The sequence below is a fragment of the Nicotiana attenuata genome, chromosome 2, assembly GCF_001879085.1.
Source record: "Nicotiana attenuata strain UT chromosome 2, NIATTr2, whole genome shotgun sequence".
NCBI classification, from domain to species: Eukaryota; Viridiplantae; Streptophyta; class Magnoliopsida; order Solanales; family Solanaceae; genus Nicotiana; species Nicotiana attenuata.
This window is the reverse complement of record NC_031990.1, coordinates 50864187-50932544: the sequence shown is the minus strand read 5'-3', so window position 1 is coordinate 50932544 and position 68358 is coordinate 50864187. Positions and strand designations below refer to the sequence as shown.

Genomic DNA, 68358 nt, shown 5'->3' with positions numbered 1-68358 from the left:
TTACTCGAAAAAGGGGAGTTAACAAAAACAGACTACAAAAACAAAACTACAGACTCGATTACCGAGGAATACATCAAAGCTTCAATCTGGGGCCCGCGGGGCATCACTCGGCATCGCCACGGGCCTGCGCAAGACTGAGAAAGTTTCAATGTCAACTATAGGCTATTTAAGGAAAGCTGGCCATGTAATGACTTATTTTGACTTAAAAAAAAAAGTGGCTATTTTTCAAAAATATTTATTTTGAGAAAACAAAGACTCGGTTTTGCAAATACGGCCTTTCAGCACTTCCGAAAGGGAGATTTTAAGGCTGTGCCCGCAAACCATTTTAAAATGACTCAAGGTGGCTGTTCTTGCAAAAACAGCCTTCCGGCGCCCTTTCGGGACATTCGGCTTATTTTAAACAAGAATGGCGGCACCCGACTTCTTTTGACAAAAAGTTAAAGTCTTGGTATTTTTGGCTATTTTTGAAAAAGGGTGGTTGGACCCGATGAGGGTTGCCTACGTGTCTCACATCCGGTGAGAATCAAATCTGCGTAGTTCGGGCAAATAAAACTAACTATTTTCGAAAACAAGACTCTTCTCCATTGACAAATACACTATTTCGGAAAAACAATACTCTTTTTGTATTTTCTTTTCAAATAGAACAAACCATTTTGAAAACAAAAAATATTTCCTTTTCTTTTTTTTTCATTTTTCTCAAAAATTCGGCAGAGTTTCGACACTATTCTGACATTGGTTATTATTAACTCTCTATACTGCTATTTCTTTTTTTTCTTTTTTCCTTTTTTCTTCTTTTTTTTTTCAATTTTCCCAAATACTCCAAAGCCGGTCAGCATGCAAGCCCGAGACAAATAAATGCAACACGTAAGATGCATCAGGGTGGTCTTTTTCATTTCAGGTTACCTGTCCTAGACGGATCCAACCCCTGTGTTGAGTCCCCTAAGTCATATGCACGTGATGCAGATAAGCGCTCCTACTAGGGATCTGGCATGGAGTCAAGTTATTCTAGGTTCAAAACCTGGGTATGTGTTCTAGACTGTGTACCCGAGCGGACAACTCGAGTCGAGGAGGGGGCTACGTACCGGGGACCCGCGAGATCGTCCGGCTTAGTAACTTGTCCGGCCTCTTTCTTATTTCAAGGTATGACACTAACAGAATAGGGAGTCTCAACCAGTAAGCACATCCCCGGAGGTGAGAAGAGAAGGGTTTCGGCACAGTTTACATATACAGTTCAAATAATATTAAGGCGGTAAAGCATTTAGCACATTAGGTCCAAACATGTAGTAAAATCAGATAACAGATAAAGCCAAATACAACAATACATCTAAGCTCGAATTCTGAACCCTGAACCGAAGTTCTGGGTTCTTTTCCCCAGCAGAGTCGCCAGAGCTGTCACACCTCATTTTTCCTACTACACCCCGGAAGAGGATATAATAAAGGGAGTTTTTCCAATTAAAGGACAATCGAAACGGGATTCTTTTATTAAAATTTCAGAGTCGCCACTTGGGAGATTTATGGTGTCCCAAGTCACCGGTTGAATCCCGAATTGAGGAAAAGACTGACTCTGTTTAACAGTCCGCGAACCAGAAATCCGAGCAAGGAATTCTGTTAACCCGGGAGAAGGTGTTAGGCATTCTCAGGTTCCGTGGTTCTAGCACGGTCGCTCAACTATTATATTTGGCTTAATTATCTGATTTTAAAACAATTATGAACCTATGTGCGAATTTTAACTTTTAACCGCTTTTATTATTATTTTTAAAGAGAATTACAACGTCGTTAAAACACGTCTCGAACCACGTCACATAAATGCACCCGTGATTTTTGACATGTTCAACTTCGTTGGGATTTGGATTTGGGTTACATAAATGTGCACCCGAATTTAGGAAAGTAATATTATTAAACACGCGCCTAAAGCAACTACGCGTTTGCACTTTGCGAGGGCCATGGAATTTGCTAAATGGCACGTCTCGGATTCTAAGGATCAATTCAAGATTAACTAAAGCGAGGGCCGTGCAATGGTCATTTTTGTTTGGCATGGCATACCTCGAAACTATTTTTAAAGGGTATTTATACTAAAAACTTGGAGGGCCACAAACTACTTGTTATCTATTATGGCCCGCCTTCAATGTTAAAGGAGTGCTGAAATAATTTAAAAAAATCGAAGCTGTAGTTACCCCAAACGCTTAAGCCCTCAAACTGACATTAATCACAAAAGCACTCGAGCTGGGCCAGTCAGTAGAACGAATTTGGTCCCAGCGATGACATCCATCAGAGATCCCACATATGATAAGGCTACCGTTTCTTTGTCTCGAATGATTTTGAGCTTTGGCCCAATTTGAGCCCAAATCAAATGACATATGGGTCACATACTAAACCCACGTAACTATAAAACCAACAAGATCTAGATTTCGATTTTACAACTCATGAATTACTAGGAGCACTTCATGCAAATAAATAAAAAAAAATGATCACTTGCATAATCATTTCAGAAATGATTACAGGGGTGTTTCACTGCTTCATACAATTTCAACAAACACATTCTTCAACTCGTTTTTCACACTATGAATTTTATTTCAAACAAACGACAACTTGTAACGCAATAGGAGATTCAGAATGCCATGTTCATGCTTTGAAATTATTTCGAATGACACTGAAATGAAAACTAAACCAAAGAGATATCTAGAATAGCAAGTCCATGTCCACATTAGATACACAATTTCGACCAAAGGTCATTTGACAAACTATTACTCCCACTACTGCTAAACTACTGCATCACAATCAAAGGGCAACTTCAACCATACATCAGCTAAAACAGAATCAAACTTATTATTACAGATCCAAGCTTAAAATAGACTAAAGCAATTAAACCTTAGATTTAACACTACTATAGCATCTAACAAACACATTTAAGGATAATTACTTCTCTACAAAATATATTCAACTAACTACAACCTATTTCGAGAGTGCATGAATTTAATACTTCACAAAAGTTGAAATGAATGGAGGAAAACAACAGATAGAACAAATTAAGTATACTAATTGCATTGTATTCATTTCCTCCCAAATCAGGCTTCAATTACATGCTTAAAATGGACTCCATAAGAACTTGAATATACCTGGCAAGCGAAGTAACAGAGAGATAAGAGGATCAGCAGTAATCAGCAGTAATAGAGACAGAGTTCAGCAAGGAAAATCCACCCAGAAACGATTGAGAAAAAACCACTTTGGAACCCAAAATTAATCCAGCAATAACATCAAATAAAACCAGCCGTCAAAGTCTAGCCAAAGCTGACCCAAATACTTCAATACCCAACCTACTCAATTCATTTTCAAGCTTCTGGTATTTAGAGATTATTTCAAAATTGAAACCCTTAAGAATTCTAGGAGGATTTCAATAGAATAGTGAAAACTCCTTCTTTTTTAGCCACCAGATTTCTCTGTATTTTTTGTTCTCTCTGCTTGCCTTGAAAGGCAAGAATAGCATCTTATATAGGCCAACCAAATAGGGCAATCCTACCATTTTCATTTTTACACCCTAACCCCTTCTTAGTTTTATTTTAGCTTAGGGGACCTGATTTCTCAACTTGTTCCCCAAGTTTTTACCACCCAAACTATAAAAATTACAAACCAACCCCACCCTAGAAGCTTCTCCTTCTGTTACAAAAAGATTCGCTAACCCTCAAATACCTAACTTACCCTCCCATACCTTGATATTTACCCTCAGACAAACACACACCAATGGGTCAATCCAAACCCAAAATCAAGAGGGCTCTAACTGTTGCTGGGCCGGGTTAAACAAAACAACAGGCCCAAAATCTTACCCTATTCTAAGACTTCCAAAATTCTGACCCCTTTTATACAAAAACCCAAACAAACAGCTAATAAAGAAAATAAAAGAACTTGATGAATCAACATCGTGGAATTAATTCAACCCCCATTATAGTATAGCAAAACTCAAATCGATCGTGAAAAACTCAAATCAAGCACACGAAAATTCAATAAGCTAGGTACTAAAATTAACAGAGTTATTAGCAAGTAGCAATCCTAAACACTACTAATTATTATACTAACACGACTCAATCAAGAGACAAGAGAGGGGACTGATGGAATAGTGATGAAAAACAAAGAAGAAGAAGGAGTAAAAACGAAAAGCAAGGACAGGAACATGAGAGAAGAGAAATACCTAAAAAGAAAACAAACGGATGGCTTGGGCGAAGTCTGGCGTCCTTCGACTCAAACCGAAAATAGTATCAATCGAGTGTTCTCTTTGAGAACAAACAATCAATACCAATTTCTAGTTGAATCAGCCTTGGAAGCTTTGAAGAACTGGAGCATATTTCTCTTTTCCTCTTTAGACCCAACATGAACGGGTATAGTGGGGAGTTTTGGGGTGATATGAGGGTATATGATGGGGAATTCGTGATGAGGGAGGGAAGGGGAAGCTATGGTGTGAGTTTGGGGTCGAACAAAGGCGGCGCCGCCACCGGAGAGCCTGAGGTTGGCGCTAGGGTTTTGAAGGTTTGAAAAGTTCCGATGGGATTCGGGGAGAAAGGGTTGTGGATTTGGAGAGAGGAGGAGAAGAGGAATATTTTGGTGTAAGTTTGGTGGGAAACGGAGGTTCGCCGCCGCCGTGAGCGAATTCCGGCAGGCGGCGGACGGTGGTCTATGGCGGAGGTTGGTGGAGTTTCTGAGGGTGACGAGTGGGGTAAGGGAGACAGGCTTGATGGGGGGTAGGGGGTGTTTTGGAACAGTTATATATCAAAACCCTCATCAGTTCCCAACCGTCGGATAAGTGGAGATCAACGGCCCAAATTGAAGTCAAACAAAATGGGGTCGTTTAATTAGTGGGGGGAACGGACCGGGCAAGGGCAGAACTGGGCCGGGTTTGGAGCTAATTGGACGGGTGTGAATGGAATTGGGCTGGTTAAAGTGTTTGGGCTTGGTATTTCAATTGATTTGGTCCAAAATATTTCTTCAATTCTTTTCTTTTTCATTTTCCTTAATTCCAATTTTAAACTAAAACCCTAAATTAATTCTAAAACTAAATTATCCCACCAAATCATATTAAGCTCTAATTAATAACTAATACCATTAATTAAATAATAATTTAAAGAAAATTCACAAAATTCAAAGCTACAAATTAAGCAAAGCAAAAATAACTCAATATTTTGTGATTTTTGTATTTTTTGCAAAATCCTAATTACTCATTAATCTAAAAAATATGTAAAATTAAATTCTAAATGCAATGCGTATTTATTTTTTGTATTTTTCATTAATTAAAATGCACAAGCAAAGATGCAAACAATTAACAGAAAAATGCCACGAAAATCCACAAAATTGCAAACACTGAAAGAGATTATTTTGTTTTGAATTTTCTGGGAGTAATTCATATAGGGCAAAAATCACGTGCTCACAAACATAATAATAAGTCTTGCAACAGCATGAAATAAACAGAAATAATGAGTACAGCTATGAAGTAAGACAAGTTATACAAGGCAACAATTAACACCCAGAGAATAAGATAACACAGAGTAAAACAGCTCAATATCAATACCAACAACGAGGATCTCCCAGGATACCGTCCTGTAGTCCCTTTCATCAACTGTCCAAGGAGCTCCCGGGATACCGTCCCGTAGTCCGGCTGTCAAAGTGCAGGGGGGATCTACCGGGAATCTAACCCGTAGTCCCAAAGTAAACAAACAAGAGGGGGGGAGCTACCGGAATCCCACATCCGTAGTCCCAATGTAAATACGCAGTCACAGCAAGAAGATATCCAGAAATAAAGTTCTACGATACAAGGTAACAGGTAGTTCTAGCCTAACATGCTTCACGTAGTACAAACAAAGAAACTTGAGCAAATAGGCAATTTAGACCAACTAAGCATGTTTTTCTAACTAACACAGGCTATAGTTGCAAATGGAATAAGCAGATAAGAAAGAAACTCAATCTAAATATTTAAAGTAAAATCGGATTTTCAACAATTAGCTCAAGTACGCACTCGTCACCTCACGTACAAGGCATTCAATTACCAAATATCATATACTAAGGGGAAAGGTCCCCCACACAAAGTTAGACAAGCCACTTACCTCAAACCGGCTCCAAAATCAACTCGAAACCACACGTTTGCCACGAGTATCCGACTCCAAATGGCCCAAACCTATTCAATTCAATTACATATCGTAAATAATATCTCAAGAAACTTATTCTACTATTTAATTTAAAGCTAAGACGCGAAATTAGGTAAAATAACCAAAACGCCCCTCAGGCCAACGTCTCGGAACCGGATAAATTTTACATTTTCAGAACCCTCATACTCTCACGAGTCTAACCACATAAAAATCTCTCAAATCGGAGGTCAAACACCCACTCAAAACTCAATAATTTGGTCTAAGAAGTTTTACCCATCTTTCATTCAAAAATCCGAAATTAAGGAGGAATTCGTGATTAGATTAGTGGGTTTTAAGCATAAGAGAGTAGAGAATCGTTATAATATTTTTACAAGATTTGGTACTCTGTGTGCAACCATAAGTGTTGGAGGATCACATTTTTGCAACAAGGCTTTCGACACTTTACATGGGAAGTATGGTGTTACTCACAAAGTGACAACTCCCTATCACCCACAAGATAGTGGTCTAGTGGAAGTCTCCAATCGGGAGATAAAGAGTATTTTGTCCAAGAGGGTTAATGAAAATCAGACGGATTTGTCTAAGAAGCTTCATGATTCTCTATGGGCATATAGGACAGCTTACAAAACACCTAATGGAATGTCCCCATACCAGTTGTTGTTTGAAAAAGCTTGTTATCTTCCGATGGAAGTAAAGCACAAGGCAATATGGGCCTTGAAGAAATTGAATCTTGATTGGGATCTCGCTTCTACCTTGCNAAGCTGTAAAATTGCCCTTCGCGAACGCGTGGAATGGTACGCGAACGCGAAGGCCTGGACTGGGACGTGCTACGCGAACGCGACAAGAGTCACGCGAACGCGATGAATAAAATGGGCTCAGCCCCCCCCCCCCCCCCCCTCAGGGTCAAATTGGACTATGCGAACGCGATGGATAGGCTGCGAACGCGAAGGAGGAAACTACAGGGCTTCGCGAACGCGGGTCACTGAACGCGAACGCGATGAAGAAATTTGTCCTCCTCCCAGATTACACTACGCGAACGCGTGGAGGAGGATGCGAACGCGAAGAAGAAGAAGGTCAGAGCTGTGAAGAAGGAATTGGACCTGCAACTGCTGAAGGATTTTCTGCAACTTTGCACAACTCCAAAATGCTCCGTTGAGCACCTAAAACACACCCGAGGCCCCCGGGACCTCAACCAAACCTACGGACATATCCCATAACATCATTCAAACTTGTACCAACCCTTAAACCACCTAAAACAATGTCGGAAACTCGAATTAACCAATGATTTAAGCCTAAGAACTTCAAATTCTATCAAAACACGCTTTCGATCAAAAACCTAACCAAACCTCGTCTGAATGACCTGAAATTTTACACACACATCCCAAATGACATGACGGAGCTACTGCAATTTCCGGAATTCCATCCCGACCCTCGGATCAAAATCTCACTATCGGACCGGAAACTTCAAAAATTCAAACTTCGGCATTTCAAGCCTAAATCAGCTACGGACCTCCAAAACACATTCCGAACACGCTCCCAACCCCGAAATCACCTAACGGAACCATCGGATTTCCATTACGAGGCCGTCTTCACACTGTTCCGACTACGGGCAACTTTCCAACACTTAAGCTCTCATTTAGGGACTAAGTGTCCCAAAACTCTCTGAAACTCAAAACTGAACATCCCGGCAATTCAAATTAGCATAAATAGACTTGGGGAAAGCAGTTAATAGGGGATCGGGACGTTAATTCTTGAGACGGCTGGCCGGGTCGTCACAATCCCGGTTCTAACATGATGCGTAGAATAATAAAGAATTCAAATGGGCACACATTGAAGAACAAGAAGATTCTTCAATTTAAGGAATTCTCTTGTGCTGCTTGTTCTCAAGGAAAATTGGTTATTAAACCATCAGCAGCTAAAGTTGGGATTGAATCCCCTGCATTTTTGGAATGTATACAGGGTGATATATGTGGGCCTATACACCCTCCATGTGGACCATTCAAGTATTTTATGGTCTTGATAGAAGCATCTACAAGATGGTCACATGTGTGCTTATTGTCAACTCGTAATATGGCATTTGCGAGATTGTTGGCCCAAATAATAAAGCACAATTTCCAGATTAAGCAATTAAGACAATTCGTCTTGATAATGCTGGTGAATTTATATCTCAGGCCTTTACTGATTATTGTGTGGCCGTTGGAATAAAGGTTGAGCATCCGGTTGCTTATGTTCATACTCAAAATGGTCTAGCAGAATCATTGATTAAACGCCTCCAATTAATAGCTAGACAATTGCTAATGAGGACAAAACTTCCGCTTTTAGTGTGAGGACATGCTATTTTGCATGCAGCAGCACTTGTGCGCATAAGGCCAACCGAATATCATGAAGTCTCCCCGTTACCGTTGGCTTTTAGTCAGGAGCCAAATATTTCCCATCTAAGAATTTTTGGATGTGCGGTATATGTTCCAATTGGTCTACCACAACGCACAAAGATGGGTCCCCAAAGAAGCTTGGGAGTATATGTTGGTTATGAATCTCCTTCTATTATTAAATGTCTGGAGCCTATGACAGGAGATTTGTTTACAGCCAGATTTGCTGATTGTCATTTTGATGAATCAGTTTTCCAACATTAGAGGGAGAAAATAAACAGCTGATAAAGAGATAGATTGGAACGTATTATCTCTGTCTCGTTTGGATCCTCGTACAAATCAATGTGAACAAGAAGTTCAAAAGATCATTTATATGCAAAATATTGCAAATCAATTGCTAGATGCATTTACTAACCTCCAGGGGTTACTAAATCGCATATTCCAGCTGTAAATGATCCAATTCGAGTTGATGTCCCAGCTGAACAGTATGACAATGTAAATGAGTCTAGGCCACGCCTTAAACGTGGTAGACCAATCGGTTCCAGTAATAAGAATCCCCGAAAAAGGAAAGGAGCAAATGATCAAGTTGATCATAACATGGAGGCAATTGCTCAAGAGGAGCATAAAGACATAGTAATTGATAAGACCTCACAGGAGGTTCTAATACCTGGAAATGATAAAAATGAAGAGATATCAATAAGTTATGTCTCTACGGGAAAAAGGTGAAACCGAAATAACGTTGTTGTTAACAACAATTTTGCATATAATGTTGCAGTTGAAATGATGCAACAAGATGAGGATCTTGAGCCAAAATCTGTCGATGAATATAGATAGAGAAATGATTGGCCAAAATAGAAAAATGCAATTCAAGTGGAATTGGCTTCACTCGAAAAACGTGAAATTTTCAGACCGATAATCCGAACGCCTGAAGGTGTCAAGCCAGTGGGGTACAAATGGGTTTTTTTGCGAAAACAAAATGAAAAAGGTGAAGTCGTAAGATATAAAGCGCGACTTGTGGCGCAAGGATTTTCGCAAAGGCCTAGCAATGATTATATGGAGACATATTCTCCTGTGGTAGATGCAATTACCTTAAGGTATTTAATAAATCTGGCAATCCATGAAAAGCTTGATATGCGGTTGATGGATGTTGTCACAGCCTACTTATATGGATCACTGGACAATGAAACTTTTATGAAAATCCCTGAAGGATTTAAAGTTCCTGAAGCACATAAAAGTTCAAGAGAAACTTGTTCATTAAAGCTTCAGAAATCCTTATACGAATTGAAGCAATCAGGGAGGATGTAGTACAATCGCCTTAGCGAGTATTTGCTAAAGGAAGGGTACAAAAATGACCGTATTTGCCCTTATATCTTTATTAAGAGATTTGGATCTGAATATGTCATCATAGCTGTGTATGTTGATGACTTGAATATCATTGGCACTTCTAAAGAGCTTCCAAAGGCTGTAGAATGTTTGAAGAAAGAATTTGAAATGAAAGATCTTGGTAAGACAAAATTTTGTCTTGGCCTACAAATTGTGCATGTACCAAATGGAATTTTTGTCCATCAATCAACATACACTGAAAAGGTTTTAAAGCGATTTTATATGGATAATGCACATCCATTGAGTACCCCAATGGTTGTGAGATCGCTTGACATAAGTAAAGATCAATTTCAGCCTCAAGAAAATGATGAAGAGCTCGTTGGTGATGAAACTCCATATCTTAGTGCAATTGGGGCACTGGTGTATCTTGCCAACAATACCCGACCAGATATTGCTTTTGCAGTAAGCTTATTAGCCAGATTCAGCTCCTCCCCAACAAGAAGACACTGGAATGGTGTTAAGCATATATTTAGATATCTTCGGGGAACTATAGATATGGGATTGTTTTATTCTAATGAATTCAAGTCAGAAATGATTGGCTATGCTGATGCAAGTTATTTTACTGATCCTCATAAAGTCCGATCTCATACAGGATATTTGTTTACATATGGAGGTACATCTATATCATGGCGTTCAATAAAACAAACAATAGCTGCCACATCTTCAAATCATGCTGAGATAATAGCCATTCATAAAGCTAGTCAGGAATGTGTTTGGTTGAGATCAATGACTCAGCATATTCAGGCAATGTGTGGTTTACTTATGAAAAAGGATAATCCAACTACACTATATGAAGATAATGCTGCTTGTATTGCTCAACTGAAATGAGGATATATCAAAGGAGACAGAACAAAGCACATTTCACCAAAGTTCTTTTCCACGCATGATCTTCAAGAAAATGGTCTAATTAACGTTCAATAGATTCGTTCATGTGAAAATTTGGTTGATCTATTCACTAAGGCATTACCAACCTCAACATTTGAGAAGTTGAAACAAAAGATTGGAATGCGGCGTCTTCGAGAAATAAAGTGATATTTTCATGAGGAGGAGTAAGATACGCGCTGTACTCTTTTTCCCTTAGCCTAGGTTTTGTCCCACTGAGTTTTCCTGGTAAGGTTTTTAACGAGGCAGCAATTACAGATATGTGTACTTTTTTTCCTTCACTAAGATTTTTTTCCCACTGATTTTTTTTAGTAAAGTTTTAACGAGGCATATTATCTATTTTTGGACATCTAAGGGGGAGTGTTATAAAATCTTTAGTAAATGTGGATGTCCACTACTCCCACTACTTTCGCCCATGATATAAATAACCTCCCACTACTCATCACTATTATGATTGTAACTCGCACACCTCCATAACCCATCCCCATGATCTTCCCCCATGATCTCAATTGTTAATGTCATGTTTAAATCAATCATTTTGTAACCTTCTATGTAATAGTATAAATAGAGGCATGAAATGTGATATGGGAGACTCTTGAACACTTGATGAAATAAGAAAGTTATCTCTTCTTCTCTTGTTCTACTTATCTTCTTGTTTTATATTGTTACTTTGAGCTACATTTCTTAACATAGTTCAAGATTTTCATTTATTAGCTTCACTTCAAATTTTGTTCTTGCACTTGTGCTATTGTCCTATTTAACCTTCAATTCCTACGCCAGCTAGTCTCTAAAATTGTCAATTTATTGCACGAGAAAATGACAAAAATGATCCTTTATATTTGGGGTAGGTTTAAATAGTTCGTGAGTTAATTTTATCCATGGTCATTAAACTTTTGTGCTTGTTACCCAAAAATTTTTTTTTTTTTGTTACGTAAAAATCATTCAACTTTGTGTTCATTACACAAAAGTCACTTTTCTTTCTTTTGTTACACAAAAATCATTTTACTTTGCTCTAGTTATCACGAAAGTCACATTTTTACTTGAAACGTCTATTATGCCCTTAATATTATATAAACCTTCATATTTATGTAATACTTTCTATATTATATACTATATAATATATTTTTAACTATGTATTTTATTAATAAATAAAATGACTTAATATTATTTTATTTATTATTTTTATAATATATTGGTATATTTAATTTTTTCTTAACGTTAATTTTCAAAATATATTAGTAGCGTTACTAAATTTGTTAGTAACTTTAATATAAATTAGTAGAGAAATAAATCGGCAACTACATTTCCGTGAAAAAATTCGGAGGTAAACAAACAAAGAAAATGAGGAACAAATCATATGTTAATCTGAAGGAAAATCCCTAGGTACTACATGCGAAATTTAGCTGGGGATATTTTCTCGGGGATTTACCTGGGCAATTGGTTATTTGGGAAATTACACTACTAGAAATTCGGAAAAAAATATCCAAAAAAATCGACCAAAGGTGGTTGGTAATGGGCAATAACCGTCCAGAACGCGACCATTAACATGTGGTCGGTATTTTGAAGGTCGGAAGGGCATACCGACCAAAGTTGGTCGGTAATTTCCGATCAACTTTTGTCGGTCAATTAAATTCAAAAAAAGAATTGCTGAAAAAAAGTTATTTTTTAACGCTAGTAATATATCTTCAAAATTAAAGTTAAGAAAAAATTAAATATACGAAATTATAAAAATAATAAATAAAATAATATTAAATTGTTTTATTTATAAATAAAACACATAGTTAAAAATATATTATATAGTATATAATATAGAAGGTATTACATAAATATGAAAGTTTATATAATATCAAGGGCATAATAGACTTTTCAAGTAACAATGTGACTTTTGTGATACCTAGAGCAAAGTAAAATGATTTTTGTGTAACAAAAGAAAGAAAAATGACTTTTGTGTGATGAACACAAAGTTGAATGATTTTTATATTACAAAAAAAAAAAATGACTTTTGGGTAACAAACACAAAAGTTCAATGATCATGGATAAAATTATCTCAATAGTTCGTTAAATATACGTTTGAGTAGTTTTAGGCTTTTAACTTGGTCAGAAGTGAGCACTTTGATCTCTGACAAATATTTGACAAACTCTAGGTGTTAAATTCAACGGGAACTGTGAAAAAACATAAACGCCAGGAAATTCCTGTTAAATCTCAAAAACTATAGCACCAAAAATTACGACACACATTAAAAATAGACAAAAAACAGACATATATATATATATATATATATATATATATATATATATATATATCAAAAATTGCACCTAAAAGCTGCAACAAACACAGAAAATAGATTAAAAATAACAAAAATCATTAAACCTGCACCTCCAATCCAAATGTGAAATCTTGTTAAATCTTTTTTTATTAATTGTTCCCGTTAAATCTAACAACCAAGGTTTGTTAAATATTTGACGGAACTATAAATGCTTACGTTCAATAAACTAAAAGGAAAAAACTAGTCATAAATATATCTAAAGGATTATTTTAAAACTGCCCCACACATAAGGGACAATTTTTGTCATTTTCTCCTCAATTAAATCTTTCCCAAATCTTCATTTATTTTATTATTACCCACTTGTACTAGATTAAAAGCCATGTTCTCTAGTGCCGGATGTTTTAGACTTTAGACTCCAACCCACCGGACATTTGCCTCTGTTCCGGTAGAGACTAAGGACTACTTAATGGAGTATTATTTTTTTCAAAAGGTAAATACAACTGCTTAGTATTGGTATGAGCTCAGTGAGTTCATTTAGCTGACTGAAACCTTGAGACTAAGGCTCTGTTGTCATTGTTGTATCAAATATAGCTGCCAAAAATAGAAAAGAAAGATGGATAATTAGTGGGGGATGCCAAGGTCAGGAATGGAAAATATACCGAAGCCAAAGACGGCTTCTTTTGGGAATGAGTTAAGGAACTCGTGATTAGTTAATATGGAGCTTTTAGTTGGACCAAGTCATCAAATACTGAAAAGCTTGGGTAAATCAAGTCAACCACGAAATATCAAAGGAAATTATTTCTTTTAAAATAGTACTGGAAGTTTGAAAGCGTTGTGCCGTTTTATTTTATTCTGTTTTCCTCCTCTTTGCTAGATTTATTCAAGTATAATTGTTGCAATGTGCTTTGGATTTATTTGCCAGTTGCCACATGGAGTGGGTGCAAATCCGCATCGGGTATTTACACCAAATCTAGTTAAGTTATCTCCTAAGGTCTTCTAGGATTTTTATTTTGAATAAATAAGAAATTAAAAAAAGCTAGTAGAATCATAATAACTAATGTTAGAAACTCGTAGGGTAACCGTCATCCTCTTTCTTTTATTTCCTCGAATCATCCTATGGATATGATATTTGGTGATCACTATGTAGAAATTCATAGTCCTCCCTAACTTTTTCTAAGTTTTAATCTTACTTGTTTGTCAAATACTTAGGAAGAATCTTGTCTTCTTCTTCCCTACATAGTTATACGAATAAACACAAAAACTGTAAAAAGCCATAACTTGAAAATTTTTAATCCTTGAAAACAATCTTACCAGTATTGAGTAATCATTATTATACATAAAATTCCATTTTACATTGTTAGGTCAGGATGGGACTAAGAAAGAGTGAAACTTTGTGCCTCACATGTTCAGATTTCATATTTTCTCCCTCACGGTAATATTTTTTTTCCCCAAATTACTTAACGTTAGGAGCGTAGCGGAATAGTTGACTAGATTACTAAGTATACTTAATTATATTATTTTAGATTATAAGCACTAATAATTGTAGTTAGATTAAATAACAAGTGTTATTTTTTTATTGGCTTGATGTGAACACCCGGCACGGATAAAATTTTTATCCGGGTGCAAATTCTGCTATGACCTTCTTACGTTTCGCATAGAGACCAAGAGCCCCCTCGCCAATCATATTATGAAAGGAGAAGAGATTTGGTGAATATTTAAATGAAAGGACCAGAAAGTCAAATGAACGGATAGCGCCATTTAGTTAAAAATGAACGGATAGCGCCATTTAGTTTCACATAATTAAAGAAATGAGGAGACAATGACAAAAGTGCTGACTAGTGAATGGAATAATTGCAATCCACAAGTAATGTTTCAGAAAATAAAAATAAAAGAACTTTTCTTAAAAAAGGGATGACGAATGACAAGCTAATACAACGTATCATCAGTACCCAGTCCAGTAGTGATAGTGAGAGAGTTTGAATAGGCTAATCAGAACAACACTCCATTCTTGTTTGGTACGATTGATAAGGAATAATTAATTCTAGAATTAAATATGAGATGAGTTTATACCTAAAATAACGATATAATTGATGTGAGAATACATACTACTCCTCAACTATGATTAGTACTAGATGCATATACGAAGGACGCGTTCAATCAGTTTATCGATTTGGATTGTGGTGTAAAATGGAGCATGAGTAAGTTTTTTCTTTTTCTCCAAAAAGGTGACTTTTCATAAAGATTTTTTTTTTTACATATACTAGCTTTTATTAATTTTGCATTTTCCTTTTGGAAGTTTAGTCCAAAAATTCAGTTCCACATTGATCAGAACAAAATATCAGCCAAGTCGGATTTCGCATAGAAGCTGTTGCATCATCTTAGGCTTCGTAAAGAAATGGTGGTTGCTGCTCAAAATTCAAGCTATTCATACTCCACGAGTAGAGGTAAACCAACGAAACGCTAATACATGATTTTCTACATTTTACATCTTAAGATCTCATGATTGAATTATGCATGAGGATAAATAGAATCAAGGTTATCGACTACCTGAGTTTAGTAATGCTGTGATAACTTGGATTTTTTTGATTGAAATATGTTGAACTCTATGATAATTACACTGTGACGAGGAATTAGTACGTAGTTTGATTACTATGGCTGGTGCGGAGAGAGTTGGAAGTATACATAGTTCAAAGACAAATTTTCATATTAAAGAATCACATATAGATGCTTTTGCAATATACAACTAAGAGTTATTAATCTATCACACGACAATTCATGCTTCCTAGAACTTCTTATTTTCTTTCCTTTTCTCTTGTCCAAGAATGATTAGTTGACGCTTGATGATAGGCTATAATTACGTATTTTAGTCGTTTATTACATTCTAATTTACTGCACTTTAATTGAGTTTGAACTTTAATCGCTAGTGTTTTGCACTAAATGTGTGTTTTATGCCTTGTAGGAGTGATTCCTATCTATGTAGATGTTATGGAATGAATTCAAGTTATTCTGGAGCTTTGAAGTCTGAGTAAAAGCCCAAGGCTTAAGTTGGGATTGTGTTCGGGGATCAACGGATGATAGTGCACTTTAAGAATGAAACGAAGAATCGAGCAGGCATACTGCACATTATTGAGTAAAATGTACATAGCTTTTTGCTCAGAAATCCGTTTGGACTTCACAATATATCGTTGGAAATCTATTTAAAAGGGCTACAACTTTCATGTTTTACATTTTTCCAAATCTCCAAATATGCGCCGCGTGGGGAGCCGCGTAGCACGCCGCGGCTGTGTAAATTGCTGCTGCCCTCAAATTGCATGCTCTTTGAAGTTCCCCACAAGCACACCGCGTGGCGCGTCACCCCATGTCGTGCGCCTGTGCAAATTTTATAGAGCCAAAGTCTTATTTCGCACAGAAAAAGGTGTTTCGTCTGTGCCCGATCCTACTTAGTATAAATACATGTAAAAATGCTATTTTGAGGAGTTTTGACACACTTTGGACCTAAGGAGGCAAGAACACATTAGGAGCAAGGCGGAGAATTCTTTTACGAGTTATTCACTTCCTTCTTCCTATTTCCATTATTGGTTATGAATTCTAGTATAGTTATGCATACTATTATGAATAACTAATTTGTTATCTAGAGTTTTGATAGAACCTTTTGTAGGATAAATTCTTGTTATGTTTTTATATAATTGAGCTGTTGGATTTCTCTACTTGTTCAACTACGTGTTTATTGTTGTTGATTCAATGATCATCAATTGATTGTGCCTATTTAGTATGTATTTCTTGGAAAAGGGTATATATTTAGGTAGTTGTCGAACAACATCACTCTTGACATATGTGAGGAATCAATATGAAGGGTTTAAAGGTGAGATTAGGAATAACGAAATCTTGTACGATCTTAGTGAGCGATAAACTAGTGCCAACTAGTGTAGTTCGAAAGAATATATCTAGTAAATTGTGGTAGTTGCTCGGAAGAGAATCATAACACCCGAAGTACTCTCAATCGGTAGAGGATACTTAGGCGAAATTATAAAAGCCATAGCGAGACGGATTCCGACAATTGGGGAAATCATAACTCTAGACCTCCTTAGTCTTGTTTCAAATTTCATCCTTGTTAGTTGATAATTTTTTTGCTTTATAATAGTTGTTAGTTAATTAGTTAGATAAATATTATAATCTCTAAAATTAGGAAATTATTTGGACTTGTGTTTCTTACGTCGATTAACTTACGACAAAACTTTAACATATAAAAGTGTGGGATGTAATATCTCATTTTCGAGCTTTTATCAATTTACTTATGGCGTACTTTCACGTATGAAAACATGGGGTGTAACAATAAGTAGAGTTGCTCGTCCGCTTTCGGAGTGTGAAGCAATGGGGGGCTCGAAAGATACCTCTTTAACTCTTCTAATGGCTGTTGGCATTCCGGGGTCCAAGTGAAATTGTTCTTCTTTTTGAGCAGTGAGAAAAACATGTGACTTCGATTTGAAGACCTCGAGATGAACCGGCCTAATGCGGCTATCCGCCCAATTAATCTTTGTGCGGCCTTAACGTTGTGCACGACTGTGATGTCCTTGATTTCCTTGATCTCAATTCCCCGATTTGATACCATAAAGCCGAGGGACTTTCCCGAGCCGACCCCGAATGCACATTTCTCGGGATTGAGCTTCATGTTGTATTTTCTCAATATGTTGATGGTTTCCTGTAAATGTGTCAAATGGTCCTCTGCGCGCAGGGACTTAACTAGCATGTCATCAATATAAACCTCCATTGATTTACCTATTTGTTCTTCAAACATTTGGTTTACTAGGCATTGATAAGTAGCACCGGCACTTTTAGTCCAAACGACATTACATTATAGCAATAAGAACCGTACTTAGTAATAAACGAAGTATTTTCCTGATCCTCCGGGCTCATTTGTATTTGTTTGTACCCGGAGTAGGCATCGAGAAAGCTGAGGATCCTGTGGCCCGTTGTGGCATCGATCATGCGATCTATATTCGACAAAGGAAAGGAGTCTTTAGGGCATGCTTTGTTTAAATCTTTGTAGTCTACGAACATTCTAAGTTTATTACCTTTCTTGAGGATCACAACTATGTTTGCTAACCATTCGGGATATTTTACTTCCCGGATGGATCCTATTTTGAGAAGTTTGGTTACCTCATCCTTGATGAATGCATGCTTTACCTCGGATTGTGGCCTTCTCTTTTGCTTTACCGGTATGAACTTTAGGTCCAAGCTCAATCGATGAGTGGTAATCTCCGGTGGGATCCCTGTCATGTCAAGGTGGGACCAAGCGAAACAATCCATATTTTAAATAAGGAATTTAATGAGTTTTTCCCTGAGCTCGGGAGTTAACCCCGTCCCCGGGTATACCTTTCGATTGGGCAGGTGCTCGATCAGTATGACTTATTCCAGCTCTTTGACCATTAACTTCGTGGCATCGGAATCGTCAGCGATTATGAAGGTTCGAGGTATCATATGATCATCATTCTCAAAAGTTTCCTGTTGTTCCGATCTGGTCGAGACCGGTGACTGTGGTTTCTATTTGACTTCCTGCTTTTCCTTTGACTTTGGTCCCTTTGTTGATGTTAGTGCAGATACTGGTAATACCTCATCTATTGCAAACATCTCTTTAGCTGCTGGTTGTTCATCGTACACCGTTTTGATTTTTTTCGGTGTTGGGAATTTCAAGACTTGATGAAGCGTTGAAGGTACTGCCCTCATATTATGGATCCAAGGTCTTCCGAGTAGCGCGTTATACCTCATATCACCTTCTATTATATCACCTTCGATTACATGGAACTTCGTTTCTTAGATAGTTCCAGCCACGTTTATTGGCAAAATGATTTCCCCTTTAGTGGTTTCACTCGCCATGTTGAAGTCATTGAGTACTCGAGCTACATGTATGATTTGATCCTGGAGGCCGAGTTGCTCTATGACCCTCGATCGAATAATATTTGCCGAGCTACCTGGATCAACCAACACACGTTTAACTTGAATTTTATTCATAAGGATAGATACTACCAGTGTGTCATTGTGAGGCTGTTCGATCCCTTCTGCATCCTCATCATTGAAAGATAATGTATATTCTAGTAAGTAGTCCCGGGTACGCTTCTCCCTTGTGATCGTAACTTTGGTGCGTTTAAATATCGGGCCCTGAGGAATATCGACCCCACTAACGATCATATGAATCACATGTTGCGGTTCCTCCTGTTCGTTTATCCTATTTGCATCCCTATTTCTGAAATGATTTTTAGCTCAGTCACAAAGAACTCTCGAAGATGACCTTCGTTGAATAAACAAGCTACCTTCTCCCTTAATTGCCTACAGTCTTTGGTTTTGTGACCATTGGTTCCATGGTATTGGCATATTTGATTAGGATTTCTTTGAGTCGGGTCGGACTGTAGGGGTCTGGGCCATCTAGTATCTTTGATCCATCCAATGGCTGGTACAATACCCGACGCATCGACGCTGAAGTTGTATTCTGATAACCGTGGTGCTTCCTTGGGCTCGACATGTTTATCGAAGCCATTATTACTCATGAGCCCTCAGGAGTTTTGTCCTCGATCATTCTATCGATCATTCCGAACAGGATTACGTCCTGGTCCACTGTTTCTACGATCTGTGATGTATGGTTGATACTGATCTTTGTTTGATCAGGGCTCTCTGTCGATGTCTCTTTGAATCCTGCCTTCAGATATATTTGGATAAACGGAACCAGAAGGGGATCCTAACTGATCATGCTCGATCTGATCTTTGACTGGTATCGGATATGTACATCGGCCCAGGTCACAGCAGGATATTCAATCGAATTCTATTTAAGTTGTCGTGATGCTATCGAACTTCGCTCGTTCAAACCTTGAGTGAACGCTTGGACATCCCAATCATTGGTGACCGGGGATAGGTCCATGCGTTCCATCTGGAACCGAGATACGACTTCCCTTAGCATTTCGTTGTCCTTTTGTCTCACTTTGAAGAGGTCTGATTTCCTAGTCGCGACCTTTATTGCTCCTGCGTGTGCCTTTACGAACGAATTAGCAAGCATGTCGAAGGAATCGATGGAATTGGGCGGCAAATTGTGGTACCATATCATTGCCCCCTTCGATAAAGTTTCTCCAAACTCGCCAAACTTAGGCGAGTTCACTCGCACACGCTCCTCATCTCACCATGTCATTAAGATTCTAACGGCCTTTGACAGATTTCTCTCTCCCATGTGCTTTCTTGAGGATGAATTCCGAAAAATGGGGGGCCGTGGATTGATTTTGAATCGATCCTCTCCCTCCATCTGTCCGGATTCATCCCGAAAAGAATGTTTTCGGATTTTTCTTAAAAGAAGGGAGTAGAAGCTTCGAAGGAGGGGTATATATACCTAGGTCTTGGTTCAGAAGAGGGGGATTTTTTGGGGAGAGAAAATTTAAGAGCTAAAGTTCTAGGGTTAAGGTCGAGTTTCAAGATTTTTCTTCTGATTTTCTAGTCGATTTCTTGGAAAATATAAAAATCCCTTCAGTTTTTTTTTTCTTTTATTTCAATATCAGAAACATAAAGTAGCCTGTCTCTTTTGTTTCAATTTCGAAATTTTGGTTGTTAAAAATGGAGTTTGATTGAAGTTTAAACTTGAGTTTGTGTTTGGGTTCGGAATTCCGGTGTCGATTCGAGTTTCTGTCCGAGTTTTGCTGTTCCGATTTGGCTCGCGATTTCGGCTCAATATTGTTGCTGTTTCCAGTTGGAATTTTGGAGCAAAACATTGTATTCTTCTACTATTATTAAAAGAATTTCGAATTAATAGGTTCATTTCTTCTCCCTTAGCTTAATCTGATTTATTATGATTTATTATGGACTTTGAATTTGGTTGGATTTGTGGCTATTATAGCACTATATAGTGAATCTATGTTCCATCTCGTTTGACCAGTAAATTTGAATCAAATGGCATATAGCAGTGTCTAAGTTGAGGTTCATTGCATTCATTTGTTTGAATTCTTCCCTTGGCAGTATGGATAGCTAATCAATCATATTGTTTCGCACTCGATTTCTCTGGAATGCTAAGCCGTTGTTCATGTGTGTCTATACCAAACGCATTTCTGCCTGTTTCCGACTTATCAGATTATTTAGCTTTAATTAGTCCCCATTTGGGCAGTAAATTGAGCTGATACCTGCTGTAGTTTGGCCAATTGTTTGAACTGTTAGGCATGTTGAAAATCTGCCCTGTTCTGCACTGTTTGGGCAGCATACTTGCACGGTTTTGGGTGCAAATTCTGCACTGATTGGTCCGTATCAGCTCTGATTTACTGGGCAGTTTGTGTGTTTAACTGAGATTTGCTTGGTTTTTGCGATTGTTGGTCATTCAGAAGAAATCAGCAGTGATGAGTTTGTCTTTGAAATGTGATAGGTTCACTGTTTAGTGGAATAGAACATTGAATTGTTTTAAAACCAATTTTGAAGGGTTCAAGCCCTGCATCATGTTATTTTGGTAATCGTAAAGGTTTTTATGGGCTAAGGAGTGTTCAAGATTGTCAGTTTCCATGCTACGTCTAAGTAAGTGTAGTAAATTTTTTGATGGTCATTGTATTATTTTGTTGGACTATGTACAGTGGAGTTGGAACGTGTGAATAATTGGGGTGATAGGAAATATGCCAATGGTGATAGTTTGATTCACGTTCTTGCTCCTTTATTAACTACAACAGGTTTTCCCTTGTGATCTTTGGATTCTGTTATCCTTTGTTGCAAAAAACATGTCGTCTTTTCAATCCCAGCACATAAAAGATGACACACATGCTTCAAAAATAAAGGAAGTTGTGCTATTTTTGAAGAGATAGTTAACCTTTATAAGATATCGTGTTCTTTCCAAAGCATGCTCTTTCATGTTTAAATCTCAAATTAATCAAGGCTGAAGCACTCTAGTACATTGTTCTACAATGTAGCTAATTGCTTATTCATTTTCTCTGGATGCTTTAAAGTGCTTGTTGATCACTGATTTCTCGTCTGTGTACCCTGCTGTGTGATTCTTTATGTGAGTGTTTCAAATGAATTATTGAAAATGACTTTGGCCCGTGGGAGTTGGGGTTGGTCAGCCCATTAGATTGCTAAATATTTTTTACGTGCTTTGGAATTGGGCTTGGTCAAATGCTTGAAATAAGAAGTTAAAAGGTTATGAGCATGAAATCTCTTTTAGCGAAAAGTGCTCCATAATCGCAAGCCTTTCACGCGTAATCTCAAAGTAGCTTAGAAAATAATTCATAAACCTCGTAGCTTGCTTTAGGCACGATTAATAATAAATTATCATAGCTACGGGTATGGTTCCTGTGACGTAGTTGTGATACATAATTTCCAAATCCGGGGGCATATTTCATGTGACCCGGCCATAACTTCTAATAATGTTAATAAAATAAACATGTTGTAGATCGTGGGTATAGTTCTCGTGACACGATTCGCAATGTGTACCAAACAAACAAGTGTACGACAGTCGTAACTTGTTCCAGAATAACTTCATAAATAATTAAAAGCGGTCAAAGGTTAAAAATGCACAATAGGTATAAAATATGTAATTAATCAGATAATTAGGCCAATAATAATAGTCGAGCGACCGTGCTAAAACCATGGAACCCGGGAATGCCTAACACCTTCTCCCGGGTTAACACAATTCCTTACCCGGATTTCTGTATTTCACGGACTGTAAAACAGAGTCAAACTTCCTTGATTCGGAATTTTAAACCGGTGACTTGGGACACCATAAATTATCCCAAGTGGCGACTCTGAATTTGAATATAAATAATCCCGTTCAGTTTTGTCACTTTAATTGGAAAAACTCCCATATACCCCTTTCGGGTAGAAAAAGAAGGTGTGACAGCTCTGGCGACTCTGCTGGGGACCGAACCCAGAAACTTTGGTTCAGGGTTCAAGAATTCGAGCTTAGAATAATTGTTATATTTGGCTTTTATTTATTATCTGATTTCTATTACATGCTTGGGCCTAATGTGCTAAATGCCGCTTTTTACCGCTTTGATATTATTTGAACTGTATATAAACTACTGCGAAACCCTTCTCTTCTAATCTTCTGGGAAGTGCATGCCGGCGTGACTTCTTTTATGTTAGTATCATACCCTAATTTAGAACGAGGCTCGGATCAGTTACAAAGTCGGACGGCCTTTTGGTTCCCGGTACGTAGCCCCCTCTCGGCTCGAGTTGTCCGCTCGGGTAAGCCAGGTCTAGAACAATACACCCAGGTTTTAAACTTAGAATAACACAGCATCATGTCGGATGTCACGATCCTAAACCCAGACCCGGTCGTGATGGCGCCTCTCGTGAAGACAAGGCCAGCCGGCACACTCCCAATTCATCCAAAGCAATTAAAATAATAAATACTAAGTCATTAACAGAATAAAATCCCAAAATAAACAGTGAACAATGCAATTTGTAGAATTAAAACCAACACAGCCCGACATCGGGGTGTCACCAGTCATTAGCATCTAAAATAATACTACAAGTATGAAAGTCTACTCCACTACTACATAACTGAAACGGAAGGAAATAAGATAGAGGGAGAGTGCACTGGGTTGCGAATCGCCGGCAGCTACCTAGTGAATCTCTGGAAATCCGCTGGACAGCTCCCAACCCTCGCTAGCAGAACCTGTAGCGCCCGAATCTGCACACAGAGGTGTAGGGATTAAAGTGAGTACTCTAACTCAGTGAGTAATAACAATAAATGAAGGCCGAGCGAAATAAAATTATGTTAAACACAACAATAAGCTATAAGATGCAGAACAAAATCAGTAAACACAATTAAACAGTGAAATCTCATAAAACACTTTTTAAGCAGTTAAACAAATAGAGGAAACACAGCTAGAAGAGGTAAACACATAAGAACTGCCCCTCGAACTATATCACAGAACAATACCAGCCCCTCGGGCTATATCTCATATCACAATGGGTACCCGCGCTCACTGGGGGTGTACAGACTCCAGGAGGGGCCCCTTACGGCCCAAGCGCAATGTCAAGCCAACTCGTGGCATCATAAACAGGCTCTCGGCCTCATATCAATCACAAGCCACCTCGCGGCGTACAATCTCAGGCCCTCGACCTTATTACCATAATCAGTATATCGCCGCTGCGGCGTGCAGCCCGACCCAAAAGTAACCTCACAATACAGGCCCTCGGCCTTACTCAGTCAGAATCTCATAAGCCCCTCGGGCAACAGTAAACATGAGGCTCAACTCAAAATATCTTTTAAAATAACATTAAAATGTTTAAAATAGAGTAACATGGCTGAGTTTTGAAAACAGTAAAATATGGCATGACTGAGCACAAGTATGAAATCAACAGTGAGGAAAAATATCAGTAAAGATCCCCTAAGGGTCCAAACAGTTGGCACGAAGCCCAGATATGGCATTTAGCCCAAAACATAATAATATCAAACAATTAGCTATCAAATACGCAGTAAAACAATCATTCGGGATGGACTAAGTCACAATCCCCAACGGTGCACGACCCTACACTCGTCATCTAGCGTGTGCGTCACCTCAACATAGCCGAACGTTGTGTAATCCGGGGTTTCATACCCTCAGGACAACATTTAAAATCATTACTCACCTCAATCCGGCCCAAACTCTAGCTCGCAATGCCTTAGCCCCTCGAATTGGCCTCCGAATGCTCCGAATCTACCAAAATCAGAACGTAATCATCAAAATATGCTAAAGGTACAAAGCCCACTCGAAATAATCGAAAAGCAACGCAAATCCCGAAATTACCAAAACCCGACCCCCAGGTCCACGTCTCGAAATTCGATAAATTTTTACATCATTAGATTCCTTATCTCCCCACGAGTTCATACATATCAAAAGTTCCAAAATCCGACAACAAATGGTCTTTCAAATCCTCAATCAAAGGCCTAAGTTAATAAGCCCTAGTTCCTCCATTTTTGGCTTAAATTCCAATAATTTCAGCTCTAATCCGTGAATTAATACAATAGGAACGAGTTTTAGGTCCAAAATCCTTACCTCAATGAAGCTCCATTGAAATCCTTCTTCAAAAATCGCTCAAAACTCCCGAAATCGCTTTTAAAAATGGTGAAACCCTCTGAAAATCGCGAAGGAAGAAATATATACATTCTGACCCAGGCTTTTCACACCTGCGGTCAATCCACCGCATCTGCGGTCCAAGGTACCGCATCTGCGATTTTCACTTAAGCTCCGCCTTTCCGCATCTGTGATGCCCAACCTTCAAAACACCCCAAACTACATCAAAACCACCAAAACACATTGAATTCAAGCCTAAGGTTCTAAAATCTTCCGCATTCCTCTTTTGATAAAAAAGTATACCAAACCACGTCCGAATGATCTATAATTTTGCACACACATCCCAAACGACATAACGGAGCTACTGCAACTTCCGGAATTCCATTCCGACCCCTATATGAAAATCTCACCTATCAACCGAAAAATGCCAAAAACTCAATTTCGCCAATTCAAGCCTAAATCTACTCCAGACCTCCAAAACACATTCTGATCACGCTCCTAAGTCCCAAATCATCTCCCGAAGCTATCCGAACCATCAGAACTCACATCCGAGCCCTCTAACACATAAGTCAATATCCGGTTGACTTTTTCAACTTAAGCTTTCTTAAAAGAGACTAAGTGTCTCCAACCTTCTCAAAACCTTTCCGAACCCGAGCCAACCAACCTGATCACATATAAAACCGATAATTAAAGCAATAAGAAGCAGAACTGGGGGAAACGGAGCGGTAACTCATGAAACGACCGGCTGGGTCATCACATCCTCCCCCTCTTAAACAAATATTCGTCCTCGAACGAGTCAAGAAACATACCTGAAGCCTCAAATAGGTGAGGATATCTGCTCCGCATCTCCCGCTCGGTCTCCCAAGTAGCCTCCTCCACGGGCCGACCTCTCCACTGCACTTTCACTGAAGCTATATCCATCGATCTCAACTTTCGAATCTGACGCTCCAAAATAACTGCTGGCTCCACATAATAAGTCATATCACCCTCCAACTGAACCGTACTGAAATCCAAAACATGAGACGGATCCTCAATATACTTTCGGAGCATAGAAACATGAAACACCGGGTGTACACTCGACAAGCTGGGTGGCAAAGCAAGCTCATAAGCCACCTCCCCAATCCCCCGAAGTAACTCAAAAGGCCCAATGAACCGCGGACTCAATTTACCCTTCTTTCCAAATCTCATAACACCCTTCATGGGTGACACCTTCAACAGAACCTTCTCACCAACCATGCAGGACACATCCCGAACCTTCCTGTCCGCATAGCTCTTTTGTCTCGACTGCGCTGTACGAAGCCTCTCCTGAATCACCTCCACCTTGTCTAAAGAATCCTGTACCAAATCTGTACCCAATAGCCTAGCCTCGCCCGGCTCAAACCAACCAACTGGAGATCTACACCGCCTCCCATACAAAGCCTCATATGGGGCCATCTGAATACTCGACTGGTAACTATTGTTATAAGCAAACTCTGCGAGCGGTAGAAACTGATCCCATAACCCTCCGAAATCAATGACACAAGCGCGTAACATGTCCTCCAATATCTGAATAGTGCGCTCGGACTGCCCGTCCGTCTAAGGGTGAAAAGTTGTGCTCAACTCAACTTGAGTACCCAACTCTCGCTGTACAGACCTCCAAAACTGTGAAGTAAACTGAGTGCCCCGATCTGAAATGATGGAAACTGGGACACCATGCAAACGAACAATCTCCCGGATATATATCTCTGCCAACTGCTCTAAAGAATAAGTAGTACAGATAGGAATGAAGTGCGCGGACTTCGTCAGCCGATCCACAATCACCCAAATAGCATCGAACTTCTTCAAAGTCCGTGGCAGTCCAACTACAAAGTCCATAATGATCCGCTCCCACTTCCACTCTGGAATATCCATCCGCTGAAGCAAGCCACCCGATCTTTGATGCTCATATTTCACTTGCTGACAATTGAGACACCGAGCTACAAACCCCACAATATCTTTCTCATTCTCCTCCACCAATAATGTTGTCTCAGATCCTGATACATCTTCGCGGCACCTGGATGAATGGAATACCGCGAGCTATGGGCCTCCTCTAGAATCAACTCCCGAAGCCCATCTACATTGGGCACACAAATCCGGCCATGTATCCTTAACACCCCATCATCACCGATAGTCACATCTTTGGCATCATCATGTTGAACTCTGTCCTTAAGGACAAGCAAATGAGGATCATCATACTGGCGCTCTCTGATGCGCTCATATAAGGAAGACTGAGAAATCACACAAGCCAATACCCTACTGGGTTCCGAAATATCCAACCTCACGAATCGATTGGCCAAAGCCTGAACATCAACTGCAAGAGGTCTCTCCCCAACTAGAATATACGCCAAACTCCCCATACTCATCGCCTTTCGGCTCAAAGCATCGGCCACCACATTGGCCTTCCCCGGGTGATACAAGATAGTAATGTCATAATCCTTAAGCAACTCCAACCACCTCCGCTGCCTCAGATTGAGATCCTTCTGCTTGAACAAGTGCTGGAGGCTACGATGATCGATATACACCTCACGAGACACACCATACAAATAATGCCTCCAAATCTTCAACGCGTGAACAATGGCAGCTAACTCCAAATCATGAACAGGGTAGTTCTTCTCATGAGGCTTCAACTGATGAGAAACATAAGCAATAACTCTACTCTCCTGCATTAGAACACACCCAATACCAACTCTCGAAGCATCACAATACATGGTATAAGAACCTGAAGCTGATGGCAATACTAACACTGGAGCTGTGGTCAAGGCAGTCTTGAGCTTCTGAAAGCTCTCCTCACACTCATCAAACCACTAAAATGAAACACCCTTCTGAGTCAACTTGATCAAGGGCGATGCAATAGACGAAAACCCCTGAACAAACCGGAGATAATAACCCGCCAAACCAAGAAAGCTGCGAATCTCTGTAGCTGAGGACGGTCTGGTCCAACTCTGAACCGCCTCTATCTTCTTCGGGTCAACCTGAATACCCTCGCTGGACACCACGTGCCCCAAGAAAGCCACTGAACTGAGCCAAAACTCACATTTGGAGAACTTTGCATAAAGCTTCTCCTCTCTCAATCTCTGCAACACCAATCTCAAATGCTCCGCGTGCTCCTCCTGACTACGTGAGTATACCAGAATATCATCAATGAAGACTATGACAAACGAGTCGAGATACGGCCGGAATACGTTGTTCATCAAATGCATGAACGCTGCTGGGCATTGGTCAGCCCGAAAGACATCACGAAGAACTCATAATGACCATAACGGGTCCTGAAAGTTGTCTTAAGAATATCTAAGTCCCTGATCTTCAGCTGGTGATAACCTGAACGGAGATCAATCTTGGAGAACACTCTCGCTCCCTGAAGCTGGTCGAACAAATCATCGATACGAGGCAAAGGATAATTATTCTTAATTGTTACCTTGTTCAACTGCCTGTAATCAATGCACATTCTCATTGTTCCATCCTTCTTCTTCACAAAAAGAACCGGCGCACCCCACGGTGACACACTAAGACGAATGAACCCCTCGTCAAGGAGTTCCTGAAGCTGCTCCTTTAACTCCTTCAACTCCGCTGGTGCAATGCGATACGGAGGAACAGAAATGGGCTGAGTGCCCGGCACCAGATCAATACCAAAATCAATATCCCTGTCCAGTGGCATGCCCGACAGGTCTGCAGGAAACACATCGGGGAAATCCCTCACGACTGGAACAGAGTCAATACTGGGAGTCTCTACACTGATATCCCTCACAAATGCTAAGTATAAAAGACAAACTTTCCCAACCATACGTTGGGCCTTCAAGAAAGAAATCACCCTGCTGGGGACATAATTGGTTGAACCTCGCCACTCAATCCGTGGCACACCCGGCATAACTAATGTCACTGTCTTGGCATGACAGTCCAGAATAGCCCGGCGCGGAGATAACCAGTCCATGCCCATCGAAGTCCACCATATATAACAACAATAGATCCACTCGGGTCTCCAGACCCCTAATAGACACAACATACGACCGGTACACACGGTCTACCACAACAGTATCACCTACCGACGTAGAGACATGAACAGAAGAAATGAGGGACTCGCAGGGCATATCCAAACAATGGGCAAAATAAGACGACACATAAGAGAAAGTAGAACCAGGGTCAAATAACACAGAAGCATCCCCGTGGCAGACTGAGATAATACCTGTAATCACCGCATCTGAAGCAATCGCATCAGGACTAGCTGGAAGTGCATAGAAGCGGGCCTAACCACCACCGGATCAACCTCCCCCTCTAGGGCGACCCCTAGATGACTGTCCTCCACCCCTAGCTGGGTGGGTGGGTGGTGAAGTGGCTGGGGCTGAGACTGATGGTTGACCCCTCTGCTGGGATGAACTCCCAAGACGATGAGGACGCACATTCTCATTCCGGTGCTGGAGGCGGGGACTGATGGGAATCCCTAGCACCGGAATGACTAGCGGACGCACCTGGCGTAAAAGAATCCTGAACTGATGGAGCACGGGACGAACCCTGGGCTAGAAGTGCACTGAATGAAGAATGACCCTGCTGAGAACCGTGAGAACCATGGTCTGATGATGCCCCACGATAACCTGGGCGAGCTGACTGAGCATGCCTGAACTGACGGCCTCTGCGTGCTGGAACTGGCCCCTCGAAGGAGCACCCCCAAAACTACCATGACCTCGAGGCCTCTTGGCCTCCCTCTCCTCGCGCTCTTGGAGACGAACTGACTCAATCTTACGAGCGATATCCACAACCTCCTCAAATGTAGCACCTGACACTCTCTCCCTAGTCATGAGAACCCGAAGCTGTTATGTGAGGCCATCAACAAACCTCCTGATCCTCTCTATCTCCGTAGCAACCAGCCAAATAGCATGTCGAGCTAACTCTGAGAACCTCATCTCGTACTGAGTAACAGTTATAATCCTCTATCGTAACTGCTCGAACTGCCTACGCAACTCCTCCCTGCGGGACTGTGGGACATACTTCTCCAAAAATAGAGTGGAGAACTGCTGCCAAGTAAGAGGTGCCGAACCAACAGGCTTACGCCTCTCATATGCCTCCCACCAAGTGAAGGCAGCTCCGGTAAACTGAAAGGTCGTGAATGTAACCTCGCTGGTCTCAAGAATACCCGCGGTGCGAAAAATCCTCTGACATCTGTCTAAGAAACCTTAGGCGTCATCGCCCTCTACACTACTGAAAGTAAGAGGCTGGAGTCTGCCAAACCTCTCCAATCTACGCTGCTCGTCCTCCGGCATAACTGGAGCTACGTAACTCTGAGCAGCTGCCACCGGCTGGGCTAATAGTGCCTCCGGTGTCTACAATCCCTGAACCACCTGATCGGGTGTGCGGGCGGCAGGACTCTGAGAGCCTCCCCCTACCTGAGAAGTGGTTGCGGCAGTAGAGACCGCGACCGCCTGAGAAAGACTCGTACATACCGTCAAAATCTGGGCCAAAGTCTCCTGAAGACCCGGAATCACAATGGGCATAGCTGGTGCTGCTGGAGGGTCCACAACTGGGACCTGCTCCTGAACTGGGGCAGCTGGTGGATCTGCAGGTGCTGCCCCAGCTGCTGTGTGGGCTGCACCTCTGCCCCTACCACGGCCTCGACCGCGTCCTCGACCTCTAGTGGCTCCAGCTAGTGGTACTGGTGGTCGTCCATCCTGACCGGTTGCTCGTGTCCTCACCATCTGTGAGAGAATAGAATAACAGGAGTTTAGTACTCGGATCAACAGATTCGCACGACAAGAATTTCAAGAATGTGGAATTTTCCTAAAGGTTCCGCAGCCTCTCGAGGATAAATACAGACGTCTCCGTACTGATCCGCGAGACTCTACTAAACCTGCTCATGACCCGCGAGACCTATGTAACCTAGGCTCTGATACCAACTTGTCACGACCCTAAACCCAGACCCGGTCGTGATGGCGCCTCTCGTGAAGACAAGGCCATCCGACACACTCCCAATTCATCCAAAGATATTAAAATAATAAATACTAAGTCATTAACAGAATAAAATCCCAAAATAAATAGCGAACAGTGCAATTTGCGGAATTAAAACCAACACAGCCCGACATCGGGGTGTCACCAGTCATGAGTATCTAAAATAATACTACAAGTCTGAAAGTCTACTCCACTACTACATAACTGAAAACAGAAGGAAATAAGATAGAGGGAGAGTGTACTGGGCTGCAAATCGCCGGTAGCTACCTAGTGAATCTCCGAAAATCTGTTGGACAGCTCCCAACCCTCGCTAGCAGGACCTGTAGCGCCTGAATCTACACACAAGGGTGCAGGGAGTAAGGTGAGTACTCCAACTCAGTGAGTAATAACAATAAATGAAGACTTAGCGATATAAAATCACGTTAAACACAACAATAAGCTATAAGAGGCAGAACAAAATCAGTAAACACAATTAAACAGTGAAATCTCATAAGACACTTTTTAAGCAGTTAAACAAATAGAGGAAACACAGCTAGAAAAGGTAAACACATAAGAACTACCACTCAGACTATATCACAGAACAATACCAGCCCCTCGGGCTATATCTCATATCACAATGGGTACCCGCGCTCACTGGGGGTGTACAGACTCCGGGAGGGACCCCTTACGGCCCAAGCGCAATTTCAAGCCAACTCGTGGCATCATAAACAGGCTCTCGGCCTCATATCAATCACAAGCCACCTCGTGGTGTACAATATCAGGCCCTCGGCCTTATTACCATAATTAGTATATCGCCGTTGCGGCGTGCAGCCCGACCCAAAAGTAACCTCACAATACAAGCCCTCGGCCTTACTCAGTTAGAATCTCATAAGCCCCTCGGGCAACAGTAAACATGATGCTCAGCTCAAAATATCTTTTAAAATATCATTTAAAATGTTTAAAATAGAGTAACATGGCTGAGTTTTGAAAAGAGTTAAATATGGCATGACTGAGCACAAGTATAAAATCAAACAGTGAGGAAAAATATCAGTAAAGATCCCCTAAGGGTCCAAACAGTTGGCACGAAGCCCAGATATGGCATTTAGCCCAAAACATAATAATATCAAACAATTAGCTATCAAATACACAGTAAAACAGTCATTCGGGATGGACTAAGTCACAATCCCCAACGGTGCACGACCCCACGCTCGTCATCTAGCATGTGCGTCACCTCAACATAGCCGAACGTTGTGTAATCCGGGGTTTCATACCCTCAGGACAACATTTAAAATCATTACTCACCTCAATCCGGCCCAAACTCTAGCTCGTGATGCCTTTGCCCCTCGAATGGCCTCCGGATGCTCCGAATCTACCAAAATTAGAACGTAATCATCAAAATATGCTAAAGGGACAAAGCCCACTCGAAAAGCAATGCAAATCCCGAAATTACCAAAACCCGACCCTCGGGCCCACATCTCGGAATTCGATAAATTTTTACATCATTAGATTCCTTATCTCCCTACGAGTTCATACATATCAAAAGTTCCAAAATCCGACCACAAAGGTTCTTTCAAATCTTCAATCAAAGGCCTAAGTTTCTAAGCCCTAGTTCCTCCATTGTTGGCTTAAATTCCATTAATTTCAGCCATAATCTGTGAATTAATACAATAGGAACGAGTTTTAGGTCCAAAATCCTTACCTCAATGAAGCTCCCTTGAAATCCTTCTTCAAAAATTGCTCAAAACTCCCGAAATCGCTTTTAAAAATGGTGAAACCCTTTGAAAATCGCGAAGGAAGAAATATATACATTCTGACCCAGGTTTTTAACACCTGCGGTCAATCCACCGCATCTGCGGTCCAAGGTACCGCATCTGCGGTTTTCACTTAAGCTTTGCCTTTCCGCATCTGCGATGCCCAATCCGCACCTGCGCCATCGCAGGTGCGGTCACACAACCGCTTCTGCGGTCACAGCCAATCACGCCTCTGGCCACATCTGTGGCCCCCTTTCGCTTCCGTGAGACCGCACCTGCAGTCACCTAGCCGCAGGTGCGGTTATGACAGCAATTCCAACACTTCAGCTGCCAAACCACTTCCAAACTTCCCGTCAACCATTCGAAATTACCCTGAGGCCCCCGGGACCTCAACCAACAGCACAAACACATCCTATACTACTATTCAAACTTATACTAACCTTCAAAACACCCCAAACTACATCAAAACCACCAAAACACATCGAATTCAAGCCTAAGGTTCTAAAATTTTCTGCATTCCGCTTTTGATCAAAAAGTATACCAAACCATGTCCGAATGATCTGAAATTTTGCACACACATCCCAAATAACATAACAGAGCTACTGCAACTTCCAGAATTCCATTCCGACCCCTATATCAAAATCTCACCTATCAACCGGAAAACGCCAAAAACTCAATTTTGCCAATTCAAGCCTAAATCTACTCCGGACCTCCAAAACACATTCTGATCACGCTCCTAAGTCACAAATCATCTCCCGAAGCTATCCGAACCATCGGAACTCACATCCGAGCCCTCTAACACATAAGTCAATATCCGGTTGACTTTTCCAACTTAAGCTTTCTTAAAAGAGACTAAGTGTCTCCAACCTTCTCAAAACCTTTCCGAACCCGAGCCAACCAACCCGATCACATATAAAACCGATTAAAGCAATAAGAAGCAAAAACGGGGGAAACGGAGCGGTAACTCGTGAAACGACCGGCTGGGTCGTCACACTGGATCCCTAGTAGGAATGCTTGTTTGCATCATGTGCATTTGACTTAGGGGACTCAATACAGGGTTGGGTCCGTCTAGGACAGGTGTACCCAAAATAACAGACCAACCTGATGCATTTTTACGTGCTACCTGTGCATTTATTTGTTTCGGCTTGCATGTTGACCAGCTTCTAGATTAGGTAAGAAAAATCAAAGAGAAACCAAGTTGGAGCTATGACAGAGAATTTCATCCATTTCCCAAAAATGGTGTTCGAAATATCCCGAAACTCTCCCAATTTTTTTAAAAAAAAAAAAGAAAAAAGAGATTTTTGAAAAAAAGGAAAAAAACAGGGGTTAGTCCAAAATGGTTTATATTTTTCTCTTCGCGTCAAAACCGACAGAACTACGCGGGTTTGATTCTCACCGGATGTGAGATACGTAGGCAAACCTCATCGGTTCCGGCCCCAATTTTCAAAAAATCCAAAAATATTTTCATTTACTTCCTTCTTTAGAAAAGTCTTTCTTTAAGACCCCAATTTTTAAAAAATTCAAAAATATTTTTATTTATTTCCTTCTTTATAAAAGTCTTTCTTTAATTTGCAAACCAGCTTTTGGACAGATCCCTCGACCTTGGATACCCTCAAGCTAGTTATGCAAGAATAAATGCAACAAGCTGATAAACGAGAGAATGTAAATTAAAGAGAGAATATTATATTGCTTTGAACTGTGTCAATATAAGGCCATTACAAAGTGATCAGAATCCTCTTTATATAGTAGAGGAATCCTACTATGGTACAATTCTAATTACGGAAGTAAATTCCATGATTGGCATAAATAACCGCCCTTGATTTGATCTGTTCCGGGATTTTTGCCGTGATCTTCGACCGGTAACGGATACTTCGCCTTTCCGTTATTGCCTTCGTTCGAAGTCATATTTGGTCTCGATCGTTGTTGGCCTCGACCTTGGCGAGCGCCTCGATTCTCGAGCCTGATACCTTATCTTCATGCCCTGTCCTGATCCATTAAGAGGCGGACCCTCGACGTGATTCTCTGGTCTCGATTAAATGGCAAAATCGGGCAAGCCCTATTTTTACCGTACACAACGGCTATATGTGCACTTGCCCCGCTTTAGGAATAAAAATAAAGGAAAAGGTCCAAATATATCCTTGTACTATTGAAAATAGTTTATATTTATCCTTCGTTATACTTTCCTTCTAAATTTATCCCTACCGTCAATAAAGTAATCAAAAATATCCTTATTTCTGACAGAGATCCACCATGGCAAATTAAATCCCGCATGGTTTGACATTTTGGATAAGGTGGATGCCACGTGGCATGCCACCTCACCATTATAACCCTTTCCCTCCTACCGCTTAACGCTACCGATCTCTAATTTCTGTGCCCATTTATCTCTCCCCCTTTTACCGCCCCTACTTATCCGAACCCCTCACTTTCTCTCTCTTTCCATCGCCAGCCCCTTTCTTCTTAATCTACATAATCGATAGTAAACTCATAACAAAGCACACTTCTAAGGAAATCCAACAAAGTTCTATCATAACAGAAAGGTACCAATTTGTTGTTTAAGTGAAATCTTATAGATGAAATAGGGGAGGTGGGTTGGGGTTTTCTTGTTGGTAAGAGACGGCGTTCACCAGTGGTCACCGGATGTTTGGATGTTTTTCGTTGGTTGAAAATGGGGCTATTGGCTATGACGATTTATTTGGGGAAGTCGCTACTAGAATATTCTGGTGGTGGAGTTCGGCAGCAGCTCGATTTCAGGTTGTGGCGAATGGCTAAAAGCTTACATGGTGGTTTTGGGATAGATGAAAATTAATAGGAATAAGGGACGTTGGTGCTACTGGGCGGATGAAATCAAAAATTAAGAACCTGAACACTCCTTTAACAGGGGTGGGAATCTTACCGCCCAAATCTTCAGTAGGGATGGAGGGGAGGGGGTAAATGGGTATAGGAGATTGGAGATGGGTAGGGTGAAGTGAAAGGAGGGGAGGGGGAAAATATGATTAGAATGGTGAGGTGGCTTGCCATATGGCGTCCACCTCACACAAAATATCAGATCATGTGGGATTTAATTTGCCATGGTGGATCTCTGTTAGAAATAGGGATATTTTTTATTACTTTACTGACGGTAGGTAAAAATTTAGAGGGAAAGTATAACAGAGGATAAATATAAACTATTTTTAATAGTATAGGTGTTATGAAACAATAAAAGAAGAAGAAGAAGAAGAGTATTGCAGAGAAAAGTAGGGAGAGAGAATTCTTATTGATTTGGAGCCCATTACAATGAAATAAAATACCTCTATTTACAGGAAAAAAGTGGCTTAACTACCAAGTAACAAACCCTATGATCTCTCTAAAATATAGACATTCACCATAAATAAAATACTATTTATAACATTCCCCCTTGAATGTCTATTCAATAGATAATGTGCATCATTAAAGCCTTAACTAAAATAAAACCCAGTGGGGAAAAATTCTACAGAAGGAAAAAGAGTACACATATCTAACAATACGCTTTTTTGGTTGCTTTGTTAAAAACCTTGCAAGGAAAATCCAGTGAGACAAAACCTTGTAAGGAAAAAAGAGTACAATACGTAATAACTCCCCCTGATGAGAGCATCAATTCACATCTTTGAGCTTTCGCATCCCAATCTTGTACACTAGCCTCTTGAAGGTTTACGTCGACAGAGATTTGGTGAATAAATCAACCATATTAACTCCAATAAATATGTTGCACCTTGAAAATTCTCGCTATCACATTATCACGCTTATAGTTATACCAAGATGCAAATGTGCATAAATTGCACTTAGGATATAGTACTTCATGACCAAGAATTCTATATTCTTTAAGCAATTTAAATCCTTCATGGATTGTCATATAAGTTAAATCATATAAGCCATATGAATGGACTTTAGATGCATATTAAGTTTTTATGTCATGCTAGACATATAAGATAGATAAAGGTGATTGCACACACCATTGACTTTATATTTTCAAGTGTTTGAACTACATAGCCAAAACTACAATTCATATGAAACTAATTCTATTCGAATTGTGTCTTTTCCATTTGACCAATATTTTTGCGTCTGTACTCGACAAACTTGAGGTCCTCATCTATACTTAGCGTTATGATAGATGTCTTCGACGAACATTTTATATCTGTTTCAATATTTTTCATAACGACATAATATAGAGATATCTTCATTCATATTTTCAGGTACCTGAACCTCTCTAGAGATTTTATGAAGTGTTATATCATGTGATCTTCTAGATCACTTGCCTCCTTAATCCTTATTATGATCATTTTGATCATTTTCTCATCTTCTTTATCAAGAAGTTTATTTGAAACTGATTTGTCTATACGCTTTAGGCATACTATAGATATTGTCCTTCTAGGACTTAATCTAATAGGAGCATTTGCAGTGAGAATATAGTTACTTTCTTTGGGTCAGCAAATGTGTCTGCCATGCTTTGTAATATATTGCATATGAATTATCATTTTATGAACTCCAAGTTCATATTATCTTATTCGAGGATCTAGATGTAGAAATGATAATTCATTCCACGTTACTTTTTTTCAAATGTTTATCATCTCTTCCCCTCATGTTAGAAAAACTAACTTGCTTCTTCAACTTTGAGAACCCATCTTTGTGCATTATGGTGTTAATAAAAATATACACCGCACATCAATAATAATAAGATGAAATTATTTGGTTCCTAACCTTGAACCACTTGTGAGCAGAGAATGTAATATACTTTCGTATATAATGTATATCAAACTGATATAGATAACTATGTTCTCTTAAGCAATAGTTTAGCTATTAAGTGGAGGCACGCAAAAAATTATTTTGCTAAACAATCTATGATGTAAACCAACTTATCAAGATGAACAGTCTTGAATAGAAAATATGGAAATTATGCTCGGAATTAAATTATTGAGCAAATTAACTCGCAAACACCATGTTGCGGGTTATTAATAATCGCACATGTAACCATCTCATAGATGCATCTTATGTGGTATACATGGCAGTTGAATGAGCCCATATTCACCCTTGATATTTCCAGCATTCATGGATTCAATCCCAATTTTAGTTGGTATATTAATTAATGAGAACAAGAAACATAAGAGAATTTGTAAAGAACTTTCTAGTTCTTTAATATTTACCCATGTGAATTCTCTTTTATTTTTGCACATCATACTTAAATTGACATGGCTAAACCAATTATGCCAATTGGATAAATTATCAATATTGATAAACATCAGGTTTACACCATGACGTGTGCAATTATTAACAAACTTCAAGTTTATTATGATATGAGTTTTTATATCAATAAACTTCCGGTTTACTACGTCATGTAATTTCACCATAATTTTTTATTTGTGTTGTACAAATCAGGCAATATAACGGGTAGTTTTCATATACATATTACCCGAGTACAGTTGTATTAATATAAAGATATTAAATCTTCTGATTATTTATAGTCTCAATATAACCAACCACTTTCGCGAATACTTTAGAAACTCAATAAGTTTCTTTGAGACTTACTACAACACAATGCCTTATTCATAATTAATTGTATTCCCCCAAAATAGTAATAATTGGCTCTTCCAGAGCTCTCAATTAATTTTATACTACCACATATTCATCAACTTTCATATGATAAATATATCTTTCAAAGAGAAAGTTATACCATTATGGTCATGGTCAAAATCATTTATAGGCAAGATATGTTGCTTCCATTACTTTTGCCCTATAATAATCACATTGCCATAATATTTTGGCATAATCACAATAGGTACGTGATCAATGATAATTCATGCTATAATAATGATATTATTTTCTTATTTCATCTCAAACCTCCTTCTAGAGGTGAGTGTGGTATATTCACTACCACTAGCACGTTCATATTCTTCCAAGAATGAATATGTGTTCATAAATCATATGTTGCCACATTCACATCACGAATGGACCATAATCATCTATATGTGCTTTACAAAATCTCATGTCAAATCGATGACAAATATTATTTTCACAGAGTGAAGGATTATTTTGAGAATCCTTATTGTTCTCATTATCACAACGATGACGATTATAAATTCATCTATTGGCACGTCCACATCCATTGGTACCTTAACAGTAATAATTTTGTCTTCTGTCAGATTTATCACATACTGATAACTAATTCTCTTAAGGGAATGAGAATGAAGCAAATTCAATGGGTCGGGTTTCCACTTCTTGTGCGCACAATCATACATGAATATGATCATGGCGAGACATAGAAATTTTACCACTTCACGTGATTATAATTTCATACAAACTCTATTAGAGTTATAATCAAAATTTATTATCTTTACTTGTATTTAAAATCAAATTATAGAATTTCAAGAGTTTAAAAGAGAAAAATAAGGTAAAATACTTACCCAAATCCAGAATTTATTGGTGAAGGAAGTTCATGGAACAATTGACAATCATTATGCTCAATATTATGTATAAGTTGAGCACACATGCATGTAACCCAGAGCCTCTACTCAATTGGTTGGAGTCTCGTGCTGATAACGTGTTATGAAACAATAAAAGAAGAAGAAGAGTATTGTAGAGAAAAGTAGGGAGAGAGAATTCTTAATGATTTGGAGTCCATTACAATGGAATAGAACACCTCTATTTATAGGGAAAAAGTGGCTTAGCCATCAAGTAACAAACCCGAAGATCTCTCTAAAATATAGATATTCACCATAAATAAAATACTATTTATAACAATAGGGATATATTTGGACATTTTCCCTAAAAATAAATGCACTTAAGATTTAATGTGAAGTGTAACCTAGTCTTCAAAGGTGAGACCCTCCAACCTCAAATCAATTTTCTCTTCTCTCTCTTGTTCTTTCAAGCACATAGAACCGTCACTTTTTAAATTTCAAAACCTAGTCCGATAGTGGAGCCATAACTATGGCTATATATACTGGAGTTAATAACCTTCCACAACAACCTGAGCATCACAAAAAAGCTCATTAACTCATCTTGAAAGCACTCCTAATCTCTCAGTTCTAACTTCTTTTTTCTTTCCTCCTGTTCGTTTTCAAATTCGGCTGAGCTTGAATCCTTGTTCGATCTCAGAGACTGATCTTTGACTACCTTTTTCCGGCCCCAGTTTGCTTCTTAACAGGTGGTCAGTCGCCTTCTTCACTTTCTTGTTTCCTTCTCTTCTCATGTCCAGTAATGTTGCTGCTCTAAATTGAATGCATGTTGTAAACGTAGTGAAGAATGACTATCTTGTGGGAGTACGTTATGTTTGACCAAATCATGTTATGCTTTAGTATCATTGGTTCCATGTCTTCCTTAAGGTGTTCAAAACGATTCTTTGTCAAAGTTAGGTATTTAGTCCGTAGCAGTCGTGTGCCTATGAATATTGTAGTTATCATGCCTTAGAAATTGAATGTCGTGTTGACTTTTTGTTGGGTTTTGGACGTATTTAATTAATATATATTAAATACTTAAAAGAGGGTGAATGGAAATGGAGGGAAATGAAATTTTTGAGTAAAATTTTAAGTTCCCCCTTGGCAAATGGGCATTGTCCCATATTGGAAGAGGAAGAGGTTTTTTATGGGTATATAAGCAATTGCTCTTTTTCTAGCTCTTAAAGAGTTGAGAAGAAGGCAAGCCTCGCGCCGTCGTCGTCGTCGCTCGCTCGGCTTCGGCTTCGGCTTCGGATTTGGTCAATTGATTGATTAACTTTTTGGACCAAATTTATTTGTTAATTGTAAAATATTAACAGAAATGTTAATAAATATTTGTTTTAATAACAGAATATTAATATTAAATCCAATCCGTTTTTCTGTTTTGGTAACAGAAAAGTAACTACCCTCTTCAATTTTTCCTCTTTATTTTCCCTCTTTATTATTGAGTAAATGGCCATTTATGTAATGACATTTATGCTTTGGCTATAAATACAACACTATTCTGCTCAGAATTTCACTACGATTTTCTGAGTTTTCTCTCCTTCTTCTGCATACTTTTAGCATCAAACAAAGTAAAAAGTAAGTGTGATTTGCTACCGAACTTTGTGTTCGCTGAAACACTAGGGTTTGAAGTACCACTACACCAGTGTGTAATTCGTTCTATCCCGGGAGGAAATAATCCATAACCTTGGGTACTAGGAGGGGATTAAATTCCTTAAGGAAACACTGTGAATTCGGTGGGCTCGAATTGGTTTTATGTCATTTCTGTTTATGTTCATATATTCATTTATATTTCCAGAATTATTTTACAAATACAGTCTACTAACAAGCTTAAGGAATTTAATATATTTTCTGTATTTGTACTTACTGTTTCTGGAAGAGTAAAACCTTTGTGATTTTGTTCTCTATTAAAATCTACGTGATTTTAACGTTTGTGTCATTCTTTTACAGAAATGACTAATGAGAATGAGAACCAAGTTGTTCCAATGGTGACTGCCAATGCCTCAACAAGCCGAACGACACCGGCAGCATTGGCACCGGCGGAGAAACCCGAAAAATTTTCTGGGATTAATTTCAAGCGCTGGCAGCAAAAGATGTTCTTCTATTTGACTATTCTAAATCTCCAGAAGTTCATCAAGGAAGATGTTCCTGTGCTGTCCGATGAAACTCCAGAAACTGAACGTTTTCTCGTGATTGAGGCGTGGAAGCATTCCGATTTTTTGTGCAAGAATTATATTCTAAGCGGGCTGGAGGATGCTTTGGCATGGAAACGTCAAAGGAACTGTGGACTGTGCTTGAAAAGAAATACAAAACCGAAGATGCCGGGTTAAAAAAGTTTGTTGCTGCAAAGTTTTTGGACTACAAAATGGTAGATAGCAAGTCTGTTATTACCCAAGTCCAGGAATTGCAAGTGATTATTCACGATCTCCTTGCTGAAGGTATAAATCAAATTAATATTGATGTTGAAAGTAATAATCTTAGTATTTTTACTAATAGAAATTTCATTGAAGGTCTTGTCATCAATGAAGCATTTCAAGTAGCAGCAATGATTGAGAAGTTGCCTCCTTTGTGGAAGGACTTTAAAAACTACTTGAAACACAAACGCAAGGAGATGTCCCTTGAAGATCTCATTGTTCGGTTGAGAATCGAAGAGGACAACAAAGCTGCTGAAAAGAGAGGCCGTGGAAACTCAACAATAATGGGAGCAAATATTGTTGAAGAGAACAAAAAGAGGAAGAAGGCTTCTGGACCAAAATACAACCCAAGCAAGAAGCGGTTCAGTGGAAACCGTTACAACTGTGAAAAAACCGGACACAAATCTACGGAGTGTCGTGCTCCGAAGAAAGACAAGAAGAAGGGTCAAGCAAACATGGTTGAAAAGCATGATGATGTTGATGATTTATGTGCCATGCTTTCCGAATGCAACTTGGTGGGCAATCCTAAAGAGTGGTGGATTGATTCTGGAGCCACTCGCCATGTTTGTGCTGTTAGAGAAGCTTTTGCTTCTTATGCTCCTGTTGGACCCGATGAGACGATTTCTATGGGAAATGCTTCAAAGGCGAAGATTGAAGGATGTGGGAAGATATTTCTCAAAATGACTTCCGGCAAAGTGGTGACTTTGAACAACGTCCTTCATGTTCCCGAGATTAGGAAGAATTTAGTCTCCACTAGACTTCTTGTTAAGAATGGTTTTAAATGTGTTTTTGTTTCCGATAAGGTTGTAATAAGTAAGAATGAAATGTTTGTAGGAAAAGGTTACCTCACTGAGGGACTTTTCAAGCTGAATGTAATGGTTGTTGAAAATAATAATAAAATTTCAGCTTCGTCTTACTTACTTGAGTCAAATGAATTATGGCATATACGTTTGGGTCATGTCAATTATAAAACCTTACGGAAAATGATTAATTTGGAATATTGCCCAAGTTTGAATATGACAAATCAAAATGTCAAGTATGTGTGGAATCTAAGTATGTTAAACATCCTTATAAGTCGGTTGAAAGAAATTCAAATCCTTTAGACTTAATTCACACAGATATTTATGACATGAAGTCAATACCATCTCGCGGTGGAAAGAAGTATTTCATAACTTTTATTGACGATAGTACTCGATATTGCTATGTTTACTTACTTAATAGTAAAGATGAAGCAATAGACACATTCAAGCAATACAAAAATGAAGTTGAAACGCAACTTAATAAGAAAATCAAAATGATAAGAAGTGATCGGGGTGGTGAATATGAATCTCCTTTTGAACAAATATGTTAAGAATATGGAATTATTCATCAAACAACGGCCCCTTACACGCCCCAATCCAACGGGATTGTAGAAAGAAAGAATCATTCATTAAAGGAGATGATGAACGCATTATTGATAAGTTCTGGTTTGCCACAGAACTTGTGGGGGGAAGACGTTCTTACGGCTAGCCGAATACTAAATCGAGTACCCCATAGCAAAACACAATCCATTCCATATGAAAAATGGAAAGGAAGGAAGCCCAACTTGAATTATTTTAAAGTGTGGGGGTGTTTGGCAAATGTGCGAGTTCTAAACCCAAAAGGGTAAAAATAGGACCGAAAACCGTTGATTGTGTTTTCATAGGATATGCGACTAATAGTAAAGCATATCGATTTCTAGTTCATAAATCAGAAAATCCCGACATTCATAATAATACGGTTATAAAATCAAATAATGCTGAGATCTTTGAAAATATATATCCGTATCAAAAGGAATGTGAGTCGATTGGTGAAGGATCTAAACGACCTCGGGAAGAAACAAAAGAAAGTACACTTAACCAGGAGGATCCAAGACGTAGTAAACGTCAAAGAACATCTACTTCATTTGGACCGGATTTTGTGACTTTCTTATTGGAAAATGAGCCTCAAACATTTAAAGAAGCTATGTCTTCTTCGGAATCATTGTTATGGTAAAGAGGCAGTCAATAGTGAAATAGAATACCATATGTAACAACCAATACATGGGAATTGGGTTGTATCTTCCTCCTGGAAATAAACCGTTGGGTTCTAAATGGATCTTTAAGAGGAAGATTAAAACTATTGACAAATTTAAGGCAAGACTTGTGGTCAAAGGGTATAGACAACGAGAAGGTCTTGACTATTTTGCTACATACTCTCATTACAAGAATTACGTCCATACTAATGTTAGTAGCGTTAGCTGCAGTTTATGGTCTTGAAATTCATCAAATGGATGTTAAGACGGCCTTCTTAAATGGAGAGTTGGAGGAAGAAATCTACATGGAATAACCTGAAGGGTTTGTGGTTCCAGGTAAAGAAAAGAAGGTCTGTAGACTTGTTAAGTCCCTTTACGGATTAAAACAAGCACCCAAACAATGGCATGCGAAATTTGACCAAACAATGTTGTCAAATGGATTTAAGATAAATGAATGTGATAAATGTGTGTACATTAAAAATGTTTCAAATCACATAGTCATTGTTTGCTTATATGTGGATGATATGCTCATAATGAGTAATGACATTGCCAACATAAATGCTACTAAGCGTATGCTAACTAGCAAGTTTGATATGAAAGACTTGGGAGTTGCTGATTTAATTCTGGGAATTAAGATCCATAAGACTTCTCAAGGTCTAGCATTGTCACAATCTCATTATATTAAGACAGTACTTGAAAAATTCAAGCACTTGGGCTTTAAAGTTGCAAAGACTCCAATTGATGTGAATCTTGCATTAGCAAAGAACAAAGGCCAGAGCATATCATAATTGGATTATGCTCGTGTGTTGGGTTGCTTAATGTACATCATGAATTGTACACGACCAGATATAGCTTGTGCTATAAGTAAATTGAGTCGATATACGAGCAATCCAGGCCAATCTCATTGGATGGCCATGAAACGAGTTTTGGGGTATTTAGTACATACCCAGGACTTTGCTTTGCACTACAATAAATATCCTGCGGTCATTGAGGGATACTGTGATGCAAATTGGATCACCGGATCAACTGATTCCAAGTCCACAAGTGGATATGTATTCACTATTGGTGGAGGAGCGGTATCTTGGAAGTCATCCAAACAAACTTGTATTGCCCGCTCTACAATGGAGGCTGAGTTCATAGCCTTGGATAAAGCCGGTGAAGAAGCTGAATGGCTCCGGAATTTCTTGGAAGATATTCCATTTTGGCCCAAACCGTTGGCACCAATATGCATACATTGTGATAGTCAAGCGGTAATTGGAAGGGCTGGGAGCGTTATGTATAACGGTAAGTCTCGTCATATACGACGAAGACATAAAACCGTTAGACAATTACTCTCTAGAGGAATTATCACGATTGACTATGTAAAGTCAAGTGATAATGTGTCGGATCCACTTACAAAAGGCCTAACTAGAGAGGTAGTTGAGAAGTCATCAAGGGGAATGGGACTGTGGCCGAGAACAAGTCATAGTGGCGGTAACTCCACCTAGAAGACTGGAGATCCCAAGATCTAGGTTCAAGGAGATCAAACAAAGTCATTTATGACGGTTCAACATTGTCAACTAAACTTTTGGTCCATTCTCGTGATGAGACAATGTTCAGTACCAAGGATAAAGCATTAAGGCTTTTTAATGATTTCTAAATTTGATACGGGGTATATCAAATAGTGTATCTACGGGATGACACGTTTAGGAATCACCTATGTAAGTGTGAAGTGTTAGCCGCTTCAAGGAGAACATTGTAATGCTTCAAGGAGAACATTGTAAGGCCAGTTCTCTACGCACTTATGAAACCAGGCGGTGTTCATGGCTGAAACGAACACAACAATGAGAACCAAAGACGGTTAAGGGTTGGTTGTGTGACTTATGGTTGTCTAGGTATACACTAAAGTTCGACGGTTCAAAGATATCAAATCTACCGCTTGATCGAGTATATCCGACATAAGTTCACTACGGAAAGTTCAAAGGGAAACCTACTTATCCAGATGCAATTAATCCTTACTTGCGAATCACACAGTTTTTCATGCATACTTCCGTGATATAGCTATTCCCCATTCATGTGGGGGATTGTTGAGATTTGGATGTATTTAATTAATATATATTAAATACTTAAAAGAGGTTGAATGGGAAATGGAGATAAATAAAATTTTTGAGTGAAATTTTAAGTTCCCCCCTCCCCCCCTTGACAAATGGGCATTGTCCCATATTGGAAGAAGAAGAGGTTTTTTATGGGTATAAGCAATTGCTCTTCTTCTAGCTCTTAAAGAGTTGAGAAGAAGGCAAGCCTCGCGCCGTCGTCGTCGTCGCTCGCTCGGCTCGGCTCGGCTTCGGCTTCGGCTTCGGCTTCGGCTTCGGCTTCGGATTTGGATTCGGATTCGGATTTGGTCAATTGATTGATTGATTAACTTTTTGGACCAAATTTATTTGTTAATAGTAAAATATTAACAGAAATGTTATTAAATATTTATTTTAATAACAGAATATTAATATTAAATATTAATATTAAATCCAATCCGTTTTTCTGTTTTGGTAACAGAAAAGTAACTACCCTCTTCAATTTTCCCTCTTTATTATTGAGTAAATGGCCATTTATGTAATGGCATTTATGCTTTGGGCGTTTTGCATAAACAGTCATTCTGAAGAGTTGCACCTCTTCAGATTTCAGCCCAACTTTGGCTATAAATACAACACTATTCTGCTCAGAATTTCACTACGATTTTCTGAGTTTTCTCTCCTTCTTCTGCATACTTTTAGCATCAAACAAAGTAAAAAGTAAGTGTGATTTGCTACCGAACTTTGTGTTCGCTGAAACACTGGGGTTTGAAGTACCACTACACCAGTGTGTAATTCGTTCTATCCTGGGAGGAAATAATCCATAACCTTGGGTACTAGGAGGGGATTAAATTCCTTAAGGAAACACTGTGAATTCAGTGGGCTCGAATTGGTTTTATGTCATTTCTGTTTATGTTCATTTCTGTTTATATTCATTTATTTTTCCAGAATTATTTTACAAATACAGTCTACTAACACTTTTTACACAATAGCGTGCTGACAATTGATCTTTTTTGTTAAAGTCAAGCTCTTGAGAGTCTTAAGGTCTTAAACATTGTTCTAATAAGTCTATACATATGGTACGATGAATAAGTATAATATGTGTTAGTCAGATTTCAATTGTTTAATTGCGTGACCAACTCAATAAACTGATACTTTTTTGGTTTGGATTTGAATTTTAAAAACCAATCAAATTTGGTTTGGTTTGGTTTTAATAAAAGAATAACCGTAAAAAATCGAACCAAACCGACTATAGAATTAGCTATTTAAAATTTATTATTTCACCTATATATGTTTACTTTTATACAAAGTTTCTAAAATTAATGGTACATGTTAACCGTTTGCACTTTTAGTCTAGTTCTTTGCTATTATAATAATCTAACTCTTTGCCTTTATATTCTAGTTTGATTGGTAGTTTTCTCTTGCTAAGTACAAGAATCTATTTTATGTTAAAAATAATATATTTCTAATTGAGTCCTTAAGTTATTCATCACTATTTGGTGGGTACGAGAAGAGGTAGAGGGAGGCCTAAGAAGTATTGGGGAGAGGTGATCAGGCAGGACATGGTACGACTGCAGATTTCCGAGGACATGGCCCTTGATAAGAAGGTCTAGAGGTCAAGCATTAGGGTTGTAGGTTAGGGGGTAGTAGAGCTTTCCTTACTTCATACCTGGGGTGAGGCGGGGTTGGATTAGGGTTGATCTTAGACGGCTTGCAGTTTATGTTGAGTCCACACTATCCTTGTTGTTTATCTTAGCCCCGGGCCTTAGATACTGGTTACTGTTATTGCATGTCATTTATCTTTTGGTTGTTATGCTTCTGTTACTATTACGGTTTCTACTGGAGTTACTAATGAACTGTCTTTTCTTGTTTTTTATTTCCGTCTTTCTGAGCCGAGGGTCTATCGGAAATAGCCTCTCTGCCCTATCGGGGTAGGGGTAAGGTCTGCGTACACATTACCCTCCCCAGACTCCACTTTGTGGGATTTTACTGGGTAGTTGTTGTTGTTGTTATTGTTATTTGATTCAATTATCATCAATATATCTTGGTAAATGATAGATTTTTCAGAGAGTAATTAGTTTGATAGTCTTACGTTGAAAATGTAGTCGCCGGAATATGTGTTTGGTGAGGAAAGTAGACAAAATTTGAAAAATAAAGTTGTCTTTGTTCTTGGCTACAAAAATTATACTTGGTGACAAGCTTTAATAATCAACTAGTTTCAACCAACAATGGATGAACATCTGATGATAAGGTGGTAGTATTTGTGCTAGTCCATGAGTAGTTAACTTCTGATATCACACTTCTTTCTTCTGTATTACCCTGAATATTTGTAACTGCTGCAGAAGGTACTTGTGATCTTATGGCTTCCAATGCTATGCTTACTTCCTTCATACTTGGCCTCTTCCTACCGTTCAAGTTTAAGCAACGATATGCTATATTAGCAGCTGCCATTATATCCTCCTTTCTACCTTCTTGTGTAACTTCTGCATGGAGAATTGTATCGAGGCGATTTTCATCCATTGCCAAAAGGAAATTTGTTGCTAAACTTCTGCCTTCGTTCGTTGTAGTTGAAATTGCTTTCTTTCCTGTTAATAGTTCAGCAAGAACAACTCCAAAGCTATATACATCGCTCTTTTCTGTAAATTGGCTGGATTGGAAATACTCAGGATCTAAATAGCCAAATGTCCCTTGGACATTGGTTGTTAGGTGTGTTTGATCAATTGCTATAGACCTTGAAGTTCCAAAATCTGATACCTTGGCGCGATATTTCTCATCTAAAAGTATATTGCTAGATTTAATATCCCTATGATAGATTGGAACAGAAGTTGCAGAATGTAGATAAGCTAATGCTCCAGCAACCTCTGTGGCAATTCTCAGATGCGTGCTCCAAGGAAAGGGAAACTCATTATTCTCATTGTGTATGAAGCTGTAAAGTGTGCCATTAATTATAAACTCATATACAAGTAGTGGAACTTCTGTTTCCAAACAACAGCCGAGTAGCTTCACCACATTCCTGTGATTGATCTGTGAAAGTATAACCACCTCGTTGATAAACTGATCCAGCTGGTTTTCGTCTACCAACTTTGACTTTTTCACTGCTACAATATTCCCATCGGGTAACATGCCTTTGTATACCGTGCCTTGACCTCCACAACCAAGTATGCGATTTTCATTGAAGTAATCTGTTGCCTTCTCCAGCTCTTTAGCTGTGAAAAGTTTTGCTTTGTCAATGATCCCTTCATTGGATGATAGCTGCTGTTGTAGTAAGAGGCCACCGTTTCGCTTAAAAAACATTTGTTTCTGTCGTTTGTTCCTTCTCTTCTTGAATGTTTTGTACAATAAATAGCTCCCAAACAGTATAAACAGCACTCCAATACTTAAGAATACACCTGTGGAGATAGGAGTAAGGAGAATTAGCCAATAAGCTAGAATTAAGCAATTTACTCTTGTTTGAAGGGAATTTCGGAGTGTTTCCTATAGACTGAGTTTTTTTTTTCTTGATTTGCAACCACTAAAGTATCGAAATTAGGATGTCTACCATTTTCTGGATGTAGTTTGGACAGTGTCGAGTTTTCAAATGGCCAACAGAAAGTGACTTACTGAGGAGAATGATTGTGGAAGCTGGCTTCTTTGAGTAGTATACAACCTCTGTGCAATTGGTGCATCCTTGAACGGCTGATGACACACGAAACAACGTTAGAATGATATGCATCAGAGAAATAACACTAAATATACGTGCCCTATTGATTTTGACCCTCCCATGCTTTTGTGGAGGTTATGTGAATGAGCTTTTTCCACTTTCAAATCTTAGTTTTCAATTAGGCTCTGAGGTGGAGTGTGACAAAAGGAAAAATTATACAGAATTAACACTCATTATAATGTCAATATAGTTGATTATCTCAACTTGATCCTAGAGTCTTCTGCTGGTGGCAAGGCCTAAATTTGAATCTATGTTGCTCGGACTCTCCAAAAATGTCGCCAGGTGCATGTCGGATCCTCCAAAAATAGTGCATTTTTGGAGGATCCGACACGCGTGCAACATCATTTTGGAGAGCCCGCGCAACATAGATTTGAATATACAAACAAATCACAATGCCTACTGTTGTTTTGTTCTACGATAGTGTTCAATCTAGTCTCCTAAATTATAGTTAGTCTTTTTCTCTAGAAATCTCATTCATCTGATGTGCATATGCAAGATATTGTTCACTGCAACAGAGAACTCATAACTCCACACAAATATCAAATGATTGTGTTTACCTTGGCATCCATTAGAGAAGTATGGATTCCCTTGTGTTCCAGGTCCACAGCGACACTGCAAATTCGCCACAGAAGTACCATTTTCCAAGTTAACAGAAACACCAGATTTGTTGCAAAGCAACCCGGCTTCTAGCTCTTTGGCTTGGACAGTCCAGATCCAAACAACAGGAGCATAACCAAGAAAAGTAAAGGGCTGTGCAACTTCATCAGGAACCCAAGTTTGGTCTACCAAGAAAGCAGCAGAACATCTGGGGTAAAGTCCTTGCTGAATCCCCGAGTTAGTGAAGTTTGCGGTGTACAAGCTAAGATCAAAAGGTACAAGAGATTGGCAACAGTTGATGCCATAGCAGCCTGTCAACGTTGCACCTTCGCTACAGATAGATGTACATCCCGAAAGCACATTTAAGTTCTGTGTCACAAGACCATTACCACAACCAACAAGCATCAACTTGTTCCTGTCTTTCGAATAATAAAAAGGACTTCCAGACAAATCTGTCCCCGTTGTGATGATTCTACTGCCTTGACTCGAACCGTTACAAAAATTTATTATTGAAACTAAGGTAGTAATAGTTTGGTTTTCCAGTGACACAGATATCACTTCACTTTGGAGTTCAACTTGCAGAAATGAATTCAAGTAAGGTTTAGGAGGATTAGTACTTCGATCACACTTGATCAAGAACCATGAATTAAGGGAACAACTGGCACTCAATCCAAATGGAAAAGGAATGGTAAGGTTGCCACAACTCTCTTCACAGCCAGGCTTTGCAAGAGTTGAGGCTGCTATGGATTGATCTAAAACCATAAGCAAAGGAAGAAACAATAACAGATATACAAATTTAAGACTCATTTGGAATTTTTTAATCTGGCCTCTAGAGAGTTAGAATTGGATGAACTTTGTACTTGTAAAACATCAGGCTTTGTACAGGCATATTCTTCTCTTGACAGGTAATATGTCAATTCTGGAATTGAAAATTCACTTGGAAAATACTAATTATATATCTTAGTTGTCTTCTTGGATCAGGTCAAAGAAGATGAAAAGAGTACTCCCATCTGCAGTGGTATCATAAATTTAGAAAAGAACTTGTTGAACAAACATTTGAACTTTGGTAGGGTTCAATATTGCACCAAGACTTGGTCTTTACAAGAATATTTACTTTGAAATTGTTGTAGGCCATATTTGAAAGTGAGTCTTGGAGCAGCGGTAAAGTTATTTTCGTGTGACGTATAAGGTTACGAGTTTGAACAGTGGAAGAATCCACTAATGCTTTCATTAGGGTAGGCAGTCTACATCACACCCCTTGAGGTGCGGCCCTTCCTGAACCCTGCGTGAAACGATGAACGCGGGATGCCTTGTGCACCAGACTGCTTTTTTGTAGGCCACATATCATTTGCTAGCTTAAGTTCAATTTTCGTCCTTGCACTTGTGCAGTTGTCATATTCAACCAATAATTCTTACGCCGGCAATTCTCTATAATTGTCAACTATTTGAAAAGAAGGGAATTAAAAATCTCATAGCTTTTGAGATGCCTTTTGCACTCTTAATTTCTCAATTAAACCTTTCCTGAAACCGTCATTTATTTTTAAATCTTTAGCCGGAATAAGTAACTACTTCCTCCGGTCCAAAATAAGTAATTTTTTGGCCTTTTTTTTATGATCCAAAATAAGTGATTTTTTCAGATTTCAAGAATGAATTAATTATTTTTTTCCTACATTGCCCTTGGAGTAAATTGTGTTAGGAGTATTTATGTGAAGAGATAGTAAAGGTTAATATGGTCTATTTCATTGTTAATTAATGTTAAAAGGTGGATTTCTTAATCTATGTGAAAACAGCTAAAAAAATTACTTATTTTGGACCGGAGGGAGCAGTATAACCCATGTTCTTTAATGCAGGATTGTCTTAAAGCAACTTCCCAAGGTTCGTTATTTCATCAGACCTTATAAAGAATTGAATTAGCTAATTCGACCTTGCTTGAGATTGGTAATTCAGATATGGCATTAAAAAAAATCCATCTTTTTAAATTTTCTTTTCTCTTTCCCCTATAAATGTTCTTGAGAATCAGAAGCCAACGACGGCTTCTTTTGGGAAGGAATTTGTGAGTAGTTAAATATGGAGCTTTTGTTTGGACAACGTCAAACACCGATAGCTTTGACGAATCAGGTCCAATGCCAAAATAATAAAGGAAAATATTTATTTATATAAGTAGTGCTGGAAGTTGGAAAGTGTTTATCGTATTCTATTTTCCTCCTCTTGCTGGATTTATTAACAAGTTATTAGTGCAAAGTTCTTTGGATTTTATTTGCCATGAGGAGAATATAACACCTTACACCTCAATTTTATGCATATAGACAGAGAGCCTCTAGCCAATCATATTCTCACAGCAAAACAGATTTGGAGATTATAAAATGAAAGGACCAAATATTCAAATGAAGGGATAAACCTTTTTAATTTCACATAATTAATTGAAGGAGGAGAAAATGACAAAAGTATTGACTAGTTGATCACGCTCAACTAAGTGGTCGCTAAAATTGTATTCGGTTCAAAAGTTCAAAATCGAATCCCATAAAGAATTGAGGTTTAGCTACAACAGTTCAATATCAATAGGAAGACAAGTTCGAATAACTTTTGAGTAATAAAGACTATAATTTTTGTTTTAAGCTAATTAACTAACAACTATAAGATAAATAAAAATTATACTTTTGCAAGATGAATTATTTAAACAGAAACTTTTTCATTTTTCCCTAAGAAAATCAAATTTTATATTTTTTAACAGAATTAAACAATTTATGAATAAACATAAAATATCAAAAGATAAGTGATAAACTTTGGAGCTTACTTCATGCTCTCTCGCCCTATCTCATGTGGTACTCATTTTCTTTTAGTCAATTTCAAAAAGAATATATTTTTTATTTAAAAATAATTTATCATTAGAATTTTTAGTTTATGAAACGCAGGGAATACTACTAAAAACCGAGCTAAGGCTATATTATGGTCCGGGCACACCCTGGGACCGGCCCAGGACCGCGAGCCCACATGGGCTTTGGGCTAAACGGGTTGGTCCATATGGTCCGGTCCCAAGCGGTCCTAGGAGCCCACTGTGGGCCGGTCCAGCATGGAGAGAACACGAGCCCGGGAACGTTTAGCCCGAGACCGGTTGGCGGGCCTGAGCCGGTTCAACCGGGCCCAACGGCTATTTTTCAAAAAAAAAAAAAATTTAAAATTGGCCAACGGTTGGAAGTTTAAAAACTAGCCGTTGGCCTGCCAATTTAGCCGTTTGGCTTTTTAAAAAATAGCCATTTGCCCCTCAAACTTTGTTTTAACCCCAAAATTTTTATAATTGCACTTTTTCTCTATTTTCAACTATAAATACCCCTTCATTCTTTCATTTTTACTCATAAAATCATCAATCTCTCTCAAGGATGGCTCGAGATATTTTAAGTATTCAAGCTTCAACAGTGGCATCGGAGAGCGCTTTCAGTCAAGCGAGACTTCAAATCGGTGATCATAGAGCGTCTATGAGGGAGAGCTTGGAAAAATCAGTACTCTTCAGAGATTGGATCCGCTCGGAAAGAAGAAATTTTGGACTTGCTGAATCACAACCGGAGATAGACGAAGCTTATGAAGAAATGCTAGTGGAACTTGCGGAGGATGCCGCTTCGCCCGGAAGCGGTGATGAACAAGCTTCTTTTCCGCCACCACCAACGGAAATTCCTCCGAACCTTGAAGGATTTATGAAATTTGTTAGAGATAATATGTAGACTAATATATAACTTGTATTTTGGCACATCTTCATTAGTTTTTTTTCCTTTTAATGGTGGTATTAGCTAGGGGTGTTCAAACCGAACCGGAAAACCGCACCAAACCGAAAAACCAAACCAAACCGATTAAAAAACCCGACTAGGTTTAGTTTGACTTGGTTTGGTATTGAGTAAAAAAAAATCGAACCAAACCGACATATAAATATATAAAGTTTATTTATATTTTTAAGAGTTTACAGTGATTTTTCTTTAGAAAATGTAGAAATATTTGAGATCCTCTCACGTATTAACCCTGAAAGCGGAAATTAACGAAAAAATATTGTTAGATGACTAAGAAAATAACTATCATGTGTTACTAAAAAAATTCTCCCAATAGAATATTTTAATAGATCATATGTTTGTCAATTTTTTTCCATATTTACTAAGCATATATTCACTTATCAAAGTTTTATCTATAATTTTAACAAAGTAAGATTGAAATAATATTCATGTAATAAAAAAACCCGAAAAACCCGACCAAACCAAACCAATCCAAACCGATATAGTTGGTTTGGTTTGGTTTTGGTAAAAACCGAACCAACCCGGTCCATGTACACCCCTAGTATTAGCACCTTCTTATGCTCATTCCATTGGGGGGAGGAAGACTAAGAAAGATATTGCCATATTTTGTTGTAATAATAAAAATTATAAGGCATTCCCTTGAATATTTCTTTACAATTTTTTTGTGTTTAAATTTGAATTAGAAGATTTAAGTCACAATTATATAATATAATTTACAAGAAATTACCTTAGATAAAAAAAATTCAAAAAAAAAATAGCCCGGAACACTTAGGCCTGTGGGCCCGGCCCATTTAGCCCAGGACCATGTGGGCTTAGACCCACAGTGGGCTGGTTCCACCCTCCAGGACTGTTAAGCCCGGGACCGTTTAGCCCGAGACTGCTTGGGCCCGGCCCGCCAGAGCCCGGGACCGTTTTGTCCGGCCCGTTTAGCACATTTAGGATCGGAACCGGACCACAATACAGCCTTAAACCGAGCTCGCCGCTAGCTCAAGGAAATTTATAGAATTTCAAAATAAGCATCCTCTTTCTCATCGCATAGAAATGAAAAGTTGCACACAAATTAAGGAACCTTTAGGCTAATGAATGCATTCCACTTTCTCATACAAAGTAACATGTTCCTCTTTAATTCTTCGAAAATAATAAATAAAACTAGGAATGTTATAAAATATTTAGTAAATGTGGATGTCCACTACTCCCACTACTTTTACCCATGATGTAAATAACCTCCCACTACTCATCACCATTATGATTGTAACTCCCACACCTCCATAACCTCACCCCATGATCTCAATTGTTAATGTTATGTTTAAGACAATCATTTTGTAACCTTCATATGTAATAATATAAATAGAGGCATGAAATGTGAGATAGAATACACTTGAACACTTGATAATAATAAATGAACAAATCTAATAAATAAAAAGGATACTCTCCTCCAATGCAAGTTATATACATGTGAGGTGTTTTATTTTTTACCTCGATCATGCTCAAGCTCTTTGATCACATGTTTCATTTCAACTTGCATTAATTTGCATAGCTTGAATATTACTCTATTAGATCTTTTAAAGAAAATTACTAACTAAAATAAAATTTTGATGTACGGTTTGGAGTCGCCAAGAATATCATTAATTGCCAATATAATGAACCAAAGTGAGATCAAACTAGTGTAAGCTATCATCGTTTGAAAAATCAGTAGGAGCTTAGCTCAATTAGCAATGGAAACCATTATCCTCTCTAAGGAAAAAGTGAAGCCATCCAAACCAACACCTCCACACCTAAAAAACCACAAACTATGCTTTTTAGACCAAATTCAACCGCCAACAAGAATCAAAATTGTCCTCTTCTACGAAAATACCACACTCGCACAAAATCAAAATATCCTCAAGAATGCCCTTTCAGAGACACTAACTCTGTTTTATCCACTTGCTGGTGAACTAAAAGAAGGTTCAACTTTTGTAGACTGCAATGACACTGGAGTTGCTTACGTGGAGGCTCAAGCGAAGACGCATCTTAGTCATTTTCTTGAGAACCCTGATCTCTCACAACTCAAGAAACTGATGATAGATGTTGAATGTCATTTAGTTTCTTTTCAGGTTACTAGATTTGACTGTGGAGGGATGGCGATCGGGGCAAGCATGTTTCATTTAGTCTCAGATGCAAACACAATGAGTTCTTTTCTCAAAACTTGGGCTAATATTGCACGAGAGAGGATCATGCCATTGGCTTCTCTTGATTTCACATCATCATCGCTACTCTTTCCCCCTCAGAACCATTTGCCACAAGAGTTATCGGCATTTCTCAAAACTTTATTTTTCAAGGAGGGTGATCAGTTTCTCCAAAGAAGATTTGTCTTTGATTCTAAAGCAATTGCAGCCATCAAAATGAAATCTGGATCTAATAGTAATGTGCCTAAGCCGACGCGTGTGGAGGCGTTGACAGCTTTCATATGGAAGCATATGATGTTAGCAAGTGAAGCAGTAAAGGGAAGCTCAAGTCCCAGCTGCATGCTAAATCATGCTGTGAACTTAAGGCCGAGGCTGCATCCACCATTGCCTAATGCTTTTGGGAATGTAGTTTGGTTTGCAACTACATTTTACGAGTCAGAAATAACAACGAGTGATAATATTGATCTGTCTCATCTTGTGGGATTAGTGAGAGAAGTGTTTGAGACCTTTTCAAATGGTGAAAACTTGAAGGAACTGGAAGGTGATGCGTCTTTTACTTATCTAGTGAATTTGGCCACAGATACTATTAACTCTTTTGACAAAGTAGATAACTATATGTTCACAAGCTGGTGTCGTTTTGGACTTGACGAAGTTGATTTTGGATGGGGAAAACCTATTTGGGTGGCTCCTCTCTTTGATCCTACTTGTTCATTGGGACATGTCCAAATTGTTATTCTTGTGGAAAGTGGACGGAGTAGTGATGGAATTGAGGCCTGGATCCTGAGAAATAAGGAGGAAATTCTTGAGTTGGAGAATGATGAGGAACTTCTGCAATATGCATCTCCAAATCCTAGCATCCGTATCCCTTAAATATTGTTCTTTTCTTTCACAGCATGCCCCTTGAATTGTTCTCCCAACTTTGAAGTTAATTTATTTCTTGTTATTAATAATATGAAATAACTTCTCTTTGTGTTAATCCGAACATGTCCAGTTTAATATAGCACGTAGTACGTAGTTTTAATTTTTCTTTATTGGTTCCCTTACTAAAGGAGATAACTCCATTTACTAAACTACCTCATTAATTAAGTAAAAGAGTTTAATGTTAGAAAGGGTTAAATTATAATCTTTTTACATTAATAATAAATAAATGAAAAATAAACGTAAAGCCAAACCTGAGGGATGAACTCTGAAATTAACACTTTACTTTAACACCATAAAATCAAAAGTCCTCTTTACATTTGTAAATTTCGTGCTCCGCCGATCTAAGACATAAAATGCAATCAAGAGTGAGTGATATATTTCATTATGAATAATTGAATTCCAGTAAATAATATGTCGGCAAAATGCGCTTGATCAACAAAATTGATAGGATTCATAATAACGCAAAATCTCTCCATGATAAATGGACCCCGCAAAAGGAGGCCTCATTCACCCAAAAGAAAAATGCAAAACAGAAAAGTAAAAATAAAAGCAAACATAAAGCCAAAAAAAGATAGTGCTAATACGTACTAAATTAAACGCGGGAGATAGCAACCGTATGAAAGCACAGAAAGAAGAAAAAGTCCAAAAGTTGAGAGTGAGTATGGCGATCTTGAAAAAGTGCAGCAGCAGAATATGACAAAATAATAAGTACCACACTTGGCAAGATCAAGATGTATTTTCCGTGTTAATCTCCAAGTTTCGAAGAACCTGTGGATGGGACCATTAAACATTGACATGTAAATGAGAAATTTCTTTGTAACTTTTCAGTTGACTGACTTTGACAACATGCTAAGAAGAAGTTTCAATGAAATTTTCAGTTGACATGAGCTGCATCATGACTTAAAAGACCTCAACTGACTTGTGAGGAAGTCAACAACTTCAAGTTCCAAGTGAAGAACAAAAGATAAGCAACAAAATTCTACTTCAAATCCTCAAAGTGTATGTAGAGTTTTAACATGGAAAACATCCGAAAACTACAACTGGAACGTACACTTTCAATTCCAACATGTTTCCCGCAGAGAAATTCAGTACCAAGCACTACAGCAACATCAGAAGGGGTATCTTTGAGAAACAGCAGCTTCAATACAAGCAGCTCTACTCCGCAGCATGCTGTTGCAATTCAATTAAATCAGGGAATTGGTCAAGCTGATTCTACAGTGCTGCCTTCTCCCATTCAAAGGGAAGCTGTCTCTAGGCCTATTGCTCCTGCTCCTCAGACACTTCCCACTTCCTTCCTCAGGCCCAGTTAAGCAAAAAATATTTCTCAATGCTTTTAATTTCTATATATGCTTTGTTTTTGTATAATGGGGTGAACCTGGGAAAGGTAAAGGTTAGTCACGAAGTCAGATTATGGACGTGCTCTAGAATATATGTTAGGATTTAACTTACACACATTCACATTGTAAATATTTTTTGCACTATTAGTGCACTTTAACCTGTTGTAATAGGCTATTACCAGCTTCCTTTTCCAGGTTATTAATACTAGTTATCTACTTATCTTTTTACGCTGCCAGTATCTAGAAGTTAAACCATGTTATATCTTCTCCAAGAGTATAGAATTTACCCTATCCTACGGCATATTGAACATAGACCCCAGCCTATCCCTTATGTGAGTCTATCCTACACCACTCTATGCTACCCGGTTAGGCCCGAACATTTGGGTCAGTTCAAATATCACCTAATCCACTTGCTCTCATACAAAAAGTATGTTGAACAAGCTACAAAAACCATATCTAGATAAATCAAAAACAAAGTAACAAGCATCAATTTTCGCCAATATCTATCAGCTGAAACAACAGACAGATATGGTGAGTTCTCAGGAAATGGACAATCAGATATACTTAACTGAACCATGAACATGGATAATCATCTATAAGAGAGAAAGCTTGTAAGAGAACTTCACAAAGAGCCTCCTTTATGAAACAAGATACAACCAATGAGAGCGGGAAAGAGTAGATACTCATCTTTATTTTTTCACATGATTAATTAACAGAGTAAAGTCACACCACTTGCAGGGACTAAACCTATAAACCTTACCATGTATGTGCCACTTTGCCAAGCAGCACTAGGAGGTGATTGGGAGAAGGCTAGAGAATTTTTCAGTCTGCACCCTGGTGCAACATCTGCCAGGATTACCAAAGGGTGGGAGACTGCTCTTCATATTGCAGCCGGGGCTAACAAGGTTCAGTTTGTTGAAGAACTGGTTAAACTTATGAGTCCACTGGAACTGGCATTGCAAAACAAATATGATAATACTGCACTTTGCTTTGCTGCTGCATCTGGACTCACAAGGATCGCAAAAGTTATGGTAATGAAAAATCAATTCTTGCCGATAGTGAGGGGCAGCAAGGGAGTCACACCACTGCACATGGCTGCTCTACTAGGGCACGGAGAGATGGTGTGGTATCTTTATTCAGTGACAGATCATCAGTATCTATGCAAAGACGACTATATCAGCCTGCTGATTGCTACTATAAACTCCAATCTATTTGGTAAGAACATATTCTGGTTCCAAATTGCTTTTCGGATGAGAACTTGATAAATTTAATATGGCCAGTTACTTGTTTCGATAAATTAGTGTGGCCATTTATGTTATTGCACAACCAACGTAAAGTTGAACTCTCAGAGGAACTTAAAACAACTATTTACTTACATCGCTGTTAACAGATGTTGCTTTACATATACTTCAGCACATGCCTGAATTAGGCATTGAACGAGATCAAAATGGAGACACAATACTTCATGTTTTAGCACGAAAGCCCTTGGCATTTTCTGACAAAATTGGACTTGGAATCTGGCAAAAATTTCTTTACGCATGTAAGTTCTCCATTTCTATCCAAATCGAAATGAATTAAGATATATATTTATACATATCATTAGATCAATGGAACATCCTGCCTGTTCCGGTGTTCCCAAAAAAAAATTTAATGGAACTTCCTGTAGATATCTCTGTTCATTTGCAGAATAGATCAAGCAACATGTCCAGCGGATCAAGGATAAAAAATAACACTAAGGGTGTGTTGTATACTTGTCCCAGTTGAGACATTTATCTTCTCTGTAATAGCATTTCTATAACCAACTGATCCCAAACATTTGTGAAGTTGCAGCTTACGCGTTCATCACAAGGGTAGTTCAGCATCTACTAAAAACAATAGGTATGCACATATGACGTGGTCCCAAGTTCTAGATTATTATTCTCTGTACCTGTAAAACTAAATACCTAATCTGCAATTTTTCAACACTAGGAGTCAAAGAAGTTCTGGAGACAAAATTAATGCACTTACAAGCACTTGAATTGGTAAAATGTTCATGGAAAGAAGTTCTCTTGTTGAATGATTCACAAATAGGAAACTTACTCAGAAGTCCGTCGCGGCCATTGTTTGTAGCAGCAGAGTTGGGAAATTTTAAGTTCATAGTTGAGCTTATTCAGTCTTATCCAGATCTCATTTGGAAGGTTGATGAGGAAAGCCGGAGCATCTTTCACATTGCAGTCATTCACCGCCAAGAAAAGATCTACAAACTTATCTACAACATAGGAGCACACAAGGATATAATTACGTCCTATAAAAGTAGAAATAATGAGAACATTTTACACTTGGCAGCAAAGTTGGCTCCTACAAATCGACTTGGTATTGTTTCAGGTGCAGCACTCCAGATGCAGCGGGAGTTATTGTGGTTTAAGGTAATTTCCACATCTGGTGAAATGCTGCTTCCCTATCAAGTATACTCTCTTTCTATATTTCATAAGATATTACTTCTCATTTCCAAAGGAAGTTAAGACAATTGTTCAAGCCTCATATAAGGAGATGAGAGACTCAAAAGGTCAAACACATGGAATGTTGTTCGCTGAAGAACACAAGGAATTGGTCAAAGAAGGAGAGAAGTGGATGAAGGAAACTGCATCATCTTGCATGCTTGTTGCTGCACTAATTACAACAGTAATTTTTGCAGCAATCTTTACCGTGCCAGGAGGGAACAACGATGATACAGGCACCCCCATTTTTCTTAGAGAGAAAACATTCATTCTTTTCTCTATAACGGATGCACTGGCACTGTTTTCTTCGGTAACCTCAATATTGATGTTCTTGTCCATCCTCACTTCACGCTATGCCGAAGAAGACTTCCTGAGTACTTTACCAAAAAGGTTAATCCTTGGCTTCATCACGCTCTTTGTTGCTATAGCAGCGATGCTAGTAGCATTTAGTTCAAGTTTTTTCATCGTACTTGGGCATCAAATGGCCTGGATTATCATCCCAGTGGCAGTACTTGCTAGTATTCCCATAACTTTATTTGCATTTCTGCAATTTCCTCTCTTGGCTGATATGATCAGATCTACCTATGGCTCAGGAATATTCACTTTTACAAGTAAGGATACAATTTATTGATTTTTTACAAGTTCACAGGTGCAAAAGCTCCAAAATATAATTTTTCATCTTTTTTATGAAAGAGTACCTTGAAATTGGAAAGGTTCCAGGTACTTGCAATAAAAGCAATTCTGTATCATTCCAGTTAAGCCCATGAACTTTGCCCTTCCAGACTTTCCCAGTCCAGCCATTTGGAAGAAGAAAAAAAATCCTCCAATAGCAGGAATAATAAAGCAAGTCTTGCCTCATTTCTAAATCTTAAATAAATGGACGGACTAGCTGAGAATTTTAGGAAAAGCTCCGTAAATCCCTATGCATTTGCACAAATTACTAAATACAAAAAATAACAGCCACTATAATGTAATATTTTCAAAATCTGAAGAGTACAAACTGACCTTGAATCCGATAAGAGAGACCTCCTCGCCGGAGCTATATTAACCTTGTCGGAAATTCTCCCAAATGAACTACTCGGCGAGCTCAATAACTCACTCTCCGAGCCCGTAAAACCGGAATATACCAGTATCACCCATTGCCGTTTCATCGACTAAATTTAACCTGAGAAGGACTAATCGGAAATTGATCGCCGATTTCTTCCACGGTAATTTTTTCCCTTTTTAGGGTGGCGGCTTGGAGGTAAATAAACGCGGGAGTATTTGAGATTGAGGTAACTTTAGAAAGTAAATTCTAGTTAGCCCCTTATATTTTTGAGGTAAATAAACGCGGGAGTATTTGAGATTGAGGTAACTTTAGAAAACCCTCTTAACCCAAGTGACGAAATCTTCAAAAACTCAAAAATGACCCTCGATACCACCGAAGGATCTTGTTATCCTTAATTGTAAGTTTTGGATTCGAGTTTCAAAATAAAATTATCTTTGTTAGGGAGCCGGGAGGCCGGATTAATTAAGCCCCAATAGGAATTACGAATGAAAAAGATAATAGCTTGTGTGGACGATTGTTATATATACTTTCATAATGTATTGTATTATTTTGATGTATACGATGTTTGGATATATTATATTGTTTGTCGTCATTTTATGATATCCTGTACCAATAATTTGAAGGATAAACTTACAATGTTATTTTTTAAAAATAAAGTACGAGTTATTATTATTATGTAAAAAGGTAGGATAAAGGATAAAATAGGATTATCTATATTATTATTAAACAAAAATAATTTATGTTAAATATTAAACGACTAAAATATCCTTCTAACTTTGATTGACTTTTATACCCTTAAATATTTAAGTTAAAGGTGGATATAATTGTAATATTTAAAATATTACCCTAAGATGGAATTCTTTCCCAATTTAAACTCTACATACACCGCGTGTAAATTCCTACTCTACTAATATTGAGAACTGCTATTCCAACTAAAAAGTGGTAACGTTGGAAATATTTATATGAATTTGATTTTGAACAAACTTCTAAGTTCCAACTTTTTCATCCGTATGAGTTTTTTTAATTAATTATTTTTGTAATGTATAGAGATAAGACTTAATTATTTTCTTACTATTTAGCAATAGTCATTTAATTGCTTTTCTAATATTCAGAACTTTAAAATTAACTAAAATTTTAGTTATTAACTATTTTCCTTTTTGAAAATCCTAGGAAATCCTAATATTTAGGACTAAAATCAATTAAATATATTTAGAGACTTATTTGACGTCAGCTAGAAGAAGAATAAGACAACTAATTCCAATTTAATTCAGTTTCAAATTACAATTGTGATACTTCTTCCTATCAAATTCGAAAGACGAATTTCACGTGATTGTTGGGTTCTAATTACGCAATAGATATAAAGCAAATAGAGATTTAACACTATAAGTACGTTACCCAAAAAAGAACTATGTATAAGAGTAAATTATAATAATTTAAAGATATAATTTAAAGAATTTGAAGTCAAGTATGATTTTTTCGTTTTTATGTTTCTAGAATATTTGACCTTGCCAATAGAGATATTATATTGGACAAAATTAAAATTTAATTTTTTTTAATATTTAGAACTTTTAAATCAATTAAATTTTTGTTATTAAATATTTACTTATTTGAACTATGTAGGAAGTTCAGATATATGGGACTTTAAATTCATTAAGATTTGACCTTATATAAATTATTTTTATATTTTAATTATGTAACATAACTATAATACTTTTCATATTATTTTATGTAATCTTTAGTACTTTAAAGTCAATTTTTATGTAAGAGAAGATATATTCATTATGAAATTTAGAGACAATTATTAGATTGTATAAAGAATTAAAAAAAATATTTCTATAATTCTAGGTAAATTAAAAAAAAAGGTTAAAAAATATTCTCAAAGTTTCAGACGTACATAAATTGAAAAGTAAGCCAAATAATAATAGAATTCTAACGTAAATAACTCTAGGATTCTATGATTTCTTTTAGGAATTTTAGGAATGTATTAATTACCTTTTTCAGTCAATTGCTTCGTAAAAGGTTTCATATCTGCTTGACAATGGCACGTTTTGTTTGGAATGTGTTTTGGTGTTGTATTCAAAAAAATAATTTTCATCCTAGGATTTGGTTCTTTTATACCATCTACGCGGTAAGTACTCGAAAAATCTTATTTCGACGAACCTCCACACCAATGTGTATTGGTGTAAGACACTACTTTCTACCCAACTTAGTATTACGGAGAAAAAAATTCTTTCACATGGTCATTATCCCCCTCCCCTCCTAGATTATGTAAACAAAATACAAAAATTCTATTGAGAGATTAATATATCTTTCACACATCAGTTGCATGAAAGACGATGCTTTTGTTTTGTATCTCAAAAAATTAATTTCAAATTCTTTCATAAATAATTGACTTAAGAATCTCGTGCAACGCACGAACGTAGAAACTAGTATTATATTAAAAGTGGGAAGCCCATAATTAAAAAGTCAAATTACATAACTTCCCTTCTAAAAAATCTAAATACCCTATTTCATAAATTATTTAATAATGTAATAAAACATCATTTAAAATAAACGTAAAAAACTGAATTAATTTAAGTGTCTTTTCTTAAAAGTTGTGTTTGTTATTACTAATAACTAAGCCTTTCAAAATTAGTTTTAACCATTGGCTTTGAAAATGCCTTATTTAGCCGTTGCCTTAAGAGGTAAAAAGAATTTGCATCTTTAAATGCTCGTCTCTGTCGTGGTGTAGAAGTCCTACCGGAGAAGAAGCCAATTAAAGAACTACTCCAAAGAATTTACCTTCATCTGATTAGATAATTCGATAAAAAATAATTACTTTGGAGTAAGAAGTTTAATTGGTTGAACAGTGGGATCTATTACACCAACTACCCACAATTAAGTTCACATGTAGTGTTGATTCTGTTTCGAGGTCAGTGGGAAGCCCAAATCAGAAAGTTAAATTATCATTATACCCCTTTTAAATATTTCATATTTTATAATAATAATTAAAGAACTATATGAAAATATACATTTATATTTATATTTATATTGTGCCTTTTCTAAATAGTTGTGTTCTTTCATTACTAAACAATTTTTAAGAAAAACTATTTTGCCGTTAGAAAAGAACCATTGCTTTTCCAAAATAATACCTGTAGGGCTTGCTTCTCAACCAATACACCTGTTAAATTATATTATCTCTTTGCAAACAAATTGGAAGAACAGAAGCGCAACTTTCCAGTACATGAAGACATGGAAAAATTGATGAAGATGACATTTTGTCATATACTTATGGCTGCTTATGGAACCTATAATGCTACTCAGACAATTATTTTGCTTTTAGCAAAAAAGAAAGTCAGTATCAGGGATTAGCCCGGTTTACATCTAATTATTATTATTGTGAATTTTACCTTGTAATTTTATCTTGATTTGAGAAAAGGATAGAGATCCATGTGGATTGTATTTCACGTATTAACTGTATGTCCTTCCTCTAGAGATTTTACATTATGACGTAACTATCTGGAAAAATGCATGGTTGACATATTCAGTTGCATCAAAGACAAAGTGCTTTAATACATCTAATCATCCAATTTTCTCAAGGAATGCACATGTTAGAGTATAAATTATATATTCTTAATTTTTCTTGAAAAAATCCTGAACAAGATCTTCCAAGTCAAAAGGATTACTGGTTGAGAACTTTATGCGCTGAAATTCTACATACTAATTAGAGGCGGAGCCAGGATTTCAAGCTTATGGGTTCAGGATTCTAATCATTTGAAGTTACTGGGTTCTAAATTAATAATATATACGTATTCAATAAAAAATTTAAGATAAATACAGGGTTCAAACCAAAGCTACTGGGTTCGACCTAACCCGTTCCGGTCACTCTAGCTCCGCCCTTGATACTATTTACATATGCATATTAGTCTACTTATCTTCTTTTACATGTGGAGGTTTAACCGGTTTGGTGAAGATAAAACACTAAAATGAAGGACTAGCAGTAGTTTTTATTGTCGATACTATATGGTCAAAGTTATTGAATAAGGAAGAAGATAGTCTTAACACTTATCATTTTTTACTCGCTGATACATTTGGTGTGTTCTTTAACCTTTTAAATATTTATTTATTTATTAATTGTGATAACACTTAAGGAGAGGCTAATGGTTGAGAAGGTATTGAAAATGCAACACACGAAAAGGTTCCTTGAGATTAGAGCAATTTTGATTATCGAGATAATCAAAGAGACAACGTCAAGGCGATGATGCAAAATTTGGAGAGCTAGAACATATTTGATGTTGTTATACTTTCTTAACTTTATTTATTACTTGTCTCTCTATTACTAGCCTATTATTTTTTTATGAAGTCTTACATTATGTGAATGATAGGGTAAACATCTCATAAAAGCGATTACCACAAAATATATATATCATGTATGCACCAATATATTAATTATTATTTAAAATAACATATTTAATGGTTATATTTGTTACTATTTAAAAAATGCAAACAATTAGTTGGCATATAGATATGTCACATACATGAGATTATGTGAATTTTAATTTCAAGAAGTACAGTGACATGGCGTATATTATTTGAGAAGAGTTATCGCTATTACTTAAAAGTTGTTCTATTGTTTTAATATCATGACATAAAAAGATATTCTTATTTAGACATTATTTTAAGTTTCATTAAAGGTTGAAGACCTTTAATAAATTTGATGTTGTTCTTGTGATGAATAACATTATATATCCTTAATTATCAGATTTCAAGTTTAAGTATATCATGAATATTACTTTATCATCTTAGATGTATTCTTTATGTTATGTTGAAGTATACATATGATCAAGCCATACAGGTATTACCTTGTGAGTTATATATATTAGTATTAATTTTGTGAGTTTATGCTTCTACATGGTTAACATATACATTTATTGAAATTCATGAATTGGTTTATAAAATGTGGAGTTATAGTACATGTGCATGAATTATTTGCAACCCCAACAACAATATTTATATTTACAAGAGTATAATTGAGCTTATAAAGTTACGTGTTATATAGTATAAAATATTTGAGATTAATGTTTATATTCGAGTAATTTGATATAAGAATATCAAGCTTTAGTATGAGGGAGCATATGATCGTACTTTTGTATTGGTTGGACTATATGAGAAAAATGATTTTTAACTAGGTGAAAAAAGAAGGTGAAATGAATTTAGTTGATTGTGTATAACAACAAACTATAATAATGACCGGAGTAGAAAAGAATACTACTAAAAGACGTCTCTTTCTCATTAGATTTAATAATTCGATTGTTCATCTTCGTAGGTTCATACGGTATTCAATCATTTTAATCTCGACAAAAAAGTACAATATAGGTTGATCATTCAATGAAATAGACTTTTTTTAATGTATGACTATATAATCAAAGCTTTCTGATATTATTTTAAAACATCGCATATTACAAGACTCGACATTCACGTGCAACGCACGTGTCGAGAAACTAGTTCAATAATAAGGAAGAGCAAGATGATGAAAAAAAATAAGGTAACGACACGACCACATCAAATGGGCCGTTTCATAAAGTCACACTTTTCATCGTTACGTAACGACAGATTTAACGATACCATACAATGAAATTTAAGTAATAATCAAAATAAATATTGTGATTTAAAGCAACAATATGATACAATATAACAGATAACAACCATCCAAACAGGGAAAGGCCCTCAATCAGTACTTAGTACTGTTTAACAGTCAATAATTTATACACTATTGCACAAAAAATAAAACTTCATGCCTCTTTTTTCTTCTTTAATTTTTTTTATTTTAATTTTCAAATCCTCACTGTGCTTCGTGGATTTTTTTTTACAGTGTCAAATTTTAGATGTCCTGATCCATTTCGTTACTTGCATTATTGCTTGTAATAAATTTTACTCATTTTACAACATTATCGGGTATTTTTATCCAATTTTTCATTTTTGAAATAAACATGTAATAGTCCATATTTATAAGTCATTTCTGCCATGTTAAAAATACATGCAATGGTTAGTTTATTTTTAATCGCTGATTTAAGATATGAATGGCCCTCAGCATAAAGAACATGTATACGGTCAAAATCGGGCTTGCCCCTTTTGTGCACTAGGCTGGAGCATGATAAGTCAAGGATCGACTTCAATTTATATCATAATATGGTGCAGAGTTAGGTTGTCAAGCTCGAGACCCTGAGACCGACCAAGATCGGAACCGAACAAGATGGAGATCGAGGGTGTCACGACCCGGAATTTCCACCTTCGGGCCGTGATGGCGTCTAACATTTCACTTGCTAGGCAAGCCAACGTTAGAGAATTCACAACTCAACTTCAGCCAATTTTTAATAATGAGAACAGTCATAATTAAACTAAATAGAAGGTAAGACAGAGTTTGCTGGACATTATAAAAACTTCAATATATATTTACCACCACCCGGATCTGGAGTCACAAATTCACGAACATTCTAGGATATACTACAAATAAAATTCTGAACGAAGTACGACTGTTTGAACGAAAGAAACAGTAAACATAAGAGATAGACAGGGACTTCAAGGTCTGTGAACGCCGACAGATCTACCTTGAGTCTCCGGTGGTCCGATCCGAGCTGCTATGCCTCTCGATCAACTGGAACCAATACCAAAATCTGCACAGAAGTGCAGTGTAGTATC

At 37.8% G+C, this 68358-nt stretch overlaps 3 protein-coding genes, 1 long non-coding RNA gene and 1 pseudogene across 7 annotated transcripts; 2 read left to right on the top strand and 3 right to left on the bottom strand.

Annotated features, from left to right (window-relative positions):
• On the bottom strand, positions 28079-28497 carry LOC109222978 (annotated as a pseudogene).
• Positions 47803-51225, bottom strand: LOC109209751 (wall-associated receptor kinase-like 1). Its single transcript, XM_019373078.1, has 3 exons — positions 49917-51225; positions 49260-49334; positions 47803-49048 (listed from the first exon to the last, which is right to left on the bottom strand). The coding sequence occupies exons 1-3, from the start codon at positions 50761-50763 to the stop codon at positions 47868-47870; spliced, it is 2103 nt and encodes a 700-aa protein (XP_019228623.1). The 5' UTR covers positions 50764-51225; the 3' UTR covers positions 47803-47867.
• On the top strand, positions 55191-56873 carry LOC109209745 (vinorine synthase-like). Its single transcript, XM_019373069.1, has one exon. The coding sequence runs from the start codon at positions 55448-55450 to the stop codon at positions 56765-56767; it is 1320 nt and encodes a 439-aa protein (XP_019228614.1). The 5' UTR covers positions 55191-55447; the 3' UTR covers positions 56768-56873.
• LOC109209715 (ankyrin repeat-containing protein ITN1-like) lies at positions 57552-61344 on the top strand. 4 transcript variants are annotated; one of them, XM_019373033.1, is made up of 7 exons: positions 57552-58123; positions 58894-59370; positions 59546-59695; positions 59822-59893; positions 59980-60033; positions 60124-60560; positions 60649-61344. In XM_019373033.1, exons 1-7 carry the CDS (start codon positions 57835-57837, stop codon positions 61261-61263), a joined length of 2094 nt encoding a protein of 697 aa, XP_019228578.1. In that variant the 5' UTR covers positions 57552-57834; the 3' UTR covers positions 61264-61344. The 4 variants fall into 4 exon arrangements, with proteins under 4 accessions (XP_019228578.1, XP_019228583.1, XP_019228599.1 ...); XM_019373038.1 differs by having other exon boundaries at positions 57553-58123; positions 59986-60033; XM_019373054.1 differs by lacking the exon at positions 59822-59893 and having other exon boundaries at positions 57553-58123; positions 59986-60033.
• On the bottom strand, positions 58085-61959 carry LOC109209739. Its single transcript, XR_002065416.1, has 3 exons — positions 61638-61959; positions 60235-60403; positions 58085-58193 (listed from the first exon to the last, which is right to left on the bottom strand). It is a non-coding gene; the product is annotated as an uncharacterized LOC109209739 (long non-coding RNA).

What these genes read in the sequence shown, in the direction of transcription:
- LOC109209751 (XM_019373078.1), bottom strand. Translation starts at nt 50,763, where the DNA reads ATGAGTCTTAAATTTGTATATCTGTTATTGTTTCTTCCTTTGCTTATG. An exon ending in CTTCTCTAATGGATGCCAAG is followed by an intron (nt 49,335 to 49,916) that starts GTAAACACAATC and finishes GTGTGTCATCAG; the next exon opens with CCGTTCAAGGATGCACCAAT. An exon ending in TTCCACAATCATTCTCCTCA is followed by an intron (nt 49,049 to 49,259) that starts GTAAGTCACTTT and finishes CTATCTCCACAG; the next exon opens with GTGTATTCTTAAGTATTGGA.
- LOC109209745 (XM_019373069.1), top strand. Translation starts at nt 55,448, where the DNA reads ATGGAAACCATTATCCTCTCTAAGGAAAAAGTGAAGCCATCCAAACCA.
- LOC109209715 (XM_019373033.1), top strand. Translation starts at nt 57,835, where the DNA reads ATGGAAAACATCCGAAAACTACAACTGGAACGTACACTTTCAATTCCA. An exon ending in GATAAAAAATAACACTAAGG is followed by an intron (nt 59,894 to 59,979) that starts GTGTGTTGTATA and finishes ACATTTGTGAAG; the next exon opens with TTGCAGCTTACGCGTTCATC. An exon ending in GCATCTACTAAAAACAATAG is followed by an intron (nt 60,034 to 60,123) that starts GTATGCACATAT and finishes TTTCAACACTAG; the next exon opens with GAGTCAAAGAAGTTCTGGAG.